Below are 72089 nucleotides of genomic sequence, written 5' to 3'. Positions count from 1 at the left end.
TATAAGAATAGGCTTTCCAAGAGGAAACATAATAAAAGGAAGATAAATAGGAAGAGAGAAATCCTGACATTAAGACATTGTAGGATAAAAATTTGTAACACAGAGAAAGACTACTGAAGAGAGAGTGTAGTCAAGAAGACCTGAGTTCAAAACTTGATAGAAACACTTGCTAGCTTAGTGATCATGGACAAGTCATTTAAAATTTGAGCCTGGGGCAGAGGCAAGATGGCGGAGAGGAAGCAGCAAGCTGCCTGAGCTCTCCTTCTGTTCCCTCAAAAAGAACATTAAATCAAGCCTCTGGATGGATTCTGAAACTACAGAACCTGCAAAGTGACAGAGAGACACAGTCCTCCAACCAGAGATAATTTAGAAGACTTTAGGAAAAGGTCGGTCTGGCTCGGGCAAAAGGGAGGCCCAGCGCAGGGCAGCAACCCAGCGCTGAGGGGGTCAGGGCAAGTCAGCAGGAGCTGCAGGCCACAGCCAAACAACTGAGGCCCCTGGAACCTGATTCAAAAATCTGGTGGCCAAGAAGGACAGTGGAAAAGCCCACCTGCACCGGCCGGGAGGGCGATGAACGGGTCAGGCAGAACGGACGCCAGGAGCGGGTGCCTGGCTGGCCGAGCGCACCCAGACAGGAAGTTCAGGGCGGGGGCTCTCCACACACCATAAAGGCCTCAGAGTAAAAAGCCAGTCACACAGCACCTATACCCCTGCACAAGAAGCCCAGAACAGGGACTCTGGTGCCCCGAGAGCAGACCTCAAATTAAAGAATAAATAAATAAGCTGCAATAATGAGTAAGGAGCAAAAAAGAGCCCTCTCCATTGAGAGCTTCTGTATCAATAGGGAAGAAGCCAACGCAGACTCAGATGAGGACAATATCCTCAAATTGCCTACATGTGAAGCCTCACGAGGGAAGGTGAATTGGTCTCAGGAACAAAAAGCCTTCCTGGAAGAGCTCAAAAAGGATTTTAAAAATCAATTGAAAGAGGTAGAAGAAAAAAATGAGGAGAGAAATGAAAGCAAAACAAGAAAACTATGAAAAAAGAATCAGCAGTTTGGAAAAGGAAGCACAAAGATTGACTGGCCAAATGGAAAAAAAAAGTACATAATTTCACTGAAGAAAACAATGCCTTAAAAAATTCAGTTGGACAAATGGAAAAAAAAAGGTGCATAATCTCATTGAAGAAAACAGTGCCTTAAAAAATTCACTTTGCCAAATGGAAAAAAAGGTGCATAATCTTACTGAAGAAAACAATGCTTTAAAAATTAAAATTGGACAGTTGGAAGATAAGGAATCCATGAGACACCAGGAATCAGTCAAGCAGAATCAAAAGAATGAAAAAATAGAAGAAAATGTGAAATACCTCATTGGAAAGACAACTGATCTGGAAAACAGATCGAGGAGAGACAATTTGAGAATCATTGGACTGCCTGAAAGCCATGATCAGAAAAATAGTCTAGACACCATATTCCAGGAAATTATTAAGGAGAACTGCCCTGATATCATAGAATCAGAGGATAAAATCATCACTGAAAGAATCTACCGATCACTTCCTGAAAGAGACCCCAAAAGGAAAACTCCAAGGAATATTGTAGCCAAATTCCAGAATTATCAGGTGAAGGAGAAAATACTCCAAGCAGCCAGAAAGAAGCAATTTAAATATCATGGAGCCACAGTCAGGATTGCTCAGGACCTGGCAGCTTCAACATTAAAGGACCGCAAGGCTTTAGACAGTAATACTATACTAGTGGGGGATCTGCATCTCCCCCTCTCAGAATTAGATAAATCTAGCCAAAAAATTAATAAGAAAGAGGTGAATAGATTACTATAAAAGTTAGACATGATAGATGTCTGGAGAAAATTGAATGGGGATAGAAAGGAAAATACCTTTTTCTCAGCAGTACATGGCACATTTTCAAAAACTGACTATGTATTAGGGCACAAAAACATCATAGTTAAATGTAGAAAGGCAGAAATTGTAAATGCATCCTTTTCAGATCATGATGCAATAAAAATTACATGTAAGAAAGAGCCAGGGAAAAGTAGAATGAAAATCAATTGGAAAATAAATAATTTCATTCTAAAGAATGAATGGGCCAAACAAGAAATCATAGAAACAATCAATAACTTTATCCAAGAGAATGACAATAATGAGACAACATACCAAAATCTATGGGATACAGCCAAAGCAGTGCTTAGGGGAAAATTTATAGCTCTAAATGCTTACATGAATAAAAAAGAGAAAGAGGAGATTAATGAATTGGGCATGCAACTTAAAAAGCTAGAAAAAAGAACAAATTAGAAATCCCCAATTAGACACTAAATTAGAGATCCTGAAAATCAAAGGAGAAATTAGTAAGATTGAAAGCAAAAAAACTATAGAATTAATCAATAAAACTAAGAGCTGGTTTTATGAAAAAACCAATAAAATAGATAAAATATTGGTTAATTTGATTTAAAAAAAGAAAGAAGAAAACCAAATTACCAGTATCAAAAAGGAAAAAGGGGATGTTACCACCAATGAAGTGGAAATTAAATCAATAATTAGGAATTATTTTGCCCAACTGTATGCCAATAAATTTGACAATCTAAATGAAATGGATGAATATTTACAAAAATACAAACTGCCCAGGTTAACTGAAGAAGAAATAAAATCCTTAAATAAACCCATATTAGAAAAAGAAATTGAACAAGCCATTAATGAACTCCCTAAGAAAAAATCCCCAGGGCCAGATGGGTTTACGGGTGAATTTTACCAAATATTTAAAGAACAATTAATTCCAATATTATACAAATTATTTGGAAAAATAAGTGAAGAAGGAGTTCTACCAAATTCGTTTTATGACACAAATATGGTGGTGATACCAAAACCAGTCAAAGCAAAAACAGAGAAAGAAAATTATAGACCAATTTCCTTAATGAATATTGATGCTAAAATCTTAAATAAGATATTAGCAAGGAGATTACAGCAAGTGATCACCAGGATAATACACTATGACCAGGTGGGATTTATACCAGGAATGCAGGGCTGGTTCAACATTAGGAAAACTATTAACATAATCAACCACATCAATAAGAAAACCTATGATTATCTCAATAGATGCAGAGAAAGCTTTTGACAAAGTACAACACCCATTCCTAATAAAAATACTGGAGAGTTTAGGAATAGGGGGAGCTTTCCTTAAAATAATAAACAGTATCTACCTAAAGCCATCAGCAAGTATTATATGCAATGGAGATAAATTAGAGGCCTTCTCAATAAGATCAGTGGTGAAACAGGGATGTCCATTATCACCCCTATTATTTAATATTGTCCTAGAAATGTTAGCTTTAGCAATCAGAGAAGAGAAAGGAATTAGAATAGGCAAGGAGGAAGCAAAACTATCACTCTTTGCAGATGATATGATGGTATACATAAGGAATCTTCGAGAATCAACTCAAAAATTACTTGAAACAATTAAAAACTTAGCAAAGTAGCAGGATATAAAATAAATCCACATAAATCATCAGCATTTCTATACATGACCAACAAAATCCAGCAGCAAGAGATTGAAAGAGAAATTCCATTTAAAGTAACAGTAGATAATATAAAATACTTGGGAGTCTACTTGCCAAGACAAACCCAGGAACTCTATGAACACAACTACCAAACACTCTTCACACAAATCAAATCAGATCTAAATAATTGGAAAGATATTACTTGCTCATGGATAGGCAGAGCTAATATAGTAAAAATGACAATACTGCCTAAATTAATTTACTTATTCAGGGCCATACCAATCAGACTGCCTAAAAATTATTTTATAGAGCTAGAAAAAATAAGAAAATTCATCTGGAAAAACAAAAAATCAAGAATATCCAGGGAAATAATGAAAAAAAAATTCACAGGAAGGTGGGTTAGCGATACCAAACCTGGAGCTCTACTATAAAGCGGCAGTCATCAAAACCATCTGGTACTGGCTAAAAAATAGAGTGGTAGATCAATGGAATAGGCTAGGCTCAGGAAATGCAGTAGTAAATGACACTAGTAATGTAGTGTTTGATAAACCCAAAGACTCCAGCTTCTGGGATAGGAACTCAGTATTTGACAAAAACTGTTGGGAAAACTGGAAGATAGTATGGCAGAAATTAGGCATAGACCAACATCTTACACCTTATACTAAAATAAGGTCAAAATGGATACACGATTTAGACATAAGAGGTGATACCATAGGTAAATTAGGAGAGAAAGGAATAGTCTACCTATCAGATCTTTGGAAAGGAAAACAGTTTTTGACCAAACAAGAGATAGAGTATATTATAAAATGCAAAGTGGATGATTTTGATTATATTAAATTAAAAAATTTTTGTACAAACACAAGCAATGCATCCAAAATTAGAAGGGAGGCAGAAAGCTGGGAAACAATTTTTGAGGCCAGTACTTCTGATAAAGGCCTCATCTCTAAAATATATAGGGAACTAAATCAAATTTATAAGAACCTAAGTCATTCCCCAATTGAGAAATGGTCAAAGGATATGAACAGGCAGTTTTCTGATGAAGAAACCAAAGCTATCTATTCCCATATGAAAAAATGCTCTAAATCTCTAATAATTAGAGAGATGTAAATTAAAACAACTCTGAGGTACCACCTGACACCTATCAGATTGGCTAAAATGACAAAAAAGGAAAATAATAAATGTTGGAGAAGCTGTGGGAAAATTGGAACACTAATGCATTGTTGGTGGAGCTGTGAACTGATCCAACCATTCTGGAGAGCAATTTGGAATTATGCCCAAAGGGCTATAAAGCTGTGCATACCCTTTGACCCAGCAATACCACTTTTGGGTCTTTTTCCCAAAGACATCATGGAAGGGGGAAAGGAACCCACATATACAAAAATATTTATAGCTGCTCTTTATGTGGTGGCAAAGAATTGGAAGTTGAGGGGGTGCCCATCAATTGGGAAATGGCTGGACAAGTTGTGGTATATGAATACAATGGAATACTATTGTGCTATAAGAAACGATGAGCAGGAGGAGTTCAGAGAAACCTGGAGGGTCTTGCGTGGGCTGATGATGAGTGAGATGAGCAGAACTAGAAGAACATTGTACACAGTAGCATCAACATTGAGTGTTGATCTACTGTGATGGACTATATTCTTCTCACCAATGCTATGGCACAGAAGAGTTCCAGGGAACTCGTGATGGAAGAGGATCTCCAAATCCAGGAAAAAAAAAAACTGCGGAGTATAGATGCTAAATGAACCATACTATTTCTTTTGTTTTTGATGCTGTTGTTTTTTTTTTTCTATTTTAAGGTTTTCCATCATTGCTCTGATTTTTTTCTCTTATAACATGACTAATGCAGAAATAGGATTAATGTTATTATATGTGTGTGTGTGTATATATATATATATATATATATATATATATATATATATATATATATATATATATATATATAAATAAAACCTATATCAGATTACCTGCTGTCTAGGGGAGGGGGGAGGGAGGGGAGGGAGGGAGAAAAATCTGAAATTGTAAAGCTTGTATAAACAAAGGTTGAGAACTATTTTTACATGTAATGAAAAAAAAATACTTTATTAATTTAAAAACAAATTTGAGCCTCACTTTCTTTATCTGTAAAATGGGGGTAATTATTGCATTTACTTCAAAGGGTAATCATAAGACCCAAATGAGATAGCATATGTGAAGTGCTTTGCAAAGCATTCAGGGTTGTATAACTGTTACCTCTTGTACTATTTGCATAGATAAGTGAACTGGACCATCTGAAGAGGAAACAATTTCTTGTGTTCCAAGAAAGGATGAAGTCAATTTGAAGATTCTATTAGGAAAGAAGGAATCTAATGATCAGAGAAAGAAGAGGCTAATTATACCTATGAAACAAAAGTGATACTACTACTAAAGTTAATTTAGTAACTATACCAATCAAATAATTTTGTAAAGGTCCATTTGAAGACAATCAAGTGAAATGATGAAAAAGGGGAAAATAGAATCATCATTCAGACCTCAATGTATTATAAAGCAGCAATCATTAAAACTATTTGGGATTATTTAAAATATTTACCAAATGATCAATAGTACACAGTAGACAAAAAGGAATTAGAGATGGTTTAGTTCAGCAATCCAACCTTCTGAAATCTGAAAATACAAATATCTAGTGAAGGGCTCTCTATTTCATAAGAATTTCTGGTAAAACTGGAAAGCAGTATGCTAAAAATTAGATTTAGATCAACATGCTATGCCATATTCCAAAATAGATACATGATATGAATAATACACATGATACCATTTAACACTTCATAGAAAGACTGATCATATGTCTTTCTTAGTAGAAATTCTGCTATGTATTATTCTCTAAAAAAGGGATAGTGAAAAGAATGACCAAAATTAGATAATTTTGATAAAATAAATTGAAAAACAAACTTTTAGATGAACAAAATTATTGCAACTAATCTCAGAAATGAGGTAGTCAATGGGGAAAAATTCTTTATGTCAAGTGTCTCTGATAAGAATTTTATATCCAACTTAAATAATTAATAGAACTATGTAAGATTAAAAACAATTCCCCAATATGTGACCAAAAATTATGAACAATTATCAAAAGAAGACTTGTAAATTATACGCAACTATATGAAAGAATGCTCGAGTTCACTAATAGTAAGATAAATGCAAATTAAAAGTATCCTGAGGTTTCACTTAACACTCAGTATTTTGGCAAAGATAAAACAAGATGGAAATAGGCAATGATGGAAGTGTTGTGAAAAATTGATCCGTTATTATATGGTGCCTATAATGTACCAGGCATTGTGCTAATTATTGTACTTCATTAGATCTTCACACCTACCCTGGGAGGTAAGTGCTATTATCAATACTATTTAACCTTTGAAAAAATTGAGGCAAATAGAAGTTAAGGGACATGCCCAGGGACCCAGAATAAGTATCTGAGGCAGGATTTGAACTCAGGTCTTCCTGACTCCAGGTTTCATGCTTTATCTACTGTGCCACTTCAGTATTGTAAAATGAAATTTTTTTGTCAAATCATTCATACTCTACAGGTACCTATCCACTTAAATCCAGCTGCATGAATCGTCTTTCGTTCTTCATCAGTGAAATCATTATAAACCCAACAATAAATCAATAAACACACACTTATTAAGCACATAGTACTATGCAAAGAAAAAAAAAGTGAACTCAGGAACAAAGAACTATCTTCTTCCTTTCTTTGTCTTCTAATACTTAGAACAATGGCTGGAGCACAGTAGGAATTTTTTAAATGCTTGTTGACTTGACTTCATACACACACACACACACACACACACACACACACACACACAGGTACCCCTTAACATACCCCATGAAGGTTGCTTTGCCTATCATAATAAAACCTGCACGTGTCCCCATAGTAGTAGAATGTAAGGTCACTCCATAGAATCCAAGCTCTTTCATGGCAGAGACGGTTTTCTTTCTGTTTCCTTCCAGCCTAGCACAGTGCCTTGGCTAAGGTTGGCACTTCAAAAATAGTTGTTGAATTTAATTTTTAGCAGTTGCTGCTCTGAGTTCTTTGCTAGAGTGTATAAAGTCATTAGTAACTGAGTCAGTAGCTTCCATCTTTTTCTAGGACTCTTCTTAAAGGGTTCTTGCTTATTGATTAAAAAAAACAACAATCCTGTTTATCTCACAAATCAACAGCAGTCAACAAGCATTTCTTAAGCACCTACACTGTGTTAGGTGCTAGGGATAAAAAAAAAATGAACTAATACCTGCTTTCAAGGAGTTTATATTCTATAGGTGAGATAACACATCAGCAAGTAAGCATTTACAAAACAAATATATGGTGTGTGTGTGTGTGTGTGTGTGTGTGTGTGTGTGTGTGTGTGTGTGTGTGAATGAGAGGAAACTAGCCATCGATGAGATGTAGAACTCCTCTAGTGGATCCTTAATTCCAAAAATACCACTAGGTCACAATTGGAGGCTCTGTACCTTCAGTCCCAGATGGGTTGTGTGTGTGTGTGTGTGTGTGTGTGTATGTGTGTGTGTATGGGGGGATAGGGCCCAAAGATGCCTTCTGATTACTTTGGTATTTTAACATTGTCATTCTTGCACCCTAGAAGTGTTCAATTAATGTTTACTGAATAAGTGATTAAAGAAAAAGAACCCAGGGTCCATAGGCTTTTGCTTGATGTCTCATCAGTGACATTCATCATTAATTCTTTCCAGCCACATCCATTTTTGCTTAGTGAAGATGGATAAAGGGAGAAAATGGGGCCTGTGAAGGACCCTACTCCAAACACTCAAACTCCCTCAACTAATCATTCCTCCAACCTGGAGGGCCTGGCCTCTGGTTCCTTATTTACCAAATTTCTCCATTCTTCATGAGCCAGTTCTACTGAATTTCCAGAAATCTGAACTATTTATGGTCAAAAACCTCCAATGGTTTTAATCATTTTGAATCTGTTTTTTGTGTCACAGAGAGGCAGTGAGTAGGCAAGTGAGCTGTAAACTCTCATTTCCCTGGCACTCACAGTTAAACTCTCTGTAAAGCCATAATTTTTCATAACATTGAACAGTGAACTTGACAAGAAAGATCTAGATACTTTGGAGACAAAGTTTCTCTTTGAAGTTACTTATACTTTAGAGCCCTATAATACACTTGAATTTTCTTCCAAACTCTGGAAATGATGCCTGGCTTAAAAGTCATTAACAGAGCCTGCCTTGGGAACAATGTGAAGTCAGCAAAGTTTATTTTCCCCTATAGAACCGTCTGTCATCTCTTCCTATGGTTTTTACACCTTTTCATTACCATCCTTACCCTACCTCATCTGTCCCCAATGCTCATGTGTTACTTGGGGATTTCTTCTGCCAGGAGGAATGCATAGGGACATGTATGTATGAACACTTCAGTGTGAATTAGCCTGTGTTCCTCATTCTAGGAAGGTTTGCTCCTCACAAGGCCTGTAAGATAATGAAATCAAAGGAATGAACCAAGTATTAATAATATCATTTCAGACATGTGGTCAGGGGAGCTTTTCTTATACATAGGAAGCTTTTCCTCGAGCGTCAGGACGTCAGGGGACCAAATCCTGCCTTAGGCAGGACACTTAACCTCTGCCTGTCTCAATTTCTTCAACAGTAAAATGGGGAGAATTATGGCACCTACCTTTCAGGGTTGTTGGGAAGATCAAATGAGATATACAAAGCTTTCTAAATTTAAACATCCTATTCAGATATTTACCTTATGACAATAGGTAAACACCTAAAATCTTTAGAAGTAAGACTGGGCCAGGTCTGTCTTTATCATCTATCCCTCAAAGTGGGAACTAGTATCCAGCATTTGCCCTTCAACAGCACCTTTGTAGCTTTCATTTCATCAATATTGCTTCCAGTAACAAAGTACAGCAGAAGTATAGCAGTTATCTAGTTAATCAATAGGCAAATATGATCAAATGGGACCTAATAGTGTCTATTTCTAAGGTCAATGGGAGTTGAGTTTACCATGTGAAAAAATTCAGTCCTGAGAAGTTATATAGCTTCTAGATTTTATGAAATAGATTTGTTGACACCAATGTAGGATATATATGTATGCATCTTGCTGAGTCTACAATATGTTCAATAAAGCATCATCATCATATACAATAAAGATTTTCAGACCATAGGTCCAGTGCAATACATTTGTGACATCCGTGATGACAAACCAATACTAAACTCTCAGTTTCCTATTAGAAATGCAGCAAAGATTGATGAAATTATAAAAAAGAATTTGAAGATCAGGTTGCAGAGATAATCTGAAAATTAGCACAAAGTCAAGGCATGTAATTGACATCCATTATCTTATTTTTCAATCTTCTAAGGAGTAAATATGTTTGGGGCGCTTTCCATAAGCAGAATAACAATGAAAAAGGAATTGATAAGGGGAAGAAGGAAAGGGTGTCAGACTATCCTAAATTAAAGCATGCACCAAGAAAAAAAAGATTCAATTATGAATTAATAGAACTCTATGTGTATAAGGCACTTAAAATGCTTGTTAATACATTCATTTATTTCACATGAATTTATGTAAGTATGAAAAAGCTTTTATTATACTTTATAAATATTTTAACTGACTACTCTAAGCAAGATATTATACTAGGCATACTAGGGATAAAAAATGAGGCAGCTAGGTGGCACAGTGGATAGAGATCTTGGAGAGAAGACCCAAATTAAAATCTAGTCTGAAATCCTTACTAGATATGTGAATTTGGGCAGGTCACTTAACCACCATCTGCTTCAGTTTTCTCAACTGAAAAATGGAAATAATAATAGCACCTACCTCCCAGTGTTGTTGTGAGGACCAAATGAGATATTTGTACAGTGCTTTGCAAGCCATAAAGTGCTATGTAAATGTTAGTTGTTTTTCTTATAAAAACCAAATCAGTTGTATTGTCTATCCTTAAGGAATTTAAAATCCAGTAGAAAAATAGATAAGACAAATACAATTGAAATCTATTGTACTTGTACTGTAGTCTTTAATGCATTTGTCTCATCCTTTTAGATTTCAAGCTCTCTGAGGACAGCAAATCTGATTTATCTTTGAGTATACCATAGTATAGTTTTCAGTGTGTTTATCATAGCCTTCTACCAGATATAAAATTTATGCACAGGAGTGAAAGGGGTTAAGGAAGACTCCATGGAGGAGGTGGCATTGGAGTTAAAACTTGAAGTCAGTTTTTTGTTGGTGAGAGATATAGGTTGAAAGCACTCCAGGTAGAGGGTACAATTTAAGCCAAGCCTTTGGGCAGGAAAACAAATGGTGCTGTGTAGAACACCTCAAGAGGAGGAATTAGAGTCATCTTCTCAAAAACAGTGATATAAGATATAGGAACAGATGAGATTACCAAAGAAAAGTATGTGGAGAATAGAGAGGAGAACTGATAACAGAAACTTGGTAAACATCTATATTTATGGGTTGGCAGGAAGAAAAGGAACCAAGAAAAGAAAAAGAAGTAGCCAGAGAAGTGGAAGGAGAGTCAAGGGAAGCTGGAGAAACTTTCAAGAAGGAGTTTTTAAATGTTACAAAATTATCTGGCAAGGAAGATAATTAGGACTGAGAAAAGGCCTTTGGATGTGATGATTAGGAGATAACAAAAAGAGTAGTTTCAATAGAGGGATTGAGGCAGAAACCAGATTACATAGGGCTTCAATGCTTATGGGCCTTCCTGAAATTCTCATTTAGTTTTGGGGGCTTTATGGGAGGAAGATACTTTACTACTTAAGCTCCAGAGGTTCTGTTAGATTCCAGGTCACTGCACACTGATTTTAAGAAGGCTCTTTCTCCTTCCTCAAAGTTTTGATGACTAAAGTCTTTTTACTTAACATATTTGTCTCTTTATTCAGCAAGTTTTCTTGAAACATTCATTAGTCAGTAGTTAAATCTACTTTTATCCTTTAGGGCAATACGTGGCTTCTCAGTCTGTTGCTCTTGGTTAGCAAGGTTTCTTTCTATGAGCTTTTGGCAGGTTATTCTGTGCCACATGAATCTGCTCTATGATCTCAAAGGACAGCTCTAGCTGTGCTGCTCCCTTTTCAAGGCCTGATCCCCAACAAGTTCTTGTTTTCTGATTGGAGGATTTCTTATTGATTTCAGTTCATTTGCAGGCCAATGGTCCTGAAAACAATGAATGATTATAGCTTAGGTCATTAGCTTCACCTAATCATAATATGTTGGGGCTTCAAAAATGCTGGCTGCTAAGATAACACATTTATGGAAGCCCCCGTCCACCAGCACTTCTACATATTTGGTGCTGGTCTTCTAAAGAGGCTGGATCATTAGCCTCCTATAGGTGAGATTCTGGGTTTTTTTGGATCCATCTGTCAGATTACCACTCTAGCTCCTCCTCCTCCTCCAGGATCTCTCCCTCCCTCTTTCCTCACTTCTCAGGCTTCCCAAAAATCATTTATGGAATGTAGGATAAAAATGTCAACACTTATTTAAACATGTAATAACAGATCATTCCCACCAGAGAAAGAAAGGTTATTTATTTTTCTCCCCAGAGAAAGGAGAACTTGGAACATTTTTTTTCTAGAAAGGAAAGACATAATGTAGAGGGAGACATTGAAGTTGTAAGAGTGATGAAGAATTAATGACGCATGATCCCAGAGGAGGCTAGAGAGAGTGAGGTCAAGAGCATAAGTGGAGGAATTACTGTAGCTGACCCTCTGCTATCTTTCTAGGGTGGAAAATAGGCTGTTCTGGTTAAGCTTATATTTCAGTTTCCCATAAATAAATGACCAATTAGCAATAAAATCGACTTGAAACCATCTATCTTTAATAGAATGATCTATTTTTAAGGACTCAGAAAGCATTTCAAAATCTTTCAGTGTCATTATTATGAACATAAATTACCAGTCTGACTGAGATGTACTCAGTCCATCTTACCTATCTTAGTAAAATTGAGAAGGATTTATAGGCTGTCTTCAGTGACCCCAATCTCCCGTATTTTTCCATATTACCCTTCTTAGGGTTAGTCCTTTTCCCTAAGTACTCAGTAACTTCATTTTCTCATGTATTTTGCCTAACAAAACATGATTTCATAGCTTTCATTTATACTATGCTGGCAATGACTGATACCAACTTAAAGTTAGTCCTCCAGGAAAATCTGCATGTTAAGCAAGGGTCAAAGATGTGATGTAAGAAGAAGCATTAGCAGTGTGATTTCAGGCGTCAGCCTACAAATTGGGGAGACTATGTTGGGGCAAAAACTTATCTGACCCAAAGGAATCATACCTAGGGAAGGCTGATGATCCTGGCTCTGCAAAAGGTTATCACTAGAGTACTGGTGGACAGGGTGTTCCCATTAATGTGGGACATCTCTTCTCCCCCTATACTATTTCACTTGAATATCCCATTAGCTTCCCTGGTTTCATTGATCATCCCCAAGCAAATGAATGTCAGATCAACTTATCCATCCCTAACCTCTCTTCCAAATTTCATTTTCCCATCTTTAACTATCGAAATCAATGTCCCATAGGTATCTTAAACTCAATATCTCTAAAAATTAAACTCATTATCTTTCCCCCAAGTCCTTCACTCCTCCTAACTTCACTTTTACTTTCAAGGGTACTACCATTTTTTTCACTTAATCAGGCACACAACCTAGGTATCATCTTTGATTTCTCATTCTCTGTCACCACAATAGGTAATCACTTGTCAAGCCCTGTCATTTCCAACTTCAGAGTATCTCAGATATACTCTCCTTTCTCTTCTCTGACATTGTCACCAGGCCCTCATCACCTCACTATTGCAATAGCCTGCTGGTTGGTCTTCCTGCCTCAAGTCTCTTCCCACTCCAGTCCATGCTTCACTAGGATGTCAAATTAACCTTCATAAAATTCAAATGTGACCCCCTTCATTGAATAAACTAATATGACTCCCTATCACCTACAGGATCAATTATAAAATACTATGACTTTTGAAGAATTATATAACTTGGCTCCTTCTTACCTTTCTAGCTTTCTTACACGTTAGTCCCCTCCATGTACCTTGTGATCCACTGGCACTGATCTACTTGATGTTCCTCACACAAAACACCTTTATCTCCCACTTCTGGGCATTTTAATTGGCTGACCCACATACCTTTATCCATTTCCCTCCTCATTTCTGCCTCTGATCCTAGCTTCCTTGAAATCTCAAATAGGATCCCACCCTCTAAAAGAAGCCTGTCCTGTCCTCCTTAATCTTAGTGCCTTTCCAATGAGACTATCCCCAATTTATCATGTCTATATCTTGTTTGTTCATAGTGATTTGCATGCTATCTCACTCTCATTAGAGAGTGAGCTTTTTAAGAGGAGCTACTATCCCTGCCCCATTTCTTTGCCTCTCCAGTGCTTAGAACAGTGTCAGGCACTCCATGTAAAGGAAAAACTTTTCTAAAAATTAAACTTGATGAAATAGAAGCTACTTACTTCATGAGACATTATGAACTATTTAAACAAATTCAAAAGACTAAGAAATAAAAGAAAAATGAAATATGTATCAGGGCAAAAAACAACTGACGTGGAAAACAGATAAAGGAGACATAATTTAAGAATGATCACACTACCTAAAATCTATGAACAACCAAAAAATAATCTGAGATATCATATTTCAAGAGACGATAAAAGAAAACTATCTAGATCTCTTAAAACCAGAGGACAAAGTAAAAAAGAAAGGTTATCTTCTGAGAGAAATCCCAAATGAAAACTCTGAGAAAAATTATAGCTAAAATCTAGAGTTTTTAGATCCAAAGAAAAATGTGCCAAGCAATTGGAGAGAAAGAATTCAAGTGCTGAGGAGCCACAGTCAGAATCACACAAGATGTAGGAACCAGTACCTTAAAGAAGAAAAGAGCTTGGAATATGATATTCCAGAAGGCAAGAGATCTAGGCTTACAGTAAAGAATAATTTATCCAGAAAAAGTGAAAATACCTTGGGAAAAATGGATCTTTAATGAAATAAGAATCAAACAATGTACTGTTGTTTTTTTTTCAGGTTTTTCATTTTATTATGGGGCCAAGAAGAGAAATGGTGAGGACTGCAAGAATTCTGTTACCAACCGGGATTATTTACTCATTTTAGCATGTGGCAAGAACTTGTCTATTTTTTTAAATTTTTTTTTTCCCCAATTACATGTAAAAACAACTTTTAACATCTATTTTTAAAACTTTGTGTTCCAAATTCTCTTCCTTGCTCCCTCTTCACCCACAATTAAGAACACAAGCATTTCAATATGTTATTGTGAGAAAATAATTATTAATAATGGATTTTGGTGAGCGGGGATCAGTCTTAGTCCTTTCTCCTCTCCACTTCAGAAAGCTCAGTTCTTGAGAACTAATCTCTTTCAGGGAAAGCTCAAGGGTACAATAGCAATGGAGGTAGATTCTTTTGTCTAGCTAATCAAAGGACTGATTAAACCATACCTAGATAATGGACTTTGCCTTGAGCACCTTGGGGAAGAGTCTTTTTGCACACTTCTCCCTGATGTCATCTGTAGAGATCATTCTAATTTGGATCACCCTCAAGTCATGTCAACCAATGAAATTGAATGATGCTAGTCAGTTAGGTTTGATCAGTGTATGATGACCCAACCTCTATCAAAAGAGGATAAAATCCTGGAACATGAGGTTGTCACCATCTTGGCTTGCAGTTTGGCCTGGGATGCTGATGTTTGGTGAGCATTCTCCTTTTAGAACAGAGTAGGTTTGTAGGCCATGTGATCTCTCTGTGAGAGACAGCATGATTTTAGGGCTTTCTCCTGCTTGTGCTGAACTGCCATGTGGTCAATTCTTTACTTATATTCAATATTAAGTAATAATAACTATTTACTGCCTAACTGGGGGCAATAGCCATATAAATGGCCATAATTTTAGAAAGCACAGCCTGCCACAAATAATTTTTAAAAAACACATTATACATGTGTAGTCATGCACAACATTTCCACATTAGTCAGGTTGTGGAAAAAAAACAGCAAAAAAAAAAACTTAAGAAGAAACTAAAAAAAAAAAATGTTTCAATCTGTATTGAGACACCATCAAGTTTTTCTCTGGAGATGGATTGCACTTCTCATAAGTCCTTCAGAGTTATCTTGGATCATTGTATTGTTGAGAATAGCTAAGTAATTCAAAGCTGATCATCTTACAATATTGCTGTTACTTTGTATACAATACATTTCACTTTGCATCAGCTCATGTAAATCTTTCCAGGTTTTTCTGAGAGCATCCTACTCATGATTTCTTATAGCACAATAGTGTTCCATCATAATTTCATTCCACAATTTTTTGAGCCATTCCCCAATTGATGAGCATCTCCTCAATTTCAAATTCCTTGCCTCAGGAAAGGGCTCCCATAAACATTTTTTTACATATAGGTCCTTCAACTTTTTGTGTTTTTTCTCTTTTTGGATACCTACCTTGTAGTGGTATTACTAGGTCAAAGAGTATGCATGTTTTTATAGCCCTTTAGCCATAGTTCCAAATTGCTCTACAGAATTTTTGAATCAGTTTACAATTCCACCAACAGTGCATTAATGTCTCATTTCTCCCATATCCACTACAACATTTGTCATCTTCCTTGGCTTTCCTATTATCCAACCCAATAGGTATGAGGTAGTACCCCAGAATAGTTTTGACTTACATCTTTCTAATCAGTAGTGAGTTAGAGCATTTTTAAAAATATGGCTATTGATAGCTTTGATGATTTCATCTGAAAACTCTTATCTTTTGATCATTTATCAATTGGGGAATGGCTATTATTTTTTCTGATTTTATATAGTATTTTATTATTTTCTAATTACATGTAGAGATAGTTTTCAGGATTTGTTTCTATAAGATTTCTAGTTTCAAATATTTCTCCCTCCCTCCCCTCCTTCCTCCCTCTCCAAGACAGCAAGCAATCTGATATAAGTTATATATGTACAATAAATTAAACTTATTTCTGCATTAGTCATGCTGTGAAAGAAGAATCAGAGCAATAGGGAAAAAAACCTCATAAAAGGAAAACAAAAAAAAAGTAGAAATAGTAGGGTGCAATCTGCATCTAGATTCCACAGTTCTTTTTTTCTGGATTTGGAGAGATTTTTCTATCATGAGTCCTTTGAAACTATCTTGGACCATTGTGTTGCTGAGAATAGTCAAGTATATCAACATTTGATCAACATACAATGTTATTGATACTGTGTACAATGTTCTCCTGGATCTGCTTATTTCACTCAGCATCAATTCATGTAAATTCTTCCAGGTTTCTCTGAATGCCATCTGCTCATCATATCTTCACATTGATTTATAAAAAATGCTGTGTTCTAAATTTTCTTCCTCAACCCGCCCTATGGAATCAAGCAATTCAATATAAGTCATACATGTGCAATTATGCCAAGAATCTTTACATTACTCAAGTTGTGAAAGAAAATAACCTATTTATTGGCTTTTAACACCTTCTTAAAGTATAGTGTTGCTTCCAGGACACACTGTTCTGAGCTACAGCTTGGCCCAGGGGGTGATTGAGCTTTTTCTCAGCTTGCTTGGCCTGTCAGTAACCATGGCCTGCTTTCTCTTTGACCCAGAAATAGAAGTCTGATTATCTATGGTTAGAAGCTTTGTGTTCCTGTGCCCCTCCCTCACTGGGTGGCTGTCCCTCAACTTTGCTTGCTGATTCAGAACATGTGTGCCCTCTCCCAGTTCCAGCAGAGACCACAGCTATTACCCCCAACCCCTGGACCTCCTCCCCAGTATGAAAGCCTACCTTCAGAAGAAGCAGCTGAAGACTCTGAGGCTTTGGAAGTGCTGCCTGCTTGAAGCTGGTCCTGCTCTGCCCACTGTACTCCTCTATCAGCCAGAACAGCAGGTGATCCCAGTCACCTAATTAAGCAGTCTTTGGCTGGAAAAGTCTTACTCTGTTCTTATGTGGGTTATGCTGCTCTAAGAGTTGTCTTATTGCATTATTTTTGGAGGTATGTGGACAGGTTTTCTGGAGCTGGGAAAGTGACAGACTTTCTTCTGCCATCTGGGCTCTGTCCCCAATTTTTTTTTCCTGAATGGCTCTTATTTTAATAAATTTGACTGACTTCTCTATGTTTGAAAAATGAGGCTTGCTTCAAAATTTTTTCACAGTTACTATTGCTAACTGTATCTCCCTCCATCCTATTCCCTCCCTGTGAGATTTACACTATTCTCTGTCTCCTCTCACCTTTTCCCTCCTCAAAAGTGTTTTGCTTCTGACTGGCCCCTCCTCAAATATGCCCTCCCTTCTATTAGCCACCCGCTTTATCCCCTTACTCTCCTACTTTCCTGTAGGGTAAAAGAGATTATCACACCCAATTGAGTGTGTATATTATTACCTCTTTGACCTAATTCTGATGAGATTAGGTTCACTCACTCCCCAGCACCTTTCCCATCTTCCCCTCCACTGGATAAGCCTTTTCTTGCTTCTTTTATGTGAGATACTTTACCCCATTCCACCTTTCCCTTTCTTCCAGTGAATTCCTCTCTCAACCCTTAATTTTATTTAAAAAAAAAATACCATCCCTTCATGTTCAACTCACATGTGTACCCTCTGTCTAAATATATTCCATCTAGCTGCACTAATAATGAGAAAGCTCTTATGAATTGCATGCATCATCTTCCAAATGTAAACAGTTTAACCTTTTAATATTCCTTATAGGGGCAGCTAGGTGGAGCAGTGGATCAAGCACTGGCCCTGGACTCAGGAGTACCTGAGTTCAAATCCGGACTCAGACACTTGATACTTGCTAGCTGTGTGACCCAGGGCAAGTCACTTAACCCCCATTTCCCCACAAAAAAAAAATTAATGAGTTAGGTGACCTAAAAAACCCCCAATATCTTAATATCCCTTATGATTTCTTTTTCATTTTTACCTTTTTATGTTTCTCTAAAGTCTTGTATTTGAAAGTCAAATTTTCTATTCACCTCATCCAGAATGTCTGAAAGTCTTCTCTTTTATTGAATTCCCGTTTTTTCCTCTGGAGAATTATAATCAGTTTTGATGGGTAGGTGATTCTTGGTGGTAATCCCAGTTCCTTTGCTCTCTGGAAAATTATATTCCATGCCCTCCTATCTGTTAATGTAGAAGCTGCTAAATCTTGTGTTTTCCTGATTGTGACTCCACAATACTTGAATTGTTTCTTTCTGGCTGCTTGTAATTTTCTCTTTGACCTGGGAGCTCTCAAATTTTGGGATCTCTTTCAGGAGGTGATCAGTGGATTCTTTCAATTTCTATTTTACCTTTTGGTTCTAGAATATCAGGGTAATTTTCCCTGACAATTTCTTGGAAGACAATGTCTAGGCTCTTTTTTGATCATAGCCTTTAGGTAGTGCAATATTTTTTCAGATTATCTCTCCTGAATCTATTTACCAAGTTAGTTGTTTTTCCAATGAGATATTTCACATTGCCTTCAATTTTTTTCATTCTTTTGGTTTTGCTTTCTTGTTTCTTGATTTCTCATAAAGTCATTAGCTTTCATTGCTCAATCCTAATTTTAAGGAGTTATTTTCTTCAGAGAGCTTTTGTACCTTCTTTCCTGTTTGGCCACTTTGGCTTATCAAGGCATTCTTTTCCTCATTGGATTTTTGTACCTCTTTTACCAGTTGGTCTAGTTTTTTTGTTTGTTTGTTTGTTTTTTAGTGAGGCAATTGAGGTTAAATGATTTGCCCAGTGTCACACAACTAGTAAGTGTTAAGTGTCTGAGCCCGGATTTGAACTCAGGTATTCCTGACTCCAGGGTGCCGGTGCTCTATCCACTGCACCACCTCGCTACCCCTAGTTTGTTTTTTAAGGTGTTATTTTCTTAAGTATTTTTTCTTGGCTCCTTTACCAAGTTGCTGAATATTTTTTTCATGATTTTTCTTCTACTACTCTCATTTCTTTTTCCATTTTTTCCTCTACCTCTCTTACTTTATGTTCAAAGTCCTTTTTGAGAACTCCTATGTCTTGAGACCAATTCATATTTTTGTTGGAAGCTTTGGATGTAGGAGATTTCACCTTGTTATCTTCTTCTGAGGATGTATTTTGATCTTCCTTGTCACCATAGAAACTTTCTATGGTTGGCATTTTTTTCTGTTTGCTCATTTAACTTTTTATTAATGTGGGGCACAGCTTCCAGGATGGATGGATGTAGAGCCAAATTTAATATGGGAAGAGTTAATTGGGTGGCTCTCTGTAATATTGGGGTTCTGAGAATAATGAGGGACCTCTTGGTTCAAAATTTCCTCCCTCCGAACTGCCTTTTTTAGTTACTTCTGCCAAGACCAATAAGAAAGGGCATCAACAGCCTCTTTTCCACAAACAAATCAGGTTTTATTAATGGGAATAAAATACATAGCAAAGGTGAAATTGATTAAGCCAATGACAAGGGAATAGGGAAAGAGGAAAATGGATAATCTCCCTGGCTTTAGCAAAGACTGACACTATCCCCAAACTTACTTCCAGCTCAGCTAATTCAAAGAGTTGTATTCATTTTTTTTGTTTGTTTTTTGTGGGGCAATGGGGGTTAAGTGACTTGCCCAAGGTCACACAGCTGGTAAGTGTCAAGTGTCTGAGGCCAGATTTGAACTCAGGAACTCCTGAATCCAGGGCTGGTGCTTTATTCACTGTGCCACCTAGCTGCCCCGAGTTGGATTCATTTTTAACTCACCACCTGGGGTCTGTAATTTCAATAGGAAACACCTGTGTGGCCTCTCAGCTCTCTCTCTCTCTCTCTCCTTCCAGAAGCTCACCAACAGGAAAAAGACGATCTCCTCTCAGTGAGCATTCCTTTTTCTACTTTTACTTTCCCTCCCCCAAAAGGGAGGTCCTTCAAGCTGGATGTGGAGAGTGGCTCCCCTGCTGACATCAGTAGCATACGTCACTCAGGTCATCCCAGGTATGGCCCATGTCCAATCATCCCTAGCCAGTTTCCCAAACAGTATGATCATTCAGGTGGGAACCCTGAGTGTCTGCGAAATTCCATTATTTTATTACAGGGAGCACTCTCCCAAGCTTCAGGGGGCATTGTATAGCTGTATTCAGAGATATTTCTAGGGATTTGTAAGTTTTTAGTTCTTCCAATGTGGTATGATTTAAGGAGAGGTATGTTTACTACTCTCCTGGCCTGTTCTCTGGTCTGCAAGCTGACACAGGCCTGCTTTTCTGCCCTGGAACTATTAATACTGTGGATGCAAGCTCTGGTGTGCTTCTGTTCCTCCCCAGCCTGGGAATGCCACCCAAGACTGTAACCTGGATCTGAATATGGGAAAAACAACAAAGTCCTGCCTCAGTGCTAGCCGAGATCCCTTTAATCTTTCTGGCTAATTGTTTGATCCCCTTACTGTATATGGGCTGAGTTGCAAGAAGCAGTTGGTGCTGTCACTGATTTAGAGACTCCCAAGGTTTGCTCCTGATTTGCTGGGGCTGGTGCTGAGCTGGTGTGGCCTGCACTAGGCTATGTTCCACTCTTACCCCATTATAACAGACCTTTCCTGCCAACCTTCTAATTTGTCTTTTGCTGAAAAATTATTTCACTATGTCTTTTTGTGGGTTCTGCTGCTCCAGGAATTGTCTTATTTGGAGGTTTTTGGAGGGACTTTGGGGAGAGCTCAGGCAATTCATTGATTTTTCTCCACCATATTGGCTCTGCCCCCCACTCCCAACAATATATTGTTTACAAGAAGTAGACATGAAATAGAAATATACACACAGAATTCAAAATGGGCATGGTGGGAGGGAGAATAATCTGTATGTACATAGGTATTCCTGCAGAATAAACATTGAAATTTAGTTTTTTAAAATATAACCTTAACTATGTTTTATTGTATTTTTATTTATTTTGTTTAATATTTCCCAATTACATTTTAGTCTGGTTCAGGCAGCTCTGGAGAGTGGCCCATAGTACATGTGTTTGAATCAATAAATTGAAGATAAATTGCTAATCTACATTGGTAGAGGGAATTTACTTAATAGAGAGTTCCTTTCATTAATGAAATTAAAAACAAACAAACAAAAACAAAACAAACAAAAAATAATTCCTCTATCTCCTTGGAGGAAATTAAGGCTCAGATTGTAAAAGTGATTTACCCAAGGTCATATAGCAATGGCAGAATCAAGTTTTGAACTTGGTTTTCTGACTCCAAGTTCAGGATTCTTTTTTTAACATAGCAGAAAGTAGATTTTAATAGTAGTAAAAAGAGAAAATGGGAAATTAAGGCTGAGGAAATTTAACTATCTTTCTAAGAACTATTTCTTGTTTCCTAAATTCAGTTCTAATGATTTAAAATAATGAAATAAACAGATATGTGCTATATTCTAAAGCAGCCAGCAGATTCAGTATGGACAACATACTTTTACATTTTTCTCTCTGTGCTGAGATTTTAGTTTCTCCTGACATTTCCACCATTTAGCCTTTATTTTCCTCTCAATAACCAGTCTAACCAAACAGAAGGAAAGTAAAATCTACCATTTGGGCAGCATCAATAGCACTGAATATCTGTGGATTTCCCAACACTAAATGAGACCAGAGGAGCCAGTTTGAGGAAAATATAATCAATATCATTGAGAGAAGACTGTTAACAGTTAAAGGAAATGAAAAAATTACATAGTGACAAAATGCAAAAGGGAGATGCATTATGCATTTCTGAGAGGTACAAAGAGCAAAGAAATATGCTGCTCCAATGAAAATTGGTCAAATGGCTTCTGATAGCTTACTTTAATGAGTGCAGGCAAGAAGGACATTATTATAAACAAATGAAAGTAGAAGTGTCTCCAACAAAAGAAAAACGAAAAACACAACACCACAGAAAACAGAAGAGTATATCCTCACTAGACATTTGCAAACAGAGGAAGAAGTAAAGTCAATAAGCATTTTTTAAAGTGTCATTGTGTGCTAGGCACTGTGGTAAATGCTGGATATTCAAAGAAAGGCAAAGAACAGTCCCTGCCCTCAAGGAACTCACAACATAATGGGGAAACCTGAAAACAACCATGAACAAACGATAAAAAACAGGATCAATTGGAGGTGATCAAAGAAGGAAGGTGTTAGTATTAAGGGGGTTTAGGAAAGGATTCTTGAATAATAATAGCTAGCATTTTTTATAGTTCCTACCATGGGAGAGGTATTTTCCAAATTTCATCTTACTTGATCCTCACAATAACTGTGAAGTAGGTGCTTTTATTATTATTCCCATTTCATAGTTGAGGAATCTTAGGTGAACAGAAATGACTTGACCAGGGTCATGGGTCACACAGATAATAGTTGTCTAAGTGTTAAAACACTCTCCCAGATATCTGAGAACAGATTTGAACACAGGTCTTCTGATTTCGGGATCGGCACTGTATCTGCCAAGCCATTTAGTTGTCTTACAGAAGGCGAAATGTTAGCTGGAGTTTTAAGGAAGTAAGGGAAGCCAGTAGACAGAGAGGAGAGAGAGCTCTCCATATATAATGGACAGCCAGTGAAAAAGCCTGGAGTTAGGAGATATAATGCCTTGTTAAAGGAACAGAAAGATGATCCAGAATATGTGGTGAGATCTAAGATGGAAGAAGACTTGGAAAAGTAGGAGAAAGCTAATTTATGAAAAGCTTGGAAGGTCAAGGGATCTTATATTTCATCATGGAGGTGGTAAGGAGCCACTCAAGTGTACTGAGTAGGGAAAGCCAATGGAATAAGCACTCTGGAGCCAGAGGGTCAGGGTTCAGATTTACCCTCTGCTATTTATTACCTGTGCAAACTTGTACAAGTTACATAACTTTTCTGGGCCTCATTGTCTTCATCTATAAAATGAGAGGGCTGAACTAGATGGCTGCTGAGATCTCTTCCCAATGTAGATCTATCAACTATTCTTCTTCTGCAAGGTCCTCTAGGATGTTTGGTGCATCAAGGTTTGGGGTCTTTGGCAAATCTAGGTCCCTTTTGTAATGGTGGGAAATGGGGTATGGTTTGGGGGTAGGGGTTGGGGTTCTTAGGAATTCCTCTTTAAAGAATTACACCCTCTTGCACGCAAAAGTAGTTAGAATAAGGTGGTAGTTTATTTAGGAGCAAGGGAAGGGAAGAGGAGGGAGGGAAACCATGAAAGAAATCCTTGGACTTTTCATGGGGAGATTTGGCACAAAGTACATGGCTCAGAGGTACCAAATCTCCTCGAACAGGAGACTGGAAGGTACTTTTATAGAGGACTGATGGGGGTGGACCATTTGCCCATGAAAAGTTCCTTTAGTGAGGGAGGACCATCCCCCACTGGGGGTAGCTGGGGGAATTGGGTGAGGAGTGGAGGACCATCTCCCACTGGTAGTGACTAAAGGAATTGGGTGAGGGGTGGCTACAGATCCCTCTTCAGAACCCAAAGGCCGCAGCCACACCCAAACTTATCTCTGCGGGGTAAGAGAGACCAGAATGAAGGGTAGGAATCCCAAGCTAGCTCAGTCCGATTTGGTTCAGTTTATCTCTCTAGGCGTTATCTGTCCTCTGGTTTAGTTTCTCAAGGAGAAGATTCCTTGATGTGCCCCAGAGAACTTCTGGGGTGCTCTGCACCCCATGACACTTTGGAACAGTTCCCATACCACCTCTGTCAGTTCCTTTGACCCCTTAAAGTTTGAGATGTTGGAAGCAGTATATGACTCTTTTGAGACTAGGCTGAAAGCCTTAGTAGGAGCTACATAGCCTCATTCCAATGTGGTGGTGGTGGGAACAAGTCACATGGCCTCATCTCAAGCTATCAGGGGATGAGGCACAGCCAGGAAAACAAGAACAAAAAAAAAACCTCTTTCTTCGCTCCTCTTCCCTCCACCCTCCCCAAATGGTGTAACCCTCAGTATGGCTAAATACAAATAATAATGGCTCTGGAGTCAGATGATTAGTTAGCACAACATAAGCTTAGAATGATCCCCTGATTTCCTGGGCCAAGGACCATTTAGGCATCCATGTGGGAAGGACAACATGGATACTCATGTCACTTGGATGAGCAGAGAGTAATGAATTCCAGTCCTTCTTGTTGAATGGAGGACCACCAGGTCAAGTCTTACCATTTGCCTTCATACTAAACCTTTTAGACTTTCAAGAACTGAAATAAGGAAGCTCATCCCTTATAGTTTCTGGAAGCATGAAGTCCCTCATTCCTTTGGTGCTCTGAGGCTTAAGATCCTGTGATAAACTTGGGGACACATAGAACATGGGAAGGGAAAGTTTTCCCAGGATGAGCTGCCATACCTCTCCCATGCTCTATTCAGGCATATGGTGATGGATTAGTTTCTGTGGAGTAGGCTTTCTACTTTTGGAATGTAAAAAAGAAATACAGATTGATCCCATGGCCACCTGACCGAAAACTTTTCTACAAATTCTCATACATAAATACATCACACACTTATATATTATATATACACATATATGTGTATATATGTATGTATGTGTATATATACATACACAGATTCAAAGTTGTATGATCCTTTATCCTGATCCCATAGAACCTCAAAAAAATCCCTTCTTACAGATCTTTAAATGCTGGAATTATTTTTGTGTGTGAGGCAATTGGGGTTAAGTGATTTACCCAAGGTCACACAGCTAGTAAATGTCAAGTGTCTGAGGCCAGATTTGAACTCAGGTACTCCTGACTCCAGGGCTGGTGCTCTCTCCACTGTGCCACCTTGCTGCCCCCTAAATACTGAAATTTTTACACTAATTGGATAAGATATAATTGAAACACTGGCACTCTGAGCCAGGGTCAAGATATTTGACTCATGTAGGTAGAAAGAATGTAATCTTTAGAGAATTCCATTCATAATCCTCATGTCATCTGGGTTAGGCAGGACAGCATCAAAACGGTCCAAGATCAGGAGTAATCATAACACCTGGAGTGGCAGAAATCATATTTCACATAGCATGTGTATTTGCCTCATGTTGCCAATGCTGCAGCAGAATTAGGAATATATAGGAGGTAGTTTCAGCACAATCTTGGGCTACTAAAGCAGGTCACTTAAATTAGGTGATCTTTGTCTCTCCATTCTAAACTCTTGTTTTGCAGGGCAATGAGGGTTAAGTGACTTTTCCAGCATCACGCAGCTAGTAAGTGTCAAGTGTCTGAGGTTGGATTTGAACTTAGGTCCTCCTGAATCCAGGGCTGGTGCTTTATGCACTGTGCTACCTAGCTGTCCCCATTCTAAACTCTTAAACCCTTCCTGAATATAAGTTGCCATCTTATCTCCCCATTCTTGCACAGTATTCTTAACCCCCTGCTTAAAAAAAAATAGAACAAAAACCAAAACAATGCAAACTTCATTAAGATCATTAATCCTAAATGAATGATAGCATAATCATTTTTAAACAATTGTATTAGTCATCAGTTTCTAATAACAATTTAAAATGTTGCCCCTTAATAAAAAAGGTCACGTAGAATCCCTGAGAGTGCATTTCAGAATTCTTTGTGCTCTGAGAAAAGGTCTGAAACTGGTTTTGTCCCCTTGCTATAGGAAAAAAAAAAGTGCTTGAGCTTTGGGGCAGCTGTTATCATTATACTCTCAGAGCTTTATCATTTTAACTTAGAGTATGAGTCTTATTTAAAGGCAAAACTTTCCTAAAATTATCAAAAGGAACAGTGGTCAGTGTCAAACAGCTGGTTTCAAGTCTCTGCTTTGAAACTTAAAGCTATATGATCCTGGGAAAGTCGTTTAACCCCTTTGAGCTTCGCTGAGTGTTCTTCCCTTTGGCTGTGCCCTGATTCCATATACTACGCAGACACCATTGAGGCATCCATGTGGGAAGAAAAGCCTGACTGCATACATCACTGGGATAAGTGGGGGGTCACTAATTTCAATCCTTCTTGTCAGATGGGAAATATCAAGCCATATCATCTGCCCTGCCACTGAACCATCAGGAACTGTCATCTCACCTGATATTGGATCCTGTGGACTCTTATGTCTTGCCATTTGCACTGTTGATGCATCTTTATGACTTCCAGTTTTTTATCCATCCTGAAGCTTTCTCTCATATGCTGGTTTCTCTCAATTAGAATATAAGCTTCCTGAGAGCTGGAACTATTAGTCTTTTTCCTTTTGTGTCTACAGTACTTAGTAGAGCCAAGTGCCAAGACACATAATAAACAATAAATGCTTTCTTATTTATTCATTCAAATACCCATCCATTCACTTCCAAATTCTGTAAAATTGGGCCAGTCAATCTATTTGTAAACCTTAAAGTCCTATATAGACAAGAGCTATTATTATCAGCCTGAATATCATTACTAGACAAGAAAGGAAGATTTGAGAGGACTGCTCTGATCAAAAATTCTCAACTCTATCAATGCCTGAAGCTTGCCCAAAATTTGTTAAAGAAACTCAGATGCCTCTGAGAATCAGGAAAGATGACCATAGTAAAATTCCCGTGTGATTAAAGGATGAAGATCCAATATCTTAGAAATTTAACATTTCAAAGAGATTCTATGAAAAAGGAATCAGAGTAAAAAATTTAAATATAAACAGTGAGCAGGCAAACTGAAATATTCTAAGAAGGCAGAAGAGAAAAAGAAGACACATTAAGCCTGTCTTTAAATACATGAAAAGGACACAGCCAGAAAGAGCCAGTGAGGGCTTTGTGTCACACAAGCAGGAAGTCAGTTACAGATGAAATAATATTGCTGAGAGCTGGAATGAATTATTTCTTGGGTATTGATGAAAGAAGCTCAAGGTCATATCTAAGCTACTGGGAACATGCATCTGGGCTTTGGGGATATGACTAAGTTAAGTTCTTTTTCAAGATGAGAAAAAAAGATCTTGAATTGAACTAGAACAAAATAGCAATGGGAAAGTTTAAAAGGAGACATCCTTGCAAAGATCCAAATGGAAAAAACTTCCTATTCATCTCCTGAGCCCTGAGGAGCATGCCCAGGAGGATGAAAATGACCACCTCAGCCCTTGCCTAAAATCTGGCAGGAGGTGTTAGGCTGCATGGAACCAAACACTTGTATAGAACTGATGCATCTATTAAACAGATGTCTTATTTACACAATGCCAAAAATGACTGTGTTTTCTATGCTAGTTGCTGTTGTTGTTTGTCCTTTGTTCTCCAAGAGGACCATGACACCAGGGTGATGTTATGACTTGCAGTGAATTGAGTGAGGGAGGTCTATGCAAGTTTACCAACCTCACTTTCTCCTTTAGAGTCATCTGGGTCCAGTGGCAAGATATATATTATGATGACTGGAAGTGGCCCTGGATGTTTAAGGCAATTGGGGTTAAGTGACTTGCCCAGGGTCACACAGCTAGTAAGTGTCTGAGGTGAGATTTGAATTCGGGACCTCCCAACTTCAGGGCCATGCTAGTCATGTTAAATTAAAATAGAAACAGGATTTTTAAACCATACATAGGGATCCCTGCAGGCTATATGTTATCTCTCCTGGATCTATTTTCCAGGTCAGCTGTTTTTCCAAGGAGATATTTTACATTGTCCTCTATTTTTTTATTCATTAGGATTTGTTTTTATTGCATCTTGATTTGTCATAAAGTCATTAGCTTCTATTTGCTCAATCCTAATTTTAAGCAATGTTCTTCTTCAGAGAGCTTTTGTCCCTTCTTTTTCATTTGGCCAATTTGGCTTTCCAAGTTGTTGACTTTTTTCATGACCCTCCAGCAGCACTCTCATTTCTCTTTCCAGTTTTCCCTCTATCTCTCTTACTTTATCTTCGAAGTCCTTTTTTGAGTGCCTCTATGGCCTGAGGCCAATTCAAATTTTTCTTGGAAGCTTTGGATATAGGAGCCTTGACATTGCTATCCTCTTTTGAGGGTGCACCTCGATCTTCTTTGTCACTAAAGAAACATTCTATGGTACTCACCTTTCTCTGTCTGATCATCTTTCTGTCTTTTACTTGACTTTTAACTCCTTAAAGTGTAGTACTGTTTCCAGGCTGCACTTTCCTAAGCTTCAAGGGGTCCCAGGTGCTATGATTTAAGGAAGGGCAGGTTCTTCACTCACCTCTTCACTTTACTCTTCCCTGGTCCATAGATAACCCCAGCCCAACTTGCTAATTAACCAGACAGCAAAACTTTGTGTTCTGTGGTTGTTGGCTCCAATGAGCCTGTGCCCTTCCCCAACCTGGGCCACTGCTACTCAAGCTTACTTCCTGGTTCCCTGCAGGGGTAAAAAACCCAAGTTCTGCCTCAGCACCAGCAGAGACCTCTGTAATCTCCCCCCTGCCAAGGGCTCAGCCCTCTCACCAGACTGTGAGTTTAGTTCCAGATGACACTGGCATTGTAGCTGATTCAGAGGCTCTGGGGGTCTCCTTCCCAGGCTCAGCCTGCTTGGGACTGGATCTGTGTCAGTGTGATTGTGGGGTTGGACTCCACTATGGCCTTGCCACAGAAGCCCCCTCCTTTTGACCTTCTGAGTTGTCTTTGTTTGGAAAATGATCTCAGCAGAGAACCCTGTAATCTCCCCCCTGCCAACTGTTCAGCCTTCTCACCAGACCGTAAGTTTAATTACAGAAGACACTAGCACTGTAGCTGATTCAGAGTTTCTGGGGTTCTCTTTCCTTGGCTTGACCTGCCTGGGACTGGATCTATGTCAGCATGACTGTGGGGTTGGGCTCTACCCCTGCCCTGGCATAGCAACCCCCTCCTTCAGACCTTCTAAATTGTCTTTGGCTGGAAAATGATCTCAGCCTGTTCTTTTGTGGATTTTTCTGTTCCAGGAATTGTCCTTTGGCATTATTTGGAGATTTTATGGAGCAATCATGCCATGAGTTCGAGAGCTTACTGCCTTTGCTCTGCCATCTTGGCTCTGTCACAGAAATCCCTGAAGGCTATATATTGACTTAGAAAATGACATATTAACATTACTTATATTCTGTTGTATTTGTATTCATTTTGTTAGATATTTGTTATATTTTAATCTGGTTTGGTTCATTCTCAGGAGCCTTGCTGGTCCTGAGTGTTTGACACTTCTGCTCTATACAATGAAAAATATGTTAAAGATATACCAGAGGATGTCCTCTTTAAGGAACAGGTTAGACCACATGAGCTCTGAGGCCTTCTCAGAATCTGAGATTCTGTGATTTTGCGATTCTGTTTTTAGATGAAACACTTGGATAGAATGGCCCAATTTTTTCTCTTTGTTTCCAGGTGTATGGTCATCTCTCATGCAGGCCCTAGGCCCTCAGACCCAGACAAAAGGTAAAGAAGCCTAAGCATGGGGACCAAAGGGTCAGGGTTGGTTTTATGAGGCAAAGATACAAATGGATAAGCCTCCAAATGTAGAACTGGAATCATTATGCAAGTCTACAAGAAAGAACAGATTCAAGCACTATCAGTCAAAAGATTCAAATCATGTCTAAAACCCACTAGGGGTTATCAAAGTAAGAAGCAACCAGTGGAAGTCTAGGGAGATAAGTAGACCACATCTAAGAAGTTCTTAATTCTGCTTCACTCCAGAAATCTCAAGTTCCTAGATTTAGAGGCATCTAGTTCAACCCCTGCATTTTATAGGTGAGGAAAATGAGAGGGGAACTGTTTTACCCAAGGTCACATGTGTTGTAAGTGGCTAAGTGAAGATTCCAACACATGTACTTTAGTCAGTCTAGTGTCTTTTATGATGAATGAAGTAGCAGTGACCCCTGCTATCTAACATCTTTTATCCTAAAGGATTATGAGAAGAATCTGAACCATAATAGTTTCCCATGAATGTAGAACTGCACTGGTCAGCTAGGTGGCTCATTGGATAAAGCACCGGCCCTGGAGTCAGAAGTACCTGAGTTCAAATCCGGCCTCAGACTCTTGACACATACTAGCTGTGTGACCTCGGACAAGTCACTTAACCCTCATTGCCCCACCAAAAAAAAAAAAAAAAAAAAGAACTGCCCTGGGGAGTTTTGTGGGCCATGAGTTTGATATCTCTATTTCAGATCAGACAACTCTTTATTTTCAAGATGGGGAAACTGAGGCCCAAAGAGATGAAGGGAATCTCCTAATTTCATATAGGTGGAACAGAAAAGATTCAAATCTAGGTCCTCTAATATCAATGCCAGAGGTCTTTTCATCATAACCAACTTGAATTTTCTTCTGTTTGCTTTTTTAAAGTTTGTTTACTCTCTCTCTCTCTCTCTCTCTCTCTCTCTCTCTCTCTCTCTGAGTTATACATACAGCATATCTGTTTCTAGCAGCACTGTTGAATTTATCACTCCTTATCTAATTTTTCCCACTTTCTTCTCTACCTGCTTCTAGTCTGCTGCTAGGTAACCAGGTACATAGCTACTTAAATGACCGCCTTATTTCTCACCAAATCTCTACTCCTATATCTCATCAAGGCATGGTGATGACCTTGGGCTCTTGAATTTTTGTCAGTAGAAGCTTACCCAACTGAAAAGGCTTTGACTGTGGGTTACCTGTTGGCCAAGGACTTCCAGCTAAGGACAGAGTTGTTATTCATCCTTTGTTTTCAAAGAGGACCAGTGACATCATAGGGTGATGTCTTGACTTGAGTGTGTGAACTGAATTTCAGTGAGGCAGAATTGCACAAAGTCATCAACTTCACTCTCTTTTCCAGAGTCATTGAAGTCCAGTGGCAAGACAAAAGTGAAGACAACTGGAAATGGCCTAGGATTCAGTTGATGACCTTGTCATCTTTGACATCTGACTGAGATCTAAGCACTCCACAGAACCTACTTAAGTTGCTTTCATGTCTGTTGAAACAAATAGTCCTTATCTGCTTTTTCTGCTGGGGGAAGTCTTCATATGCTTGGGGTATGTATCCCCCTAACTCACCTACAGTTTTGAGGATAATTAGTTATCTTCAACCTGGTTTAGCCCTTCTGCTGAGATGGTTTTACTGGGGAATGTTTGCTGCTCATGCTACAGCTTCTTGGAGCCACAAGTGAGAGTTGGGTGATAGATGGGCACCAAAAACATATGAGCAGCCTTTAAAGGGCTCACTAAGCCCTCAAACCAGAGGTGATAGTCCTCCCTGAAAACCTCATACAGAGTAGCTTATCACTAGTTAGTTGGCTATAATATGACCATTTTTTTTTTGGCTATTGCAATTCATGAATACCATCTACTGTAGAATGACAAGATTATGATCTATCTTCATGGACAGAGGACCTATACTAATGAATCACAGCTGCTCAAAGAATCAAAATGTTTTACACATATCTCAGCCAATATTCTCTCAGAAAAGCTCTGGAGTTGGCTCTCTTACTTTCCTTTGAAAATAAAATGCTTGAGCTTTGTGGCAGTTGGTTTTTTCATTCTTAGAATCTTGTCTTATTTGTATTCCTGAAGACAAAGGTTGCCAGAAGGTGGCCACTGCATAAGTTGTACATTTTTATTCTCTTCATTACATTATTTCCATTTTTTCCTTATCCTAGATATCATTATAGACTGTTGCAGAATCTCCTAATTCCTCTTTTTATGAATCACAGCTCATCTCAAATTTTGTAATAGACACAAGGAGGGGAAACAAATGACCTCTTCAAAAATCTGAAGGTTACCAATTTCAGTTTCTTAATGACTATCAATGTTGGGGACATGCAAGGTATTAACCAGGAGCCCTTGAGTTTTATTAGAGCTCAGTGGAAATTCTATTTGCTAGGGACGTGGCAAAAAAATTTATAGCCCTTAGTCCATACACCTAAATATTGGAAAGGACAATGTCAAAATATAGTGTCTTGTTTACAGTTTTAGTAGCAGAAGATGCACACATCAAGAGTAATTTATATGAACCATGTTAGTCATTGATCTCTCCAGGACCAATTTGACCTGATTGTTTTATGATGACATTAACATGTTTTTAAAGAAATTAGATTTGTCAGCAAAGAAATGTTTAAGACATATGTGGCAATGCCTGGATTCTAACAATAATTGTCTGGCAACTGGACAGAAGAGTTTTTTTTTAAAGTCAGCCAAAAAAACCTAACAAAATCTCCAAACCCTACTCTTTGTCAAAGGTTAGATTTAGCACCTATTTGATGCTCTTTCACTGACATAATTTAATTCACTTGGAACTTTTGTTTGGCTCAATTAGTATAAACCTGAAAGCCAGGCCAAGGCTAACATAATAACTATTTGCTCAGCTACAATAGAAAAATTCTACTCTTCTAAAGGTAAATATCTATTAAATTTATTTCTTACAACCTCTTGTGATTGTATTGAAAATAAATCTTAAAGAATCTGTAAGTAATATTGTTAGTGGTATTGGAATGGAGAAAAAAGAAAATGTTATTTTTTCAAGATTGGGTGATTTTAAGGTCATAGAAATTGTCCACTTTTTTATATGAAGTTAGGAACAACCAGTTTGATTCAGGAATTCAGAATTCTAGAATTCAGGTAACTCCCAGCTAATAATTTTTAATTTTAAATTTAATTTAATTTTAAATTTATGGAACAAAACAAGCATTTCAATATTAATTCTTTGGAAATATTCTACAATATATGTTTATATGATCTTTGAATTTAGAACATGAAGTAATATAAGGTATTATCAAGTCTAATTCTCCTTCCATTACAATTTTAAGGAAACTAAAATGTAAAGAGGTTAAATGACTTAGTAAAAACTACATAGGAAGTGTCAACATTGAGATTTGAACCCAAGTCATCTTCAAAATCCAGAATTATTTCTATACTGTCAGTAGAATCAAAAGTTTCAAAGGACTTTAGAACACATATAATTGACCCTTCTAACTCTTTAACAGAGGTGTCAAACTCAAACAAAAAAAATTCTTCCCAGGAGGAACCAGATTAAAATGTAATTGGGAAACATTTAATAACATCACTAAAATACAATCTAACACAGATGATGTTAATTTGAGGTTTTCTAAGTCATTATGCAACATGCAGGGACCCATTTCTATTTGAGCTTGACCCCACAGCTCCAACATCTTTTCACAGGTAGTAATAAAATATCTGCCTGACCTATGTCATGAAGTGCTACTACCTCAAATTATTAAAGCTATTTGTGAATCAATTGAACCATCAATGACCACTTATTAAGCGCTTCCTATATGCTAAGCCCTGTGCTACATGCCACAAATACAAATGAAAAGTGAAAATAGTTGTTGCCCTTAAGAAGCTTACATTCTAATGGATTAGACAACATGAATATATATATATATATATATATATATATATATATATATATATATGAACAAGATTAATACAAAGTAGATACGAAGTTACCTAGAGGGAATGAAAATAGGGTGAACATTTAGAAAAGCAAGGCATATTTATAATGGAAGTAATACACTGATAGTTTGGATAATGACATAGAAATAGTATATCTTAATTTGAAGAAGACATTTGATGGAATCAGTATACATTTCTATACAAGAGTGAAATCTGGGATAAATGATAGTAGGAAATCATATGAATTCATAGTTTGTCACAGAAACATCTCCAAGTATTGATGGATTGAGCTCTCTAGAGGAAAGTCTTTTAAAACAAGCTAAAATGATCCATCCTTCGTCTTCATCTGTTTAAGATCCTCATTAGTGACGTGAACAAAAACAAATCAGGAGCTGGTGGGTGACAACATTTTGGATGACAGAATCAGGACTCTGCATTATCTTCCTTTTAAAAGCAAGTGTAAATAATTGACCCAAGTCAATAGTCAATAAGTCATAAAACATTTAGTGCTTACCATGTGCCAGGCAATGTGCCAACTGTTGAGGATTTAAAAAAAGGCAAAAGGTAGTCCCTGCTATCAGGCATCTCACAGTCTAATGGGTGTAGGCAACATGCAAACAGCTATGTAAAATTAAACTATATACAGGACAAATTAGAATATAATAAGCATAGAGAAGGCACTAGATTTAAAGGAGACTGGGAAAACCTTCTTGTAGAAGATAGGATTTTAGCTGGGACCTGAAGATCATTGCAACAAGATGCAATTGTTGTTCTTCCTTCATTCTCAAACAAGACCAACACCATCAGAAGGGTGATGTCTTGGCTTCCAAATGAATTAGATTTAAGTGAGGCACATCTGTGCAAAGTCATCAGCCTTACTCTCTCCTCCAGAGTTATATAACAGGGACAAAAGTAAAATGCCACACTTAGGTGAAAATAAAATAAAATTATTTAAGCATAGGATAAGAAAGACGTGGTTTGAGAGTTCATATAAAAAAGTCATGGTGATTTTTGCTGATTATGTTTGAAATTAGTCAACATTATTACAGTTGCTTGAATAAATGAACAAATCCAAAAAACAAAGAATGGTTACACTAATAATGGTACCTGGATCAAGTATATTGCCTCTGTACTCTACACTGATGCAATCCCACTTGTAGGCCTACATCCAATTTGAGGCACATTATTTTAAGAGCTCTTTTGATGAATTTTTTTATCAGCATGGGTACTCCATCTACAAATGTTTATCATAACTCCTCCATACCTTTGTCACTCTGAGTAGTTCTTTTGGGTCTTTCCATAATTTCTTAGATAGTCCACATACTATGTTTGAGGCCTTTTTTGTTTCATTTGATACCTCAGGGATACTCATATAGCACTCATGCAATCCATCTGTTATTGCTTATTCCCATCACATTACTTATCCTCTTCTTTTTTGGTCATACAAGGTTTTAATGATTTTCTACCACTTAACACATACCACTCATGTTTAGAAATATGCACATATTTTCAAATTGCTTAGAGTTTTTTCCCAGAACACTCCTCATGGTATTCCTCATTGGCATGTACAGTAGCATGAGTGGGAGGATATTGCTTCCAAAGAAATGGGCTTTTGTCATATTGATCAGCTTGGGAATCATTGCAGTCACTACACAAATTTCCCCAATGTCATCTAGCTCAATCTCATTTTCCTACTCAGTTCTAAGCTATCTAACTAGTTTTTACATGACCTGTCTGGTGACATGCATATATAAATACACAATTGTATACACGTGTGAATACATACAGTGTTGTGCTAGAATCAGCTGAAACTAGCTCCTAAAAATAAATTATTTTTTCAGTATGAGGATTTACACCTCAGAAATCAGAAAGTACTACAAATTATTGCTTGATTTATTGTTTTGTTGATTGCTTTTAAGAAAGTAATGGCAACATGTTAATAATGCAGATTAAATTTAGAAGTGTGTCAGGTGTGCTCCCGTTTTTGAGATCTGATTGTTAATATTTACTAGCAACTCCATGCATGCATGCATGTATATATCCATATGTATTTTTGGTGGAGGAGTCTGAACCTTTGATTTAACCAGTGAAGGGATCCCCCTCAACTAATGCAGAGAGACAAATTTTCTCCAATTTTAGTCTTAGTAAAAAACAACCTTGAAAAACTTAAGAACTGTGATCAGCAAATGACCAATCTGGATTGATGATAAGGCATGTTTACCATGTCTTGACTGAGAGATAAGGAATTAAGTATGCAGAATGAGACACCCAATTTTTGACATAGCCATGGTTGGAATTTGTCTTGCTTGACTACATATTTGTTATAAGCCTTTTGTTTTGTTTTGTTTTTGGTGGGGAGGGATGAAAGGGAGAGAAAATAAATACCTATTAATTGAAAAAATAATTAAAATCAAATAAATCTTTTAGTCTTAGAGAATTACCTGGGGCACTGAGAGGTTAGATAGCTTTTGTCAGAGACACACTCTGTGTTAGAGATTTGCCTTGAGCATAGAAACACAGAATTTGAGAATTGGAAGGAACTTCAGTGGCCATTGAGTCCATCCCATTAAAAAAAGGAATCCCCTGAACATAACATACTCAGAAAGTGGCTGTCCACCTCTCCTTGAAGACCTCCATGTTTGGGAAACCCAGCAGCTCTCAAGGCAATCTATTCTACTTTTTGATAGCTGTAATTGTTAGGATTGTCTCTGAATTAATGAAAATCAACTTCTTTTTCGGACACTAAAAATAGCTCTCTGGTCACTATGCCATAATATCAATCTAGATAGTGATAGGCCAATAGAAGATATAATTTATAGATATATGAACTCAAAGGGATATCTGTCTAGCTGCATATCCCAGTCTGAAGATATGCTTAATAGAATAGGTAGGGAATACCTTACCCAGACTCTGACTTTCTCAAATTGTTGAACACTATAGATGATCACATATCTCTCTGTCTTACACCTTATTTCATGTCAATATTGAGTAGATCTTTGTATGGTGTCCATTGTCTCATCTGTCAGAGACTCTGGTATTGTTTTAATATATAAATGGAAAGAAGCTTGTTTCAGGAGAGTCTTCAGGTAGCTATTTATTGGGGAAAAACCTTTGTATTAATTATCTTTGATAAGGGTCTGATATTAAAGATTTTCAGGAGATTAACTCAAATATGTAAGAGCAAGAGCCATTCCCCAAAGGATAAGTAAGTAGTAAGGGATTAATAAAGACTTCTTAAAAGAAAAAATTATACCCTAATAACATATGAAAGATTATTGAGAAAGAGAAATGCAACATGAAATATCTAATAGATTATAAAACATGACAAATGGTGAGAATAGTTAATAAAAGAGTGGTTGTAGAAAGCTAAACAATATAAATACAGTATTGGAATAACTGGGAATTATTCCAACAATTCTCAAAAGCAATTTAGAATTATTCCAAGAAAGTAACTAAAATGCCCATACTCTGACCCAGAGATCCCATGGTGAGTCATGTAGCCCAAGGATGTTAGAGAGAGATCCCCCAAATATTCATAAAAGCAATTTCTGTAGTAGCAAAAACAATAACAACAACAACAACCTAGAAATAAAATAAAAGTTAATATAGTGAGAGATGACTAAACAAATTTTTGTACATCCAAGTAATGCAACATTAATTTTATGTATTCCCTGTAAGAAAGATAGAATAATTAAAAATGTCTATGCATATGAAGAGATCCAAAATGAAATAACAAAATCAAGGAATCAATGCACACAATAAATAAGATACATGAAAAGAACAAAAATAAATTTTAAAAAAGAATGCTATGTAACTACAAGGAAAAAGTTTGGCTCTGAAGAAGGGATGAAAAAAAGCACATTCCCCAGTAAAATATAGCAAGTACTTACACTTTTCTCCTGTTGATAAGAAGATGGAGGTTTCCATGTAATGGAATATCACATACTAAATCGGTTAGTTTTTCATCACTTTATTTGATGGGAAGTTTCAATGAGGAGGGTAGTATATTGGGAAATGGTCCTCTTAGTAAACAAACACAACGAATGAATTTTTTTAAATAGGTAAATTAATAACAAAAGCAACAACAAAACCTAAAGATGTGACTGCTTTTTTTCAAGGAAAGTTTTTCTTCAACCAAGTCAAAAACTTGTAAATACCTAGCCAATCTCCATTTTAAATTAGCAGGAAGATATACCACTAGAGCTACCTTGTTTCAATGCTTTCTTTTTATCCCTTCTTTGGCCCCAGGACATACATACAAATCCCAACATGGTAGCCAGTTGGGACAAACTGGACAACTCCTCACATCACACAGATGAGATGGAAGTCATTTGCTCTAATCTTCCTGGTGGGATGGGGGCACCAGACCTTACCATCTGCCTTGCCTCTAGACCCTTCAGTCACCTTGGGCATTGCTATCTAATCTACTGATGCACCCTAAAGACACCTAGGCCTTTTCATCTGCCCTCTCTGAATCCTTTGGACTTCTTTGCCTTTTCATTTGCCCTAGAAATGAACTCTTTTTTATGTGTTGTCTTGCCTAATTAGTATCTGAGCTCCATTAAAGCAGGGACAGTCTGGCTTTTTCTATTTGTATTCCCAGCACTTTGTTCAGTTTGGGGCACATAAATCAGCATTTAATAAGCTCTTTTTCATCCATTCCTTCAATAGAATCAGCACAATCTTATGTTCTCACTTTTATAGGGAGATAAATAAAATTAAATCCTAACTATACTTTATGGTCTGGTTCAAATGTTATGAAGTCATCAGAGTGTCCAGAGGGTTCAGAAGCTGACCACAAGTAAAAGGACTGGAAACTATGTCTATGAGGAATAGTTGGAGAAATCTAAGAATTTTTAGTTCTGAACAATTAGTTGGAAACTTCTATCTTGGCTCCCCACTGACCATGTCACCTTTTACTAATCAATTCCCCTCTTCAAGCCTTAGTCTCCTCATCTGAAAAATTAGGGGCTTGGATTACATGATCACTAAGGTTCCTCTCAGCCCTAGTACTTCTATGATTCTATATATGCACATAAAATTATATGGTCTACATTTATATTGATAAATAGACATGCTTTTTATATTGGCTGTAGTAATACTGACTTAGTGATTTATTAATTTTATGATAAAGTGTTTTATATTCTCTGAGTGACTCAGGGCACTTTAATGATACTGAACATTACATTACTAAGTGTTTATATTCTAAAAGTTACGAAACCTCATACAGTCTTAAGGATGAAGCATGTGGTCCAATTCCTCTTTTAGCTTCAGGACATCAAAATTTTTGATCTCTAAAGTTATGGAAAGGAGAAGCACTCCTTTCTATTTCCCAGGCATATGGAGCTTTTTAGGTCATAAGGTATTTATTTAGTGGCTAAGTAGTTAATAGAAACTTAATAAGTGGAAAGTTGCACTTCAGCATCATTTTTTTTTTTTTGGCGGGGCAATGGGGGTTAAGTGACTTGCACAGGGTCACGCAGCTAGTAATTGTCAAGTGTCTGAGGCTGGATTTGAACTCAGGTACTCCTGAATCCAGGGCCGGTGCTTATCCACTGCGCCACCTAGCCGCCCTCGTCAGCATCATTCTTATGACTCCAAATGTTTTGGTAGTTTCAGATTTATTTTTTAAAACCTATTAATTATTGAACTATAACATTAAACTTTCTATAATCTAAATGTCAGGAGACAAAACCCAGTTATTGCATATTACTATTATCCAAATTCCATTCAACACATAATTCAAATTGCAAATGTTTATTGAGTGCTTACTTATTGCCAAGTTTTGAGACTCACAAAGACATGACATAGTTACTGTCCTCAAAACACTTACCATCCAGCAGCAAGGATATGACATGGAAATAAATGACTATGAGACAGACTATAATGTATATCAGAATGTAAAAACATAAAGAAGGCATTGTCTAGGAGGTAAAGTAAAAAGAAAAGTGCTGTGAGAATCTGGAAGCAGAAAACATCACATTTGCTTGAGGGTGATCAGAGATGAGTTCATGACATTTGAATTGGTCCTTGAAAAATAGCTAGGAATTCCATTGTGGTGGCAGTGGGGAAACAATCATTCCAAGGAAGACACAGGGGGGATTGTTCAAGGATGGCAAACTGCCACCAGGTTGGAACATGGCTAACATATACAGGAAGAGTATAAGATAAGTTTAGAAAGGGAGCAAAAAGGGTCTTGAATAACAGACTAGGGGGTGTGAACTTTGATAAGCATTAGGGAGCTATAGACACTTACTAGCTGTGTGGCTTTGGAAGAGTCACTTAACCCTGTTTGCCTCAGTTTCCTCATCTATAAAATGAACTAAAGAAGGAAATGGCAAACCACTCTAGTATCTTTGCCAAGAAAACCTTACGTGGGGTCATGAAGAGTCAAACATGACTGAAATATCTGAATAACAACCACCATCAACACCACCAATACACCACCACCAGAGAAGGGAGCTATTGAAAATTTTTTTCAAGCTGAGGAGTTACTGACCATGTGATGTTTTAAGAAGTTTAATCTGTGAACTGTATAACCTGTATCAGATTGGTTCCTATCTTGGGTAGGAGGGATGGAAAGGGGGGGAAGAAAAATTTGAAACTGAAAATCTTATAAAAATGAAGGTTGAAAACTATCATTACATGTAATTGGAAAAAATAAAATACTATTAAGAAGTTTAATCTGACAACAATACTTATTTATTAATTCATTACTTTGCATCTATGCAAAATCTTTTCATTAAATATATCAAATCACTGTTATTCATAATAGCCCTATCAGTGTTTTGGCTATTTATAGCTTATTGTGAATTGTTTGAAATATAAATTGTCATATGAAGTAGAGATTTTGAATTGTCCTGCAGATAGTTAATGAAACCCTGAATTAATATGGTGACAGTGGAAAAGGAAAAGTGATAAGTGCATGTGATTGGAAAGAAAGAGATTCTATAGGACTTAGAAACTGATTATTTAGAAAAGCTAAGTCAAGCCTGGGAGAATGGGGTTAACATATCAGTAATAGTAAAGTCCTAGGAGGAAACTTTTAGGTGTGGGTGAGAGGGTATCAGGAGGAAGCCTAGGATAGTAGATGAGGAGTTTGAAGTACTGGTAGGACATCCAGGTAGAAACTTTTAGTAAGTTGTTAGTTCAGAAATGGAACTTATGACAGAGAGAATATGAATATATATATATTTGAAAGTAAGGAAGTCATTCATGTAGAGGTTATCCCTGAAAATGTGGAAGAGGATGAGATCACCAAAGGAAAATAACATACGAATTCTACTCCATGAAATGGAAATTTATATTGAGAAGTCCCAATTTCAATCTTTCTAATATCCTTTGAAAATATAAATATGGCAGGGGGCAGCTAGGTGGCACAGTAGATAAAGTTCTGCCCCACAAAAGAAAGAAAGAAAGAGAGAAAGAAAGAAAGAAAGAAAGAAAGAAAGAAAGAAAGAAAGAAAGAAAGAAAGAAAGAAAAAAGAAAAGAAAATATAAACCTGGCACAAGGAAAACAAGATGTATACATGTAAATTACAGCAGCTACTTTTTTTTACTTCTTAGCAATTTACCTAAGTTAGGAAACTCAGGGGCATGGTAGAAAACAGAAGATATATCAAAGCTACCTTTTGAAATAGATTCCTAGGTAATTTAATATAAGACAAAGAGATCTTTTCTAATGATGTTCCATGAAGTATACAGTGTACAGGAGGGACAGGAAAAACAGCTGCAGCTGATATCTTGAGATACCAAGCATACTTCTTTGAAATGATATGGGCATTCCACATGTAACTAGAAAAAAAGTAAGTGTAGCTTTCTAAAGACTGAATAAATAATGTGTATTACAAACTAGCAAAAAAAAATGTAAATAAATAAAAAACCCAGCACAATATGTTGAAAAGAAAAAAAAAAGAAAATCAACTTTAAAATTTCTATTAATTCATAACTAGCTAATAGAGGTGTTATGAATAAAAGCGATTAGAACTATTTAATGAAGGGTAGCTAGGTGGCGCAGTGGATAGAGCACCGGCCCTGGAGTCAGGAGTGCCTGAGTTCAAATCCGGCCTCAGACACTTAACACTTACTAGCTGTGAGACCCTGGGCAAGTCACTTAACCCCAATTGCCTCACTTAAAAAACAAACGAAAAAAAAAGAAATATTTAATGAAAAACACTTTGCATAGATGCAAATTCATACTAAATTTTTTTTTCAGTCATTTCAGTCATAGCAGACACTTTGTGATTCTATATGGGGTTTTCTTGGAAAAGATACTGGAGTAGTTTGCTATTTCTTTCTCCAGGTTGTTTTATAGATGAGAAAACTGAGGCAAACAGGGTTAAGTGACTTTCCCAGAGTCATATAGCTAGTAAGTGTCTGAAGCCAGATTTGAACTCATAAAGATGAGTCTTCCTGACTCCAGTCCTGACACTCTTTTCACCACTCCACCTAGCTGACTTATACTAAATTAGACAACCTGTATAGTTGACATTGAGTGTAAACATGAAATTGTTTAATCTAATTAGTGCTATTACTAAATGAAGATTTCCCAAAGTGCTTCCCTTCTGTGGGCCTTAGTTTCCTTATATATAAAGGAAAGGAATTAGATCTCTAAGGTCTCTTAGAATTGTGAATTAATAGGAAGTACAACATGTATGGTTTTTCAACAGACTTACTAGGCACAAAGAATAAAGTCCAATTGTAGATGAAAACTAGTGAACTCAGGGAAGCAACTCAGCTGGAAGAGTAGGTATAGTGGAAGTAATAGGAAGAAGGTTGAAATAAGCAAAAATCATCTGTCATCTAGTAAAAGATTCTCTGGGCATTCCATTGGTTGCCTGATCTCATTCTGGGTTATCAAGACAGTGACTATTTTCTGGGTTCATTTTAAAATTTTGCTTCTTGGCTTCCAACATTTCTTGTGCTACTAGAGTAAGCAATGTCCCCATGCTATAAGAATCACTTTTGAGTCAATATCCTGGAGGTTTTTCCATGTAAAACTACAATCTGCCCTTTTTTTGTGTCTAGGCCTGTTATTCATTGCTGTGGGGGACTACAGTGTAAAAAATTCCTTCATAATTGCATATTGTCAACCATTACTTCTTGTCTTTCAACAGCAATCTTCAAATAATATTTGGAAGATCCCTAGCGGGTGTGTGTTTCTGTGATTCTTTTGGGGGTCCTTTGGGTCAAAACTATTTTCATAATAATACAAAGGTATTAATTACTTCTTAAAATACCCCTCCCTTTTCCAACTACATATCTGTGTGGGACCAGACTTTGTTTATAAACTTCAAGTAAAACAATGTATCATAACATATTGAATGCAAAATCAGACATGAAAATCCAGCTGTTTTCTATTGTCAGACATTGAAGAGATTTGCAAAAATACATAAAATCTTTTCATTACTTGTTTTGGAAAGCATAGTTATGCTTTCATCAAATATGTTTTTCTGTTAACATGTAATGAGCTTTTTATTATTTTAAATATATTCAGAAATACTCGAGAAATTTATCCATGTTAATTTATAATACAAGATACATATGTATACATTATGTGTGTGTGTGTGTGTGTGTGTGTGTGTGTGTGTGTGTGTGTATAAAAGCTACATAAGAAAAATTTCTTTGGTTTCCTCAATAATTTTAAAGAATTTGAAAGGGCCTTAAGACCAAAAATTTTGTGAACTGCTTACTTTTAACATTGCCTGTGGGCATGGAGAAATTAAGTGACCTACCCAAGATCACAAAGCTACTTGATGTCACAGGCAGCACTTGAACCCTGTTCTACCCATCTCTTAGGTCAGCCTTCTATCTGAGGCTAGACCTCTATTTGCTATGCTTTACTGCCTCCCCTCTGATCTTTCTGTGTAAAAACACATAGTCCCTATTGGCAGATCAATATAAAAGGAGCTATAGGCATTGGAAAGTAGCCAGGATTTGTTTTAACTAAGAAGTTATTAAGCAAAAGCAGGCTGGATAGTTGGGTTTTTCAGGGCTATGCTTAGGTCCTAAAGGGGAATAAAGTGATCAGTATGTATAGTCTAAATCTCAATCTCTGGTTGGAAATTTCTATCCTAAGATTAATGATGTGTCAGCTTCGGCCTAATGTTTGGATCTGGTATGGGGAGCTCCACATTCAGGTTTATTTCTACTGTAGTTAGAAAGAAGGCTTATAAAATGACCCCTGAGAGTAGTTTAAGATGCCCTATGGCATTCCTTTGATAATCAAACTTCCTTACAGCAGATTGATTGTTTATGAACAGATTAATGGTTTATGGACAAATTCTCCCCAGAATTTTTGACTGAGCTGCCAACTTCTTGGTTTTATGGAGAGCCTTGGGTGTATTTTTTAAAGAATTACTCAGATTATTATTTCAGAGTAATAGAAATCAATGAATCAATCAACAAACATTTATTAAACATCCACTATTCCAAACTCTATGATAGACTCAGGGACACAAAGGCAAAGATAAAGTAGTGCCTGCCCTCAAGGAGCTCACATTTTACTATAGAAATTTGGAAGATCTTTTAAGTTGATTTCTTTCCAAGGAATTTGGGATACTTCACAATGAGCACATGCCTACACACAAGCACAAATACATACACATAGCCAAAACCAAATTGCACAGATATGTCAGTAGTCTTTTCAGCTATTATAGTAATCATATTATGGGCATGAACCACGAAGAATATATGATTTAAATGACTCATTGCATGTCTCTCAGCAACCAACAGGAAAGGTAAGAAGCTAATGTGGGGCAGCTGGGTGGTGAAGTGCATAGAGCACTGGCCCTGGATTCAGGAGAAACTGAGTTCAAATCTGGCATCAGACATTTGACACTTCTTAGCTGTGTGACTCTGGGCAAGTCATTTAACCCTCGTTGCCCTGCAAAAAACCCAAAAACCAAAAAAAAAAAAATGAACTGTGAGGTTGACAGGGATGCTCAGGGGAGAGTGTTGCTGGTTTAAAGACTGCACAGTGCTTTAAAGTGATTCTTTCATTTCCTAGCAGGGTTACTTCATATCTAGTAAGCCTTTGATCTGAAAAAAAGTTGTATCCTATGATGCAGTAAGAAAGCCTCAAATTCATGAGGGCATTGCATGATTATAGGGTTAACTAAGCCCAGATCAGAGGCCTTTTCTACTTATAGGGCAGTAGCCACCACATTGTGGTGAAGTGAAGGGATTGTATGGAAGTAAGATAAGGATCTGCACAGAATAACAAGATAAAACAGTGAAGTGTTGGTGGTCCATTTTTTCCGTAGGTGCTTTGAGGTTGTAGTTGCCTCTAGTTAATAATAGTAGCTAACATTTATGTAGTGGTTTAAAGATTTTAGAACTTCCTATATACAATACCTCCTCTGATCAAACATTTTTTTCTGAGCCTGTGTTGCTTATTGGTTAGGACATGCTTCTACATTGTGGTAGCATGAGGAAACAGTGTGACACCATTGGAACAGTACTGGCCTCATCGTCAGAGGTTCAAGGTTTGAATCTCCCTTTTCCTTATCCTACATATAGGGCCATGGGCAGGTCATTTAACATGTCTAGGCCTCACGCTACTCATCTTTAAAATGAGAAAGTTGGACTACATGTTCTTTAATTTCCTTTTCAGCTCTAGATCTCTATCTCTTTGATCTTTGCTACAGAAAAGACTAAATTACTTTACATATTGTGATGCTGAGGCCAATGGGGAGCCATCATGGCCTGAATTGTGCAACATTTCTTTTTTTTTTTTTAATATGTACCAAAATGCCCCCAATTGATGGGCATCTACTTTGTTTCCAATTTTTTTTAAATCTTAAAAGTATTTTTCCAGTTACATGTAAAGAAAGTTTTCAACATTTGTTTTTATAAGATTTCTAGTTCCAAGTTTTTCTCCTTCCCCCCTCCCCAAGACAGAAAGCAATCTGATATAGGTTATATATGTACAATCACACTAAACATATTTCTGCACTAGTCATATTGTGAAATAAGAGTCAGAAAAAAAAGGGAAAACCTCAAAAAAGAAAAAAAGTATAAACAATATGGTTCAACTTTGTATTCAGATTCCACAGTTCTTTTTTCTGGATGTGGCAAGCATTTTCCATCATGAGTCCTTTAGAATTGTCTAGGATCATTGTGTTGCTGAGAACAGCTAAGTCTATAATCGTTGATCATCATACAATGTTGCTGTTGCCATGTACAATGTTGTGCAACATTTCTGTTTTTTTGTTTTTTTGCGGGTCAATGGGCATTAAATGACTTGCCCAGGGTCACACAGCTAGTAAGTGTCAAGTGTCTGAGGCCGGATTTGAACTCAGGTACTCCTGAATCCAGGGCCGGGGCTTTATCCACTGTGCCACCTAGCTGCCCCTTGTGCAACATTTCTAATGGTGAAATGGAACCTTTTATTTGGAAATTATTAGTAATTTAAGGCAGAATTTGTACTTGTCTTTGGATACCTCAACTGTGGTCATACTGGAACTGACAGCAGAGGGATACTTTTTTGAATATACTTAGTAAATCCCATCTACTTGGAGCAATCAAGATAGGAGGGTGCCATGCCAAGATCTTTAAGAGAGGATCAGGTATGAAGTGAATTCTGTGTGATCATTATGACCCTTCTTGACCCTGTGAAAGGATCAGGAAATGGGAGCTCCCTTATTTACTTAGAGAGGTGAGGTACTATGGATTCATATTGTTGTATATGAGTGTCAGTTGGTTTTGCATAACTCTTTCTTTGTAACAGAACAAACATTACTGGATAGATGATGGGTGGTTGGAAATATATCTAGAAATGACTATGTTGCAAATGCAAAAAAAAAAAAAAAAACAACAACCACCAATAAAACCTCACAAAATAATAAAGCCAATTGAAGAATTGAAGGACTGGTTTGTGGGGTATATTTTGCTAAATAACACAGCAAAGCTGATGGAAGTGTTGGTTACAACTTAATGAATAGTAGAAAATTGGGAAAAGATGATTTCCTTGATATTGTGAAGATTAGAAGGAATCCCTGGAAAAGCAAAAGGGCTCTGAGCCCAAGGAGCTATACATTATTCAGAATTCCCAACTTTTGGGGGCATGCCATTTCCAAAGAATACAAATCCTTTTTTTTTCTGGTATGGTGCTCTAGACCATAGACCTATAGACAACTAACTAGAATGAGAAAGTGTGTCACAAGAAAGGGCGGAAAAGCCCTTGGGGCTCTGGACAAAATAGCCAGCATGGTGTTACTCAAGGCAATGCTTACTTGAGGTCTCCAACAAAAATAGATTGAGTAGATTCAGGTTTTGATCTATTCAGGAGGCTCTGGAAACTACCTATATATTAACCTTAAGATATGGAGAGACTGTTTAATGGATGAAGATTCTGGAACAGATGGTTATAATGGAAAGCAAGCACTTTGGAGGCCAATATAACAAGAGAACTTTTTGATTTATTGGGCAGAGTGGTAGTAGTGGCAGTACATCCAGCCTGTGTAATACTAGAATTACTTTTAGTCTATAGCTCAATAATTATTTGAGTTGGGGCAGTACGAAGTCCAGCTAATCCACATTCCTCCAGAAAAAGTTTGTCTAGCCCCCTAAAGACTGCATTATAGCAGTAATGGCTTTGCTCCTGGGGAAACTAGAGAGAAGTTCTGTAAAGTTCTAGAGTCTTTAGGAGGTCTTAAACAGGGATAGAGCCAACTGGGTTCCAACCCACCATAAGAGTGAGTATCCTGGAACCCAAACTCCTGGATTAAGGAGAAGCTTACAGCCTGAAATATTTTTGCTAGATCTTGTTTTATCCTTACTGTAGCTCCACAGTATTTGAATTCCTTTTTATAGCTGCTTGTCATAATTTCTCCTTGACCTGGGAGCTCTGGAATTTGGTTATAATATTCCTGGATGTTTTCTTTTTGGGATCTCTTTTGGGAGGTGATCAATGGATTCCTTCAATTTCCATTTTACCTTCTGCTTCTAGAATATCAGGGCAATTCCCCCTGACAATCTCTTGGAGGATGGTGTCTAAACTCTTATTTTCATCATGGTTTTCAGGTAGTCCAATGACTTTCAAATTACGTCTCCTGGATCTGTTTTCTGGGTCCACTGTTTTTCCAAGGGGATATTTCATATCGCCCTCTATTTTTATTCAGTTGGATTTGCTCTACTGTATCTTGGTTTCTCATAAAATCACTAGCTTCCATTTGTTCAATCCTAATTCTTAGGCAATTATTTTCTTGAGAGAGCTTTTTTTCTATTTCTTTTCCCATTTGGCTTTTCAAACTGTTGATTTTTTCTCATGACTTTCCTGCATTGCTCTCATTTCTCTTTCCATTCTTTCCTCCATCTCTCTAAATCTTCCTTCCATCTCTCCTACTTTCTCTTCAAAGTCCCTCTTGAGTGCTTCCATGGCCTGATAACAATTAATATTTTTCTTGGAAGCTTTGGATGTTAGAGCTTTGACTTTGTTATTATCTTCTTCTTCTGAGGGTGTATTCTGGTCTACCTTTCCTCCAAAGAAGTTTTCGATGGTCTGCTGCTTTCTCTGTCTGCTTATCATGGCTGCCTATTTCTTGGCTTTTAAGTCCTTCTTAAAGTGAATTGCTGCTTCCAAGACAGATTATTCTGAGCTATACCATGGCCCAGGGGGTGATTAAGCTTCTTCTCAGCCTGCCTGGCCTGTAAGTAACCATGACTGCTTTGTCTTTGACCAGGAAACAGAACTCTGATTGAACTCTGATTCTCTATGGTCAGAATCTTGGTGTGCCTGTGCCTTTTCCCTACTGGGCCACCACCACTCGATTCAGCCCATTTCAGAAATAGGGCACTTTGTCCCAACTCCAGCAGAGATTGCATCCACTTCAACTCGGCCTACCACCGAACCTCCTCATGAGTCTGTGATCAGAGCCTCAGAAGAAGCTGCTAGTGCTGAAGACTCTGAGGCATGCTGGAAGCACTTTCTGTTCCTGACTGGGTCTGGACTGTATGCTGAGTTGTTCAGCCTGATCAGCAGGTGATCTCAATTGTCCTTTTTGATGAAAAATAATCTCACTCTGTTCTTATGTGCATTAGGCTGATCTCTCTCTCTCTCTCTCTCTCTCTCTCTCTCTCTCTCTCTCTCTCTCTCTCTCTCTCTCTCTGTTACAGCATTATTTGGGAGTGAGTGAATGAGTTTATCTGGAGCTTGTGGGAGTCACAGCCTCTCCTCCTCCATCTTGGCTCTGTCCCCTACAGCCTGAAATATTTTTAAATCCTTAAAACAATACTAGAAGTTCTAGGATCCAGGAGAGCATGTAATCATTGAATAAACTGACCATAGGAAAAAGGCTAAAGCAGTGGCTGAAGTGGCTTTTGGTTCTGCTGAAGTAATTGGAAGAGGAACAAGTAATAAGACTAGGGGCAGGGGAGAGATCAGGCAGTGGTCCAAAATGACAGACCTGAAGCTGTGAGCAAATGCGTTGTGTCTACATATTGAACAAATAGCATCTAATTAGGGAATACTTTAGTGTTTGACAAAGCATAATAGGATAGTTCAACCACTGCACATATGCTTGCCAACCAATACATTGTGTTCTATGACATCAGGAAAGATGATACTGATGAAAACTTAATCTATGTGGCTGGCCATTTTGTGAACAAATAGAAGATATTCCTGAGTTTGTTATCTGGCTTCCTCAAGGGGTATTCAGAGAGTACTATATATAAGCCTCACCACCTTTGGGGAGGGGGAGAAGGAAGAAAGGATACAATTTAGATGGGGCATATTGTTAGTCTACAGAAATAGTGCTGGAAAAACTCTGAGGTTGGAGTAAAGCTGATTGTGCTGGATAGATCCCTATGCTCTCCAAATAGTAAAACAGAGAAGCAATCAACATTGTTGATGTTACATCCTTTGATTCCACAATCACGCTGCAGCTGCAGAATTAACTGTTGAGTAACAAAATAGGAGTTTTAGTAGGTTCCAAGACATTGAGTCAGTGAGGTGGTAGAGTCACCTGGGAAAGATCTAGGTATTCCCAGGGTTTTCCTTGCGTTTGTGTTATGACATGGAGGACTATAGTGTTCCCTTTCTCTTTAGCTTGTGATAATCCCTTTTAGTTAAATACCATATATCCCTGGTATGTCACATAGCCATCTCAGCGCTTCAGGTACAGAGAACCTGCAAGGGGAAATTGGCTAGGACAAGTCTGTTTTGTATCAGCAGCTACAATGTTGAGGATCCTTCAGAGCCATTCCCTCTTTTTGAGTATGTTTATGTCAGAGGTCAGGACACTCAGTGATTTTATTTTAACACATACAGATTATCTTGAAGGTGACTGAAAAGACATGTCTAAAATGTTTTGTCTAATGTCTGAAAGTCATTTAAATAAAGTGTCACATCACAAGTGTCAGGCCTGGACCTGATCCTCTATGATGTTTATTGATGCCCTGGATGAAGACAGAAGACATGATTATCAAATTTGCAGATGCTGCAAAGTCAGAAAAACCACCTAATACATCAAGATATAAAACAACCTTTAGTTCCTGGAATTCTGGAGGAAATCTGGCAAGAAGGGGAAGGGAATAAAAATTTATGTAGCAACTACTATGTGCCAGGCACTGTGCTAAGCACTTTTAAAAAACAAATATTATCTCATTTGTTTTTCTCAATAACCCTGGGGAGTGCTATTATTATACCCATTTTACAGTTGAAGAAACTGATGCAAACAAGTTAAATGACTTGTCCAGGGTCATAAAGCTTGTAAATATTTGAGGCTGGATTTGAATTCAGCTATTCCTTATTACAGGCTCAGTCAACTATCCACTGTACTATAATCTGTCCCCTAAGAATAACAACAATAATATCTTATATTTACATATAACATTTTACTATTATAAAAAAATTTGCATGTATTATCTTCTTTAAGTTTCTTAATAATCATATGAAGGAAATATTGACCTATTTTTATCACCATGAAACTTGTCAAGGTATATATATATGAATCTGTATCTTGTTTCAAAAGATTCAACTATAGCATCATGGCTTGGGGAAACCTAGCTTAGCAGTAGTTCAATTGGAAAGATAAATGGACATTTAAGAAAAGACAATAAAAAAGGTCAGAGTAGTTGTCTTCAAATATCTGTAGTGTTGTTTAGACAAAAAAGCAGAGTTGTTTGATATTGCTAACAGGTTAGTTAAGGATGAATCAGTGGAAGTTAGAAGATGGAAGACCTTGCTAATAGACCTTACCAAATGGGTGCTAACACCAACTTGGAGGGATGTTTCCTTTGGAATGACAAAGAGCTCTAGACTTGTAGTTTCTGTCTTTGTAGGGCTCTATTTTTGGTCACGATTAGGTTAATACTTCTTTTTTAAGTATCAGTCAGTTGTTTGTTGTTGTTTGTCCTTTGTTTTCGAGGAGGACCATGACATCAGGACAATGTCATGAGTTGAACTAAATTGGATTTAAGTGAGTGAGGACTTTGCAAGGTCACCAAGCTCACTCTCTCAGAGACATCTGGGTTCAGTGGAAAGATATACATTAGGACAACTGGAGAAGGCCCCATGTGTTTAAAGCAATTGGGGTTAAGTGATTTGCCCAGGGTTACACAGCTTGTAAGTGTCTGAGGTAAGATTTGAACTCAGATGCTCCTGTCTCCAGGGACAATACTTTTATCCTCTAAATCACCTAGCTGCCAATAAGCATTACTTAAGCACCTAATGTTTGCCAGGTACTCTGCCAGGCACTCAGGATACAAGTAAAGGCAAAAAGTAGTCCCTGATCTCAAAGAGTTCACAGTCTAATGGGTAAGATAAAATAAAACAACTACATACAAACAAGATAAAGAAGATAAATTGGTCTCAGAGGGAAGGTACTAAAATTAAAGAGGACCTGGAAAGGTTTCTTACAGACCTGAGCTGAGACTTGGGAAAAGTCAGGAAAATCAGGAGAGGAAAACAAGAAAAGAAAATGTTCTGGGGTGGGGGAACAGAGAGTGAAATGTACAGTCAGGCATGGAGTATCTACCAGAAAGGACAAAGATTTAAATAAACATCAATAAATATTATTATGGTTAATTTTTTGTAAAATAAAATGCTATTCCTATATCATTTGAAGGTTCACAAAGCACTTTCTTCAAACCAAATATAGTTATCTCAATTTTACACTGGGGATAAGAAAACTTCAATGGTGAAGTTAGGTGATCTGTTCCTAGTGATAAAGTAAATATCAGAGCCCATATACAGGCTTCCCAATTGCAAGTCAAATGTTCTTTATACCATACAATGGTGAATCTAATAATAACTTAACTTTCTATAATCCTGTACATTTTACAAAAAGGAACAATATGACATGCTTATTGAATTGGAAAAAAGTTATGAAGTTTAAAGGCACACCGTGTAGTAGATGACACTGGAGTGGTAGAGTAGAATGATGGGATGGGTGTGAGCAAATGAAACTGAATAGGGAAAATACAAAAACCCACTCTTGGGAATCAAAAATCAATTTCACAAATACAGAGTAGTCAAGGTGAAATGGACAAATAACAGATGATACAAAGGACATCTAAATTTTTTGGATAACTGTAAGTCAGTGGCTTGATGCTCCATGATATTTTTCATATACTTTACCTAAGGTCAGGGTCTGACTTAGGACCGAGCTATTTTCTTTTTGTTCCTTGGAGAGAAATAAGGTCTTTACTGGGGACTTCTTTTGTCTACAAGTGATATTCGGGGACAACAATTTTTGGGAATTGTCTTAGCACAGCCACTAGCAAGTCTCAGGTGATGCTTGACTCACAGAATCCTGATTGGGACATGGCAATCTGAGATTTTACCTTTACTTCAGACTACAGGGGAGGTGTGTGAGAGATTCAATTTTTCAAAGTTTTTTAGTAAAAGCCCTTATATTGGAAACTTCAACCTTATCTTAGCTGTAGTGATAGGAAAAGGGATCCACCAGCATTAGGGACCATACAATAAGGAGAAATGCTATGCTCCTAGAGACTGAAGCAGTAACTATACCAGCCCCCAAACCCTGAGATAAGAGACTGGATTTGGGAAGTGAGGATAGAATATAGAAGTAGGCATAGAGATGATAGGAAGTTGTAAATGATTTCGGTAATGATGTCTGCAATGACCTGCATTGCACACCATCCCTTCCCTTCAAGAGTTATGTCACTGAAGCCCTTTAAGCCTTTAAGTTCTTATTTATATTGGTTTATGGCCAGTAACATTGAAAAGTGGCAGTGGGGCCTATTGGATACAGGGCCAAGTTTGGCTTAAAAAGATATGAGTTTGAGTCCCTCCTCTGAGATGTATTAGCTATGTGATCATTGGCAAGCCACTTAACTTGATCCCAACTACTTCTCTAAGAATCCCAGTTACAAGTTAGTTGTTTTGAATAGATGATGGGAATTTTCATATCAGGAATTCCTCATACTAATGAAATCACAACTTCCTAACAAAAAAGAAACACAAACATATGTAAAGATATACATATACACATACATGAATGTGTACATGAATACACATAGATGTTCTTTATACATGCAAATGTGTATACACATGTGTGTATATATACATATAAATCCATGTGTGTGAAATACATATCTGCATGCACATATGTGCATGCATGCATGTTTACATATACATGCTAGAAACAGACAGAACAATTCTCCTAGATGTCTTCAATAGAATTTTCTGCAATGATTTCATGTGTTAAGTTTTGAAAAGCTGTCTTTAAAAGGCTGCTCATAGGCAGTTGGCCCTAGACTGAACTCTCAGAGGGTGATAAGAAAACTCTTCTAAGGTCACTCATCCCTGTGATTCAAGGAGCATCTTTCTGTATTTTGGTTCAGAAAAGCACCAGGCACCAACAGATAGGGGATGAGCCACTGAGGGAGGAAGTGGCTATGGCCTCTTTCAGGGGAGATGATCTTCTATCACTTAGAACCATCTCAGGGAGCTATTAGTAAACTGGAACTGGAGCTCTTAATTGATCTTTTTCCTCTCACTTCCATATTTTTCCCTCTGTGCAAAAATCTGCTAGGTTGGCTGAGAGCAAAGAGCATCTCCATGACAAAAGCTTTCTCTCTGGATTATAATTATTTTTAACAGGCCAAGGTAGCTGTATATCCATCTGTGTCTGGGGAGAACTGGTCTGGATGATTTACATTGTGCTTCTCATTTTTCTCTTTAATTTTTATTCTTTTAAAAAAATAAACATTTTTATTTAAAGTTTTGAGTTCCACATTTTATCCCTCTTTTCCTCTCCCGTGCCCCCTCCCTGTGGTGGTAAGCAATCAGATATAGATTATACATGTAAAATTATGTAAAACATAACCATATTAGTCATTTCGTATAAGGAAAATTGAATAAAAGGAAAGAAAGTGAAAAATAGCATGCTTCAGTTTGTGTTCAATCAATATTAGTTCTTTCTTTGGAGGTGGATAGGATGTTTCATCATTCGTCCTTTGGGATTGACTTGGATCACTGTATTGTTGAACATAGTTAAGTCATTCACAGTTATTCATCAAACAATATTGTCACTGTACACAACACTCTTCTGGTTCTGTTCACTTCACTATACATCAGTTCATACAAGTCTTTCCAGGCCTTTCTGAAATCATCCTGCTTGTCATTTCTTATAGCAAATAATATTCCATCACCATCATATGTCACAGCTTGTTTAGTCATTCTCCAATTGATGGGCACTCCTTTGATTTCCAATTCTTAGCCACCACAAAAAGAGCTGTTATAAATATTTTTGTATAAATAGTCTTTGTCAGGATATCTTTGGGATATAAACCTAGTAGAGATATTGCTTGATGAAAGGGGATGCACAGTTCTATAGCCCTTTGGACATAGTTTCAAATTGCTCTCCAGAATGGTTAGATCTGTTCACAACTCTACCAACAGTGGATTAGTGTCCCAATTTTTCCATATCCCCTCTAAAATTCAATCTTTTCCTTTTTTGTTATATTTGCCACTCTGATAGGTTTGAGGTGATACCTCAGAGTTATTTTAATTTGCATTTCTCTGATCAATGGTCATCTAGAGCATTTTTATATGACTATAGATAACTTTGATTTCTTTGTCTGAAAATTGTTCATATCTTTTGACCATTTATCAATTGGAGAATGACTTGTATTTTCATAAATATGACTAAGTTCTCTATATATTTGAGAAATGCGGACTTTATCAAAGATACTTATTTCAAAAATTCTTTCCCAGTTTTCTGTTTCTCTTATAATCTTGGTTTAATTAGTTAATGTTGTGCAAAAGTTTTTTTTTAAATTTTATAGGTTTTAAACTTTCAATTAACTGCCCTATGTCTTAAGGGGCTTGGTGACTGAATGTCTAGCAGAGGAGCATTGAAGTCCTACGACCAAAAAGTGGGATGTTCCAGACTCAAATGACTGGTACAATGATTGTGCTGTTTAAGAGCAGCACATATCCCCTATTTTGACAGACACCTTATTCCTTGACTCCTCTTGGTTCATATACTAGCAAGAAAGTGTAATTTACTTTTAAAATGAATGATTTCCTTCAAAATTCCTCTCAAGTGAATGCTACAGTCTTTCCTGATCTTCCACTCCCACCTTCTGTTGCTTACCCCAGCATCTTCCCCTATTAAAACTTGCCTTGATTTTTTTTAATGTATACTTGTTTATCTGCATGGTGTTTCCCTGATAGAATATAAGTTCCTTAAGGGCAGAGACTATTATATTTTTTTCTTTGTATCGTAGAACTTAATAAATGGCTATTGTTTGATTAACTGCAAACCTTCTATCAAGCAGTATAGCAAAAATGCCCATCAATTTATTTGTTATTAGATTTGGAAGACAATTTAGCACAATAGATATCTATTTCCAGATGACCAATTAGAATATTTGCATTTCACTTATCCAGAGGTCAAATGAGCTAATACAGCTAAAGTTGTCTCTAAAACATTAAGGATTATATAAATGTTATCTAGCTAAGTTCTTTTAATAGATAGATAGATAGATAGATAGATAGATAGATAGATAGATAGATAGATAGATAGATAGATAGATAGATAGATAGATAGATAGATAGATATAGTCATCTCTTTACCTATGTTTTTACCCATTTTAAATCTTTGTATCTTTGCCGCAGTGGGAAAAAAATCACTAAATTAAGATTCAGGAAATAAATTCTGGCTGAGATCTGAGACCTGGGTAAACTGAGCAGTAGTTAAGGGTCACCAGGTTTTAGGGAGACCCCCAAAACACCTTAAAGAAATGTTATGTCTTGCTCATTTACTTTCTTTATGGAGACAAGAACAACAATAATTTATTAAATGCCTAGAGCTTGCCAGACACTGTACTAAACTTCAAAATTATGAAGAAAGGAAAAAAAAAACACAGTCTTTGTCCTCAAAAAACTCACATTCTAATTCAAAGAGGTAACATTCAAAACATTGAGCCTTTAATGTACAGGTAGTGGAACTTGAAGGTAAATTCAGAGAAAAGATACTAAGGGTAAGGGGATCCAGAAAGGTCCTTAGCAGAAGGTAGGATTTATTGATGGGTAGCTAGATGGCTCAATAGATACGACACTGGGCCTGGAGTGATCAAGATCTGAATTCAAATCCAGCCTCACAGACCAACTAGCTTTGAGATCCTGGGTATGTCACTTATCTTGTTTGCTTTAATCCACTGGAGAAGGAAATGGCAAACCACTCCAGAATCTTTGCCAAAAAAAACCCATGGACAGTATGATCCACAGAATCATGAAAAGTTGGACATGACTAAACAACAACAACAACAAGAAGGAATTTTTGAAGTCTTGAAGGAGACTTAAAGGAAACCTGATAAGCTATGAGAAGCTAGAATTGAAGAGGGAGCATTCCAGGCATGGGAGCAGCCACCAGGTGGAATGGGAAGAGAGTGGTGGGCAGTCAGTGAGAAAGAAGACATGGAGTTGAGAGATGGAGCCTGAAGTGTGAAGAGCAGTGAATATGGGGAGGAGGGTAAAGAAGACATTTCAATTAGCAAGGGGCCAAATAGTTAAGGAATGTAAAAGTCGACACGAGAGGCCCCTCTGAGTTCTACTTTCAATTTTACCCCTTACAATCTATAAAACCTTCAGCAATTCATTGAACTTCGATTTGTAAGTTTGTAAAGTGGGGATAATTCTTATTCATCCACCTCACAAAGCTTTCTAGGTGCTCCAAGGCTATCTTCTATTTCCACTGTATAATATTCCATTTTCCACACATGCCTTTGCACAAATAGTACACCCCTTCCCCATGTCTAGAATGCCTTCCCTCCTTATGTATGTTTTTTTGGAATCCCTCGTTCCCTTGGAGCCTCAAATTGTATGCTACCTTGTAGAATGCATTTTTCTTCATGACTTCCCTCTTTGTACTCTCCCCTGTACCTTTAAGTTACTTTTATTTGCTTTGTTTATATCTTGTATTTACTTTCCCTTCTTCTTCCCCTACAGAAATGTGAACTCTTCGAGGACAGGAATTGTTTTGTTTTTTGTACCCTAGTACCTACCATAGTGCCTGCCACATATCAGGAGCTTACTAAATACTTGTTGAATTGAATTTAACTGAAAGTCCTTTGTAAAGTATAAAGTACTGTATAGTGACATGCCAATTTGAATTAGGTACCATTTGACTTGTTTAATAAACCTTTATTAAACATCTGCTATGTCCAAGGCCCTGATGGGGAGGGGAGGGGCATTTCCAAACACTGATAAATAGTTCCTGCCTTCAAGGAGCTTACTTTTAAGCAAGGAATATGACATTCAAATCAAGGGGTAAGAGATATAATGTAAAGAGAGAAAAAAATGCTAACAATTAGGCTTGTAAGCTGAAAGAAAAAGAAGACACTGAAAGGGATACTTGTTATTTACTAGAAAGGATTGTTTAGTAAACCTGTGGCATTTCTTTATTTGGAAAGCTTTAATAATAAGACAGGGGAGCTATGTGGGATAGAGTGCTAGGCCTGGAGTCAGAAAGACTCATATTCCTGGTTCAAATCTAGCCTCAGACACTTACTAGTTGTGTGACCTTGAGTAAGTCACTTAACCCTGTTTCCTCAGTTTCCTCATATGTAAAATGAGCTGGAGAAGAAAATGGCAAACCATTCCTGTATTTTTGGCAAGAAAACCCCAACTAAGGTTACAAAGAGTCAGACACAACTGAAATGACACCACCACAAAAACAAAAATAAGACATGTGCTCTTCTGTTTATGATAGTTTAAATGTGGCCATGTTCAGACAGAAGCTTGGACTAAAAGATATCTCAAGCCTCCTTAAATTCAATTCGAAAGAATTATTAAGATGTCATTATGTTCCAGGTACAATGATAGGCACTGGGGATACAAACACAATAATAAAACAGAACCTGCCCTCAAGGGGCTTATATTCTATAAGAGGTAAAATGCAGTAGCATATAACAGGCACACTAATAAGCAAATATAAAATGAATAAACACAGTAATACTAACTGAGGACATAAGAAAAGTTCTCAGGTAGGAAGTGGCATCTGAGATGCTCTTTTTCCTGATAAAAATATTTTATTATTTACCAGTTACATGTAGAGATAGTTTTCAACATTTGTTTATATAAGATTTCCAATTTCAAATTATTCTCCCTCCCTCCCCTCCTGCCCCTCCTCCCCTAGACAGCAGGCAATCTGATATAGTATATAGTATATATATATATATATATATATATATATATATATATATATATACACACACACACACACATATATACACATACACACATATGTATATATACATATATATACACATATACATACATATATATAAACATTAAACATATTTCTGTATTAGTCATGTTATAAAAGGGAAAACCTCAAAAAAGAAAAACAACACCACCAAAAACAAAAGAAATAGTATGGTTCAATAAGCATCCATATTCCACAGTTGGAGATTTTTTAGCAGAAGAGTGATATGGTTCGATCTGTGTTTTAATTGACATCTGTCTTGGTGGTTCAATTGGGAAGACAGAAATGGAAAACAGAGAGGCCACTGAGGAGGATTTTGCAATAGTCTAGACAAAAGGAGATAAAAGGGGCAGCTAGGTGGTGCAGTGGATAGAGCACTGGCCCTGGAGTCAGGAGTACCTGAGTTCAAATCCGGCCTCAGACACTTAACACTTACTAGCTGTGTGACCCTGGGCAAGTCACTTAACCCCAATTGCCTCACTAAAAAAAAATCTGAACTAGGGTACAGGCTTTGTGAGAACAGAAGAAGAGTCAACATTGTGAATATACAGTTATTATTTTGCATTTTTGAATGTCATGATACAATAGCTTCCCTCTGGGAGCTCAATATAAGTGGCTAGAAATAGAAGATTAACATTGGGATGCCAGAAAAGTAGAGCTTATTTATTGATGATAAGGAGAAAAAGCTACTAAGCATCTTCACCCTTGGTCCTCTTTATCATCCCTTGTCACCTTCTCCTTGAGGGTAATAACTCTGTCTTGGTGAAAAGTGGAGAGCATGTAGCACATTATAGGAGCATGCTTTATATCAATAATGATATTAATAATAGAGGAGAGAAAACAAAACATCCTTGCCAATAGCATAAGAAAAAAGTTAAGCCACTGAAGATCTACTGCCCACACTCCCCCAGGAACAGATTTCTCCAGGTCAGGGTTTGGAGATTGCAAAAGGAAACAAGAAGATAAGAACATAGAATTCAGAGCTTGAAAGGACCTTAGAGACTACATAATTTAGGGCTTCTTAACCTTTTTCATGTCATAGACCCCTTTGTCAATTTGGTGAAGTTTATGGACCCTTTCTCAGTATTATGATTTTAAATGCATATAATAAAATATATAAGAGTTGCAAAGGAAACAGAAGGCTAGTGATAATAAAGATGTAATTTTTTCCATCCAGGTTTACACACTTGATCTGTGAATATCAGGTCAAGAACCCCTGATCTATATTAACCCCTGTTATTGTACATATGAGAAGACTTGAAGATTCAAAGATGAAGTGATTTTCCCCAAGTTATATGGGTAACAGAGAACTGAAATTGACTCAAAATGGAAATCTGAAGGCTTAAAGAGAGAGAGGAAACCCTTCTGTCCCATCCCTCTCAAATGACACATCACTCATTTTCTTTTTCTGTATGATCCTTGGCTTGTAAGACAAGCTGGACGTGCTCCTGGCTATTCCTCTAGAAGCAAAGTGCTATTTTTCTGGACCTACTCTGTTATTTCCTGGATGATGTGGTGGAAAAGAGCATAGCTTTAGAAGCCAGAAGATCTGTGTTCCAGTTCTAGACACTGCTCCTGACCTGCTGAGCTTGGGCAAATCTCTTAACCTGAGTTTCAGTTTCTTCATCAGTCAAATGGGAACTAGTCACACATGCACTAACTACCTTTACTTAGGTCACATGGTAGTTATGAGGATCATGTAAAAGAATGTATCTGAATCTGCTTTTAAAATGTATGAGGTTACTTTGAACAGTGAGATGTGATAGCAGCAGGTCTAGAGTGACAACCAGTAATAACTCAGAGAATCCCTGCTTGAGTTGTTTTTACAGAAATCAGAGGAGATATGCACAGGATATGTAGTTGGGGAGCTCATAGGTAGTTGAAAACAGAGGAAGACAGAAACAGACTGACTAATCGAAAGGACCATAGAGGCCATCTGCTCCCACCTCATCATTTTATAGTTAAGGAACTAAGACTCAAAGAAGTTGACTTGCTTAAAGACATAGCTAATAATTGTCTAAGGCAGGATTCAAACTAGGCTCTTCCTTCCTTCATGTGTATCACTCTATCTCCTGCTCTGTGTGAAAGAAGAAGGAAGTAGCTCTCATAGCTGGGGGAAATGACCTATACCTCCCTGCCCTCTTGCTTAGTGTCATAGGCCAGGGGTAGCAATTATCAACTTTTAGAGAAAGCTTTCACTTGATCTGTATTTAAAAATAAACCTAAGCTCCTTAGTAATCATGGTGAGATATGGGAGAGTTGCCAAAGCTTTGACTACTCTCCTGCTCACAAGCAGCCCAACATATCTTTTAGGCATTTGGGCTATTTGGGTGCCAGCTTATTTACAAGGCAGTAATAACAAGAAGATACTGGGCACACACTCTCTTATGGGGAAAGATAAGTACAATAATTCCAAAAAGGTAAATTTGCATAAAATGCCTTCTGGGTTTCTTCTCTCTTACCCAGTTTCAATGAGATCTTTTGGTTTGCTTGTTGTTGTTTTTTTACTCATTAAAAATCATAAGAAGAGAAGCAGTCTCTTTCTCTCTTTTTATTATACCATATATTTAATGGGAGAATTAGAATAAGCAGTAAGGATAAGTCACTATTAGCTTTGCTTTACTCTACAATTGAGTTGTCTTAGCTGCAATGCTTCTTGCCATTCCATGGCCCATTAAATGTTGGTCTGCAACTATTCTCTTATAAACCCAAATAAATAGGAGGCAAGGAGTGCTTGAACCGCCTCCTTCCAGGCCCAATCAATAATACTCTAAAGTGTTCTTCTTTTTCTTCTCTTCTCGGTCTGTTTATTTGGTGTCTAAAACCTCTGGCCACCTACTCAGTATCATAATCACAGCCAGAGAGTGGGGGCCCTAAGGACTAGGAGGCATTCATCTGGTGGCCATGTGTGTCCTGAGTGTGTGTGTATGTGTATGTATATGCATATGTATATGGAGAGATATATAGATATGGATGTGGATAGATATAGATAGCTATAGTTACAGCTATTCATATAGATACAAAGATGAGAGAGGGATGGAGAGAGAGAGAAAGGAAGAGAGAGAGAAAGAGAGAGATAGAGAGAGAGAGAGATTGATTTAGGGGATTTGGGGCATGGAATTGGGTTATTTGCTAAAGGGAAGAAAATACAAATGGTGCTGACAACCATCCTGAGAGTACTCCCTTCTCTGCCCAGCTTCCTCCATAGAGGCTGTGTCAAACTCAGTGTTGCAAAAACTGGAACTTCTTTATCTTTCCTTCTAAATTTGCTACTCCTTCTGATGTCACTGTTTCTGTCAGTGACACCACTATTTACCCAGCTTCTCATATTTAAAACTTTGGAATTATCATTTTACTCTTCCTTCTTCCTCAATTCACATATTCAATCAGTTACCAAGTCTTGTACATTCCACCTTTGCATACTCTGTCAACTCTGTCCAGTCTTCTCTAGTTCCTCTGTAGTCACCACACTTCCATAGGCAGCTAGGTGATAGAGTGGATAAAGCACCGGCTCTGGAGTCAGGAGGATGTGAGTTCAAATCTCACCTTAGACACATTCTAGCTGTGTGACCCTGGGCAAGTCACTTAACCCCAATAGCCTTACACATCTGGGGCCATCTCGAGTCATCATGATATATATCTTGCCACTGGACCCAGATGTGTCTGTTGGATAGAGTGAAGTGGGTGACCTCTCACAGTCCTCCCTCCCTTAAATCCAATGTCATGGTCCTCTTTGAGAACAAAGAACAAACGACAACAACAGGCTTTCATTACAATCTACACACCTAGACTATTAAAAGAGCCTTTCCCATCTCTGTTCTCTTTCCCTCTAGTTCATCCTGCACACTGCTATCAAAACAGTTTTTCCTATGCATAATCATGCTAGTTCTTTGTTCAACAATCATCAATAGCTCCTTATTGCCTACAATAGTAAGACTCAAACTTCTGTACTTGATGAAATCTTCCCTTTCCCATCTTATCTTATATCACTTCAGTCACATTGGTTTGTTTTATAGTCTGTGAACAAGACATATATTCTTCTGTTTTTATGGTTCTCACAGCATTCCTTATCCTTAAGGTAAACTTTTCCCCCATTTCCTTTGTTACTTCTCTTTTAAAATCCATACTTCATGAATCCCTCCCTTAATCCCTAAATCAGTAATAATCCCTCAGTTTTGAAATTGCATTTTGCTATGCAGATTTCCCAAAGCATTTCTCAAATAATAGTATATATTGTAGTTAGCTAATGTTAATAATTTTTTTTATTCTCCATTGCCCTGAAATATTAATGTAGATTAAAAAACATCCTCCAGCTAATATTTACATTGACTCCAGCCCCAAACCCAATGCCCTTCCCATAGTATGAGCTCCATTAATGACATCAAGTTCCAAAGGCCTTACTTTTGCTCATACCATTCTCCCCTGTCCATCTCTCATTCCCATTTTCCTTCTGCTTAACAGGAGTAATAAAGGAATTCCCTGATCTGTGGGGTTGAGCTAGATAGGAAAGCTCTGGCTCCAGGGGGAGGGACATATTATATTGCTTTTGCTAAAGGTTATATCCCTCTAGTTGAACCTTGCCTGTCTCTGCAACTGGGGCTGTGTCAAAGATGACTGATGAATGGGTCAGGAAGAATGAGGAGAAATCACTTCTGGTCTCTTTAGGTCCCATCTTGTTTAGAAAATAGCTCTCCCTTGAATTTTTAGCAAGGCGTGGGGAGGGATTTCTCCATGCTTCCTCCCTCTTCCAAGCTACATGTACTTACATGAAAGAGCATGAGACAAAACTCCAAATACCTGGCTGGCTCTTTCTTTTTATGTTTCTCTTTTTGAGTCCAGGTCATTGAAAAATGATCCTGAAAAAGGAACCTTATGAGTGCTAGAGGTCAGGATACAGTTGCCCAGCAGGAGGTACTTTCCACAACACCTTCTCAGAGGGTAGTTTCACTACCCCCAGAAGGCTTTGCAGCCTTCTTTTTGGACTATAGTCATGTCTGAGTGCCCAGAAAATCTGGATATGTTAGTTGTTCAGAGAGCACAACTGGAGTGAATATGAAATACCTAGTGTAGTTGCTATCAAGGTTTCTTTAGCTCTTGGTAAAGTGTAATAAAAGTGATCAGTTATTGTTCCATGTTACAAGTATTTGCCAACAAGTGCTTCTGAGACTTGTATTTTAAGCATTTCTTTCATGGGGCCCAAAATAAATAAAGGTCTTTTACTTGTTATCAATTTTCCATATTGAATATTGTTTTGCTAGAGGAGATGTCATTACTTCCTTTTAGGAAAGACCCTAAACATGAACCATACTTAAATTTTATTTAAATGATTTTCTCCAGAATTACATCCTCAGTTTTTCTGTCATATATCTGTTGAAATCTGATTTTCTACTGAATACACTGTACCCTATATAACCCTCTCTTATGTTTGACACTCCTCTCATACTCTCTGAATCATGGGACCCAGAGGAGGAATTGGCATATTCCTTGCTTGTCACTGCCATTTCTAGACTCTTCATTTTTTACCATTATTCAACAGCCTTTCTGATTTTAAAGGCTATGCTGTTTTATAATACTATCCTATCTAGGTATTTATTGCTGTTAGCTATCTACTTTCATCTAAGTCTCCTACTTTTCTTGGTGATTTCAGCACCTGATGACATATTTTGCCTTCCTTCTCCTACCACTCCTTCTATTATCTTATATCACTTCAGTATGAACACTGAAATTTTTTCTAATACCATCTCTTCATCAACTTCCTTATCTTCTCATGAGTTCAATCACTAATTTACTTCTGTTTAGAGCAGGGCGTTTTTTTTTGGGGGGGGGGGAATGAGGGTTAAGTGACTTGACCAGGATCACACAGCTAATAAGTGTCAAGTGTCTGAAGATGGATTTGAACTTAGGTCCTCCTGAATCCAGGTCTGGTGCTTTATCTACTGCCCACTGTGCCACCTAGGTGCCCCCTAGAGCAGGGCTTCTTAAACTTTTTTTCTACTTGTGGGATGCTGCCCAAGACTAAAGAACATTTACCTGAGTGCTATGACCATGTCATCAATCAGCTATGCCCTTCAGAGATTGACTTCTTACACAAGTTGGGCCTGAAATGAGAAAATAAAAAAGGCTAGATACCAAATTAATAACTGTTGATTAATCTAATAATAAAATAATAATTTATCTAATTAGAAAGCTTTCCTAAATTTCAAGGCTGTGACTTGGTGTAATAGCACTGATAAAAGTCTTCCATCAACTCTGAGGCATTCAGGATGTGATTGTGTTCTCTTTGTAGGGGCCCAATTAAATAAGGGGAGAGTTAATTGGGTGGCTCACCATAATATTGGGGTTCAGAAAATAATGAGGATCCTTTAGGTCCAAAGTTTCCTCTCTTCCAAACTGCCTTTTTTATTTATTTTTCCCAGGCTAATAAGAAAGGAGATTAACAGCCTCTTTTCCACAAACAAATCAAGTTTTATTAATGGGAATAAAACATATAACAAAGGTGAAGTTAATAAACCCAGGGACAAGAGAATAGGGGAAGAGGAAAATGGATAAGCTCCCTGGCTCTAGAAAAGACTGACTCAATCCCCAAACTTGCTTCCAGATCAGTAAATTTGAAGAGCTGGCCTCATTTCTATTAACTCACCACCTGGGGGGGAGGGCAGAGGTTTTTATGGGGGTCAGCTGTGCAGCCCCTCTCCAGTCTGCTCTGGTAAGCTCATTAACAGGAAAGAGCACTCCCAGCCTCAGCATTCTCTTTTGTACCTTTCTCTTTCTCCCCTAAAAGGGAGGTTCTTCAAGTTGCTTGCCAGAGAGTGGTCCCCCTGGGGATGTCAGCAGTATACATCACTCAGGGTAGGCCAGGTGTGGCCTATATCTAATCATCCCAAGTAGGTACTTAGTTTCTCAAACAATACTAAATCAATCAGGTGGGACCCCTGGGTGTCTGCCAAATTCCATTATTTTATCACATCTTCTTTGGTAACATAGCCTGTGGTTGTGTCTATCTTGTGATGGAGGAAGCCCTTTTACCTCTGTAAGGGCACCTAGGTGGCACAGAGGATAGAACACTGGCCCTGAGATTTGGGAGCATGTGAGTTCAGATTTCACCTTAGACACTTATTAGCTGTGTGAACCTGAGCACTTAACCCCAATGGCCTTAATCATCTGGGGCCACCCCCAGTTGTCCTGATGTATATCTTGCCACTGTACCCAAATGGCTCTGGAGGAGAGAGTGGAGTTGGTGACTTTGCACAGTCTTCCTTTGATAAATTCAATTCACTACAAGTCATGACATCACCTCAATGTCATGGTACTCTTTGAGAACAAAGGTAAAGCAACAACAGCAATATCTAATTTACCTCAGCCACTTACAGGGTTTGTCCTACTTCAGACTTTATACTTCACCATGTCCTAAAACTATTCTATCTTTGAGATCCTAAACTCTGACTTTTCCCTCTCTATCAGTCTACTGTCTTTCCACCTCTTCATTCTCCCTTTGATTTATTCCTCATGAACTTAATCATTGCCCTTCTCATAACCTCCCATCCCATGACATACCCTTATTCTCCCATTCCATTTCCCCTGTTCTGGATTGGCTTCCTTTCCTTGACATTCCTGCCCATTCAGTTACTATTTTCAACTTAGTCCTTTCCTCCACACTTGAAACCCTTTCTCCTTTGTTCTGGTTATTCTTCCTAGTAATTACTAAGGTCAATTCCCACCACCTGCCTTCTCTGATTTCATAAGGTATTGTTCTTACTCTGGTACTGTTGGAAGCAGTGATATTACCATACTCACTGGTTCCACTACAGATGAATGCTTTTTACTCTTCAGATTCCTTAAGTATATTAATAGAAATGATAGTCTTTTTTTTTTTTTTTTTGCGGGGCAATGGGGGTTAAGTGACTTGCCCGGGGTCACACAGCTAGTAAGTGTCAAGTGTCTGAGGCCGGACTTGAACTCAGGTATTCCTGAATCCAGGGCCGGTGCTCTATCTACTCTGCCACCTAGCCGCCCCCCAGAAATGATAGTCTTAAAGAGAAAACAAACAAAATGGACATTTGCCAGCTGCTTCTGCAGTGGTAATAATCAAGAATTAATGGTTCCTCCACCCCACAAATTTATTCTTTGAGTCAATTTCCCAGCTCTGCAATGCTCCAACCTCCTAACACAATAAGACTACTTTTTGCACAAGGAAGGAAAGATCAAAACTTATCAAAAAGGAATTGAATCCTGAGATAAATAAGGAGATAGTAAGAAAACATTAAGCTTCCCTCAATGAATTCAAGTCATTAGGCCAAATTAACTACACCCCAGGATACTGAAATTATTTATGGAACCTGAGCTATTGTCAGTGATCTTTGAAAAACCTCAGAGAATTGAAGAGGTGCTGCAGAACTAGAAACAGAAAAATATTTTCCTGTCTTTCTAAAATTGGAAGAAGATGGATTCTTCAAACAGAGAGTTGGATTTATATTCTTGGATATAATGCAAGATAAATTGTTAAGGAAATGATTTATGAGTACTTACAAAACAAAGGGAAGAAGTGATCTTTTAGACAGCATGGCTTCCTAAAGAAGAGGTTTATACCAAACTCATTATATTTCCTCTTTTCATTAAGTCATTAGACTAGTATATTGAAGGTATGTTCACAACATATTCTTGGAGTTTAGCAAGACATTTGACAGATTGTCTCATATTCTCCTTGAGAACAAGATGGAAAGATATGAGCTAAATAATCATGTTGTTTGTTAAGATTCAGATCTGTCTGAATGAGTGACCATAAAGAATTATTCCTAGTGAATTATTATGACCATCGAAAGAGATGTCTCTTGACATTGTTCCATTCAATATTTTTAGGAACTACATAGATGCATGTATAAGTGACATGCTAATCACATTTGTAAATGACATGAAGCTAGTAAACATACATAATGCATTTGGTGAGAGAATCTGGATTAAAAGATAGATACAAATAATCCACAGCTCAAGTACAGGATGAAAATGATAGAGTTGTGATAAGACAATAGTGTTGTTTAAAAGAAAAAGATCTTGGGGGATTTAAGTGGTCTTCCAGTTGAATACCATCAGAGTGCCACAGCAGCAAAATCAAACAAAACAAAACAAACAAAAACAACCTAATGCAATCTCAGACATCCTTCATAGTAGCACTTTTCATAGAATAGCAGATATAATGACAACACTCTCCTCTACCTTGTCTATACCTATATTGATTGACATCATTAGTTCACCAAATATTAAAAACCTCTTGGTACAATACAGTGTGTTCCAAGGAAGGTGATCAGAATGGTTAGAGAGTTAGAGACCATAACTCATGAAGATCATAAATTTAGACCTGGAAGAGACCTTAGAGGTCATTTAGCCAATAATTGCATTTCAGAAATAAGGTAATCAAGCCCTAGGCAGGTTAAATGACTAGCATAGATTTTGCAGTCTTTAAGTGTCAGAAGCAGGTTCCAAACCCAGTTTCTTACGCCAAACCCAATTTCTCGACCATACTATGCTGCCTCACTTAAATGAACTGGGAGTGTTTAACCTAGAGAAAAGATCCTCTGGGGTAGCATGATAACTGTTTGCAAGAATTTGAAAATCTGATCATGGAAAAAGCATTGACTTTTTTATTTATCAAAGCAACAAAAGAGCAAATAACAGAATTAGAAACAATGAAATTTCAGGGAGATGGATTTTGGTTTGGCATAAAGGAAAATGTCCTAAAAATAAAAGCATGCAAAACAAAAAGATACACCTCATAAAGTAAGTTCCTTTTCAGTGGAAATCTTTGGAGGAGTCTGAATTTTAGATTTGTTGTCAAGGGGATTCAAACTTAGGTTTAAATTGGACTTGGATGGCCTTGGAGGTCCCTTTCTACTCTGAGACTGGTAGTGTAGAACTATGCAATCTTATTTTCCACATAGACCTTCCTTGGTCTTTCTTTTTCCCTCACACTGCTTCCCATTTTTCTAATAGAAAACTTCCCTTTTTCTTCTTCAGTCTCAAAGTAAGACCAGCAGATCCAGGACTGGTTGGGATCATGACTTATTCCACTTTATATGAGAGAGAGAGGACTGAAGCCTGGATACTTAGGCCATTCTAGTAGTAGCAGTCCTTTGACTGAATTAAACCAAGATAAATGATTTTGGGTTAGAGGGAAGGATCAGAGGCAACATTGGAGGGAACACTGAGAGAAAACAAGGTGATTTTCCCACCCACACTCCCAACACCATATTTTTATTCAGAAGCATTTCATTCAAAAAGCATTACTATATTGTGGTTCTGTGCAACTGTAAGGTATGCAAAAAGAAGTTTAAAACCATATCATTCTCAAATGTCAAGGAGTTTAAGGTCTAGTAGAGAAAAAAATGCAAGGAAAATATAATAAAGCTGTAATTTATAGACAGGCACATTTTTCTGCCATGCCTAGTCTTTGCTATCTCTCTCCTAATCTGCTATTCCCAATCTAACTATAATGACAATATTCTGAATGACCAGTTTTGGATGATAAGATCACATGGATGATATGTGAGTATGTGCCATTCCAATGGATTGTAAGTGCTATCTGTTAATTAGGCAACAAAGAGCAAAGAAATCAATTCCTTCATATGCTAGTGCACACTATCAGAGAGCCCTTTGTCCAATGATTTGCATTTCATCCACCCTGGATGTTTATTTGCCACCCACCCTATTGCTGCTTCCTCTAGAATGCTAGGTGGTCTAAGACAAAGCCCTGGGTGAATTCATCCCTTCATTTGGGGGTCTTGCAGTCCTAATCAGTAATCTAGTCAATGCACATATGGTCTACTATATCTGCCTAGTCCCAGTTCTTAGCCCATGCTTCTTATCCCATCTGTCTACTCAGCCATCTCCTTGCCACCTGCCCTGATCTGCTTAAGATCTTCAAATTTTAACCTTTTGCTCTGGAAAATGTAAACTATTCTTGCTTTTTGAATAGGTGTGTGTTGGTTGACTTCTTGTTTGCTCCACTTCCATCACTTCTATAATCTTATGTGACATCAGTATGAACATTGAAAATTCCTCTGATATCTTAAACTAAAATTATCTTACTAGTTCTTCCCCTATTAGAAAAATAAGCTCCTTGAGGGCAGGAACTATCTTACTTTTATGTTTTATCTCTAGCATTTAGCACAGTGCTTGGTATATAGTAGGAGTTTAATAAATATTTTTCACTCATTTATTCCCATTTTGCTATAGCATGGGCAAATAAAAATTCTCAGGGTAATTTGAAAAGTAATTCACATCACTCCTGTGCTTTTCAATAATGTTGATTTACTGGTGCATTTAATCAGGTAGTGCTAAGGTCTCTACACCATAAAGCATCTGTGATAGTGACTTACCTTTAAATATTTAGAATAATTCATCCCAAATTATGGGACAGATTCATGTCTTAATACCCAGCTCAAATTCCCTGTGGATATCTGGGTAGTCACTAATGAGCTAAACTACCTCTTTAGCAATCTGAGAGAGATAAAACTTCTAAGACTCCTATGATCTATGTCTTTAAAAGGCTGCTACAAATGCCAAGTTGGTAGAAGAAGATGCTTTCTGAAGTCAGTTCACAGCCAAAACCAAGCTTTAGCATCTGCGCCATTGAACTCTTCACTGAGGCAAAGGGCAAAGATGAAAGATGAAAAGGCACTAGATTTCAAGTTAAAACCTCAGAACCACCTTCTTCTCATATCACATGCTTTTTTGTAGGTTATTTTAAAATGGTGGACAGAGAGGAACACTGGGTACGGTAGTGTGTGTTTAGCGGTGGGAATCACTGTTGCTTGTTTTTATGGGAAGAAATGAGTAGTCTCATCAAGATAGAGATTGATACATATGTAGATCTTGATATCTATATACAGCCAGCCCAAACTCAGCCAACAGGGAAATTACTGAATTCATAGTTGGCAAAATATAATCCCCAAAAGAGGCAGCTTGGAGAATTTGGTGCTTGAGATGACCTCTGGCTCAGGTTGCTTGAAAAGTGAAATTGGTGGTGGAGACTTGAGTCCTCAGGTTTTCGGAAAGATAAAGAACTCAATGGTGGAACTGCAGATTATACCTGAGAGTTAGCATTCAGTGTTCTCCTGACTGAAAGATATACAAGCATGGGTTCTGCAGGCAGTTGAGAAATTACAGAAAGACCAAAGTGGCTCCTTTTGGTGGTGATTCAAAGGGAGATTTGTTGCTCTTCTGTGTCATTGCATTAAGAGGCCAGCTGTTTCTGCAGTTTGCTATTGAGTCACATCTATCATTTTAGACTGCTCATCTTCCCTCCCACCATCTGCAGCTATTTGGGACTGTATTGCCCTTGAGAAGTCAAAATAGGGCTTTAAGGGCCAACATGTGTCTTTGGGCAACTTTCCTCCTCTGTCAAGTTTGTGTAAATGAACCTTCAGAGAAAGGAGCAAAAAAAAAAAAATCTTTTTTTCTTTTCTTTTCTTCTCTTTTTTTTCTTTCCTTTTCTATTCTATGGTTTGTATACCAATATAAAATTTTAGCTGGATAGAACTTAAGAGATTTCCAGATGTTCTTAACCAAAGGTTTTTTGAACTTAAAATTATGCATGTATTAAACAATTGTATTTCAATAGGATTGGTTTCCTTTGCAATTCTGAGCATTTTATTTTATTTAAGAACATTATGCTAAGAAGGGGTCTATAAATTTTACCTGCATACAGAGTCTGTAACACAAAATAGTGTCAAGAATTTTTTGAAATATCACTGAAAATTTTTAATGGTTTGCCAGATATACTGTTATTATAATTATCTATATCACTTAAATTTTAAAAAATTGGTATAGATGATTCTATTAAATAATGAACACAAGTTACATATCAACCACTCCTGTGGTCCAATAATGTCCCCCAAATCCCAATAGCATGAATTACCATCAAACATATTTTTAAAGAGACATAACTTAGACATTTAAATCAAAGTAACTAAGACCAGACTAAGTACATTCATCCAAGTACAATAAATGTAACTTATCATTTTTATAATCATCAGTTGATAACAAAACTTTAGGTGTAATTTCACATGTTCTCATAAGCTCTCTAGGCCTGTTCCCAAAGTAATAAACTGTCTTTGTGTACTCCATTTTCTTTTATAAGCAGGTGCAATATACATTGTTTATAGAATATTTCACTTCATATTAAAACTTAATATATACTGTAGGTGAACACCAGCCACAATAACTATAAAATTTCAAACAAAAGACTTGAAAGCACACTAATTAGGTTTAAATCATACTTGAGTATGATCCCTCATATGAGGGTCTATCAAAAATAATTGGGAATAACCGATTCTCACACTGACTCAAAAAAGAGGAGCCTTCAACCCTTCTAAAACATTAATAGTTTATGTTACAAGTTATTCATATTACCTACATTTCAAAAGACTTTTATCCCCACTATCAAAGTATTCACAGTTTGAAAACATGGGCTCAAGGTGTAAAATAAATATTAATATAGTAATATTATTAAATTGTTCTCTATTAGAAAAATGTGTAGTATTTTGCTTGTGGATATGTAATGGAATGTATTTCACAGTAATTTTACTACATTATTCTACTTTATATATCTTTGAAGGAACACTATAATTAAAACACGCCATCTGGAGAAGAAATAAGGAAACTTAAGACCTTTGGATGTCTTCTATCACCATTACACAAACTCTAGAACAATCTACTCATTTTTACAGATAAAGCAATTTTAGAGTAGAGGTATAACATGACTTGTTCAAAAATCGCACTGCTAGTCATTGGTAAGGTTAGAACCAGAACCTGGGTCTTCCA

This window comes from Dromiciops gliroides, chromosome 1 (assembly GCF_019393635.1).
Source record: "Dromiciops gliroides isolate mDroGli1 chromosome 1, mDroGli1.pri, whole genome shotgun sequence".
Taxonomy (NCBI): domain Eukaryota; kingdom Metazoa; phylum Chordata; class Mammalia; order Microbiotheria; family Microbiotheriidae; genus Dromiciops; species Dromiciops gliroides.
This window is presented reverse-complemented; position numbering follows the sequence as displayed.